The sequence below is a fragment of the Martes martes genome, assembly GCF_963455335.1.
Source record: "Martes martes genome assembly, chromosome: 8".
NCBI lineage: Eukaryota > Metazoa > Chordata > Mammalia > Carnivora > Mustelidae > Martes > Martes martes.
In genome coordinates this window covers 42,036,333-42,108,421 of record NC_137895.1, presented here as the reverse complement: position 1 = coordinate 42,108,421, position 72,089 = coordinate 42,036,333, and the positions used below count along the sequence as shown (strand labels likewise).

At 38.2% G+C, this 72,089-nt stretch overlaps 2 protein-coding genes across 5 annotated transcripts; both read right to left on the bottom strand.

Moving 5' to 3' along the window:
- Positions 1-12,330: 12,330 nt before the first annotated feature.
- PHLDA1 (pleckstrin homology like domain family A member 1) lies at positions 12,331-15,065 on the bottom strand (the record flags this gene model as incomplete). Its single annotated transcript, XM_080811184.1, has 2 exons — positions 12,331-13,373; positions 13,828-15,065. The coding sequence occupies one exon, from the start codon at positions 15,063-15,065 to the stop codon at positions 13,854-13,856; it is 1,212 nt and encodes a 403-aa protein (XP_080667310.1). The 3' UTR covers positions 12,331-13,373; positions 13,828-13,853.
- Positions 15,066-28,436: 13,371 nt separating this feature from the next.
- On the bottom strand, positions 28,437-62,484 carry NAP1L1 (nucleosome assembly protein 1 like 1). Of its 4 annotated transcripts, none has more exons than XM_080811185.1 (16): positions 62,315-62,481; positions 52,415-52,452; positions 47,840-47,925; positions 46,243-46,345; positions 40,065-40,206; positions 39,716-39,796; positions 38,858-38,986; positions 37,605-37,676; positions 36,644-36,783; positions 35,852-35,997; positions 35,737-35,756; positions 33,792-33,914; positions 33,035-33,064; positions 32,472-32,522; positions 30,742-30,813; positions 28,437-30,041 (listed from the first exon to the last, which is right to left on the bottom strand). In XM_080811185.1, exons 2-15 carry the CDS (start codon positions 52,429-52,431, stop codon positions 30,778-30,780), a joined length of 1,176 nt encoding a protein of 391 aa, XP_080667311.1. In that variant the 5' UTR covers positions 52,432-52,452; positions 62,315-62,481; the 3' UTR covers positions 28,437-30,041; positions 30,742-30,777. The 4 variants fall into 4 exon arrangements, with proteins under 4 accessions (XP_080667311.1, XP_080667312.1, XP_080667313.1 ...); XM_080811186.1 differs by having other exon boundaries at positions 30,770-30,813; XM_080811187.1 differs by lacking the exons at positions 46,243-46,345; positions 47,840-47,925 and having other exon boundaries at positions 62,315-62,484.
- Between the last annotated feature and the right edge of the window lie 9,605 nt (positions 62,485-72,089).

Sequence of the window (72,089 nt, the reverse complement as noted above, 5' to 3'; positions counted from 1 at the left end):
GAGTACCTTAGATCTTTCTTGTATCTCCCCCATGTCAGTATGACTCTGACACAAAGGCATGAAAATGGCCTCCTCTTTCTGTTTTAAAAATCTTTCTAGTTAAATTGTTTAAGTGTAAAAAAGAACAAATTTAGGGACACCAGGGTAGCTCAGTCGGTTGAGGGTCTGCCCTTGGCTCAGGTCATGATCCCAGGGTCCTGGAATCAAGCCCCTCATTGGACTACCTGCTCAGCGGGGAGCTTGTATCTTCTTCTGCCTGCTGCTCCCCCTGCTTGTGCTCTCTCTCTCTCTGACAGATAAATAAATTTAAAATCGTAAAAAAAAAAAAAAAAGGAACATTATTACAACTGTACCATATTTGAAAGGAACATGTAAGACCTTAAGAGGAATTCTGACAATATGTGAAAGACTGTACTTTGATGTTTCTAAGCATCCCCCCATGTCCCTAAGAGGTCTGCCTTGTATGTTCACCCCAATGCACGGGCATAGCTTGCAGTTAAACCCAAAAGCAATAGAGTTAGATGCTTAAATGACAATCCTGGTCCCACTATTTGCTGGCAAGTGTCTTCAACTCCCAATTTTCAATTTCTCAGCTGCAAACAAGAGGACGATTAAAAAAAAAAAAAAAAAAAGATGGCTTAGACTGTTAGTTTTCTTCCCCCAAATCATTCTTGCCCCTCTTTTTTGCTGACAGAACCCTGATTTTAGTGGGGGTGGCAACATGCCTTGCTGAATGGATACTTTTCCAGCCTTCCTTGCAACTTTGGATGGAAAATAAGACATAAGTGAAAGTCATCCTCAAGGAATTCCAAAATTTCTCTAAAAAAGAAATACTTAATGTGGAAAGCATTCCATTTGATCTGCTCCCATTTCCTCTTTCTTCCTATCTAAGACTCAGATAATGTGTCTGGAACTTCAGCAACCATCTTAGATCATGAGGATAGAAGCTGGTACCAACTGGGCAGTGGAAGAGAAAGAGAGAAGGAGCCTGTTTTTCTTTCTTTCTTTGTTTTGTTTTTTTTTTTTTTTAGAAGGAGCCTGTTTCCATGATGACCAAGAAGTCACTGTACCAGTCCTAAACCATCCACCTCCAGACTTCTTTTATATAAAGGACAAATATATCTTTATCTTAATATGCTTATTTGGAGCTGCTTGTCAAATGCCATCAAATCTAATGCTGATTGAAGTACCTACATCAAAGATCTCTATACTAAGCAAGTAAGATAATTCCTATAAAACGTGTAGTGTAGGGCCTGGCACTTAGTAACTACCCAATAAATGTTAGTTGCTGTTGCTGCTATTACTAATACTCCATTAACTGTGGTTAGTACTAGACCACTAATAGTATTATATCTTATCTTCCCGGGGCTTCAAATGCAAGTTTCTTGAGAGAAAACTTTATAGTTTATTTGTTTGTGTCCCCTGCTGGCCTGCCACTATGCCCTGCACATAAATTTTTCTTAAAGGCATCTTCTACTTACAGAAAAAATAAGTTTAAAATTTATTTCTTAGCTAAATTGGCTGAGTAGAATCAGGCTTATCAGTCATGGCTAACAACACCTGGAGAAACAGTTCCAATTTTTACATAGGTGTCCGTATTCCCTAATTCTGTGTTAAAGTAGGTGTCTTATTTACATGTGAATTAGCAACAGTTTTATAATGGTGTGCTGTTAACAAAACATTAGCCAAAAAAAGTGCAAAAAATCATGGCAAGTCTGCCCACCAGACCCCAGACAGATCTCCCCGGGACCAGCAGACTCACTGTTAACTATTGTAGCTATTCCCCTTATTGAGCTCTTACTAGGAACCTGGCACTGGGCGAAGCACTTTCTGTACCTTGTCTGAATCAATAGCTGATATCCGTCCTGTGGGAGAGGTAGGTTTGCTTTCATCCCTTCCTGTACTCTAGTCTAATGTCAGCTCTTCAAACTCAAGCCTAATTACAGAAACTGTTTCTTAAAAGATGAGCCTATAGAAAACTCACAGAAGTTCTCCCTTTATTTTTTATTTACTTCCCTTCTCTTCTCATTTAGAGGTGAAATAGTTTTCAAAAGAGAGAAAAAAAATCTTAATTCTTCATTTCCCTTTTTCTCCAAAATAATCACTATTTTTTTAAAAATGGCATTCAGGAAGCCTGGGTGGCTCAGTCGGTTAAGCATCTGCCTTCAACTCAGGTCATGATCCCAGGGTCCTGAAATCGAGTCCTGGATCTGGCTCCCTGCCTAGCAGGGAGTCTGCTGCTCCTTCTGTCCCTCCCCCTGCTGGTGCTCCCTCTCTCCCTCTCGCTGCTCCTTCTGTCCTTCCCCCTGCTGGTGCTCCCTCTCTCCCTCTCTCTCTCACAAAAATAAATAACTAAAAATTTTTGTAAAAGTTTAAAAAAATGATGTTCATAATCCCTTGTTAGAAACAAATCAGACTCTGAGAGGTTCATAGGAACTTTACCTCCTGAGAAAATGGGAAATGTTCATTGGTACTTGTGGAAAGGATGAATTGAGGATGTCTTTAGAAAAATACATTGCTTGGCCTTCCATTCTCTTGCAAGACCTCTTCACTCCCCAGGCCTGCCTGCATCCACCCTTACAACTCACACCTGATTCTTTCTATATTTCTAATTCATACATTCTTTGTCTCTTGTCCCTGCTCTGCATGTTAATCTCTTTGCAATAACTCTGAAGTAAGAATATTGACTTTCTATGTCCAGTTGCATGCATACAAATAAAAGGATCCCCTGATTATGACACCGACATCATCATGAATTTGTTTAGGGGTACCGTGGGCCAGCTAATCCTACAAAAACTGCTCTGTGGACCTGTGTTACACAGTCACTCAGTTCAACTGGATCTTGTTTTTTAGAGCCACATTGAAATCAAAGTGTTTTCCCAGGCTCTTGAAGTGCCCGGGTCAAGAATGCTGACAATCTGCTGTCAGAGAGAGGCTGTCAGCATCCTTCCTATCAAGCCCTTCCAGTCATCACTTGCAGAAAGACAAGCAGGCAGCCCGCTGCCTTGTGACAAGCGCTGTGACTCCAGGAGGGAGCCAAAGGCTATGAATGAAGCCCTGTAAAAGGTCACTTTATGTAAGAGGAAATAATGGCATCACCCAGGGCTCATACATAATTTTTGAATCAAAAACCTGTTTATTGGGACCCCTGGGTGGCTCAGTTGGTTAAGCAGCTGCCTTCGGCTCAGGTCATAATCCCAGCGTCCTGGGATCGAGTCCCACATCGGGCTCCTTGCTTGGCGGGGAGCCTGCTTCTCCCTCTGCCTCTGCCTGTGCTCTCTCTCTCTCTCTCCCTCTCTCTCTCTCTGACAAATAAATAAATAAAATCTTAAAAAAAAAAAAAAAACCTGTTTATTGGCTGCTGGAATACATGTGCTTGTTAAAGATTCTTCTTGTTCTTTCTCCCCTCTCCTCTCATTGCAAGGTAAGACTTCTGAAATCTTCGAGTCATTTAGTTTGGGCATTTAATGTCCTAGGTAGGTCAAGAACTGTTATTTATGTTTGAATTTGCAGCCATGTGGATTACACTTACCTAGTTCCCTAAAAGGGCAGCAACAAGTTTTCCCAGCCCCCTATTAGGACTTCATGGATGCCCATGGATCCATCACCTTCCACAAACTTTTTTCAGGGAATATTTCTCCTGACACCTACATATGCTAGAAAAGCCAGTCAGCGACCTCCTCAAGTAACTGTATGGACATTCAAATCACTTCAACTTTCTCAGCTTCGGAGGTGATTTCAAGACCTCAAGGGTGGCTAGTAACACTGGAAACATTCCCTGAATGGCTCAGAAGTCATATGATAAAACAAATTCCCATTAGCTTTCTAACCCAATTCCGAAATAAATGATTTTCAATAAATTAAAAAAATATATATATATATCCAGTCACTGTATTTTAAAATATGTCCTTTGCAAATTATGTATCTGCTTTCTTTGGTGAATTTTCCTCTTGCTTAAGGTTTCTGTTAACCCACACACATGGATTATATTTGAAAGGTCTAAGTCACAACTCACTTTTTAAACTTGTGGAATTGAATTAAAGTAAATGGTTTATTTTCAATGTCTATGAACTCCTTAAGAGGGTTTATGTAATTGAAATAAAAATGTACACTTCTAGGGGGGAAAGGTGCCATGGTTGAATTCCTCAAGGGATTATCCGCAAAAACAGCAATGCCTTGAATTTATGTAAATTATCTTCCATACCTCACGAAGTAGTGGTACGGTGGGAAAAAGCATTAATTAAGAATCAGGAAAGCTGGATTCAGGTCCTAATCTGGTCATCCACTTTAACTGGCTGTGTGACCGTGGGCAGGTCATTGCACCCTGCCTCCCTGACCCCCTTTAGGGTCAGGAAGTCTGAAGGGGACTTTGTCTGAACTCCTAAAATCCTGTTTTTAAGCTTTGGTCTCAAACTCACCACTTATGCAAGAAGAGAGGTGATACTGACTACCATTTTATAGAAGGCAAATACCAAGAAGGGTCCACTAGCTATTGAGAAAGTCATGCAGCTCAGATCTTCCAGTAGCTACCTGGCCCTTTTTATAGGCGTTGGGGATTTAATTAGGCATCGGAAATTTAATTAGAACTTCTGGCAATAACTGCAATTATTGAATAGGGTGCCTGTGCATTGTGGAAGGATCAGATTCACTCTCACACCTGCAAACACAACTCATAGACTCACATCTACCTTAAGAGTCTCCTTCATAGTCAGGGACTAAGGATAAAGTTACTGATTATTCTCCCTCCAAGACGCAGCCATTCCCTCCAGTGGTGGTGTTGAAACAAGACAACAGGAAATGGCAGAGGGCCTTGGCACCACCACAGACCAGGGCTTTGTCATAGGAGTTTAGGCAGGGTGGGGCTAACCCTCAAAGCAGGATGCTCAAGCCTGGGGGGAGGCAGCTCTGCCCAGCGCTGTTCCAAACCCTTCAGATGTCACGTTCTGCAACAAAAAACTGACCAACCCGCCGTCATTAGCAGGAAAAGTGAATGCACGCTCACACACACACACATACACACATTGGGATCATTAAAGTGTGTGTTCACAAACTGCAGCCAAGTTTTGTAGAAATGGGCATTTCGTCAACAGCGAAAAACCAGAAAGAGAATATGCCTAAAATTATTACAAGTTTGGCTTCTTTGACTGTGATTAGTCACAAAGCCGCTCTGCGCTTTCGAGGTGATGAGTCAGCCCTGACAGGGTTAGCTGCACTTCTTGGTAAATTTGCTCCAGCAGAGTTCAAAATCATTGCAAAATAACTGACCTGTATGAACTGTCAGTGTTGGGAGAGAGCCAGTGGAGGACAATGACATAATTAAAACGTTGAGACTCCTCAAGAGTCATTTCCTGTTTCTTTCTGTACAACGGTGGAATACTCGTTCATCGGGACAACTGGTCTCACAGGATGGCAGTACGTGTTTGCTCGCTCCATTATAAATGACTCTGGCAGGGTTTGAGAGTACGCAAGAAAACCACATGGACGATGTTTTCAAGGCTTCATTTCCGGAGTCTACCTAAACATCAAAAGCTTCAGGTGAATGCTTGGCTGGGAATAAGCCATGCCCACACCCAGCCTATCTCAGAGTGGTTAATGGTGATCTATCAGGTCACAAAAGTGGTCAGCTCTGTCCTCAGGTGCTAACAATCTCTTCAAATTAAAGTCAGATGCCAAACCACCCTCAGACCAAGGGTTACAAGGCCTACACCCACAATCTACCCACATCGTCCTCTAAATCTCCAAAGTCCTCTGGCCCCCCACCTGTGCCACCTTTGATAACCAGACTCACTTTGAAGGCAATCAAGGCTGGGGCTCTAGACACTCACACCATGATATTTACTTGCCTTTCTGTGTGGTGAGAGTTTCCAACAAGGTCTTTGAAAAAAAACAAATCAAGTGAGAACACCTTGTTCAATAGCTTCAAATGGCCAGTGAGTTCATTCTTCAGGTTTTCCTCTGTCAGTAATTCTGGACAGTTGTAATATTAGTTCATGATTCTTTCCAACTTTAATATAAATATAAATTTGGCTTAAATTCTATTAAAAAGAAAAACCACCAGAATGACTTGATGCTATTTTTTTAGTTGTGATAACCTAGTTCTTAAATCCAGATTATTAGGATTGAAATACACATATGTGTATTACATACACATATGATATCTATAGGTATAATAGATATATAGATATAATATCTAATCCTTCTTAAAATAGTCTCCGGATAGTAACAATGTTTTTGTTCCCATAGTGCTTTGCTATGAGTAAAGTAATTAAGTGGTAGTTCTGGGACTTGAACTCATGGAGATTTCACTGCCACTTCATAGTGTGTCCATAATATCTCCTCAAGAGCAGGACTACCCTTCCTACTTACAAATGAGGAGACTATGGCTCAGAGAAATTAAATGAGCTGCCTAATGTCACAAGACTAAGCAGAGTCAGAACTAGAATCCAAGTCCCCACTCTTTTCAATATGAGGAATACATGAAGATATTTATTGAAGCAGTATTGACAATAGCATAAAAACAGAAACTCATTGGATGACAATAGGAAAAGCAATGAAATATCAAAACAGTGGGATATGATGTTGCCATATGACTTTAAATAATAATAATTAGGATGATAGCTACCACATAGTGAATGGGTACTTTGTGACAGGAACAGCGACAGCCCTTTATGTTAACTACCTAGTTTGGGGTTCACAACTCCATGAGACATGGCACTGTCTGCATTTTACACGTGAAAACTGAAATTAAAATACAGCACTATCCAAGGGAACTCGGCTAACAAGAACAAGATTACCTTGCTCTAAAGCATGGTTTCTCAACTTTGGCGCCATTGACATTTTGGGCTACATAATAGTTTGTTGTGAAGGTCTGTCTGTCCTGAGCAATGTAGGATATCGATGCCTGACCTCCACCACCAGTTGTGAAAACCAAATTTGTCTCCAAACATTGCCAAATGTCTCCTGGGGAACAAAATTGCTCCAAGTTGAGCGCTTCTAGTCTAAAGCATAGACTTAACCATTATACCATATACTGTGTCCAATACTGGCAGTCTTCCTACAGAAACATGGTGGTAGAAATAAATATTTACAAATATTGTATGTGTGTACATACAGATATATAAATATGTATATTCATACATTCTCTCCACATAGGTGTTCACACACAGACATAGTCATAGAGAGGATTCCATGAGAAATATATTCTGAGACTCTCAGAATTTGACTGCAGGAGGTTTGGGTGGGAAGATGGGGGAGGATCAGGGTTCCTGGGAACCTTACCTGTGAGGGAACAAGGGAAACAAGATTGGTCAGAGGGGGAGCTGAACTGCAGTGCAAATTCACTTGAGACAGGATTCAACAATTCTGTAGGGAGCTCTGGGAGCTGGGATGCCCCTTACACGTGTCCTGATTGACACACAGGGCCTGGTCTTTATCCACTCTCCACAGATCAGCCACTGGACATGGGCTATCCCCAAGGAGGGGTGCATCCTCCAGCAAGGGGACTCTCCCTGAGACAAGGCTGAGGACAGTTCTGGGGAAAGGCTCACTGAAAGCACAACAGTCACCAACACTCCCACACCTGGGGACAAACGTCCTCTGCCCTCTTAGGTGGCCATCTGGGTGCTTGCCTCTGCAGATACATATAAGAGTATTTTTATTGTTTAATTGTAACTTGCTTAAAATGCATAAGAATGTGGACCAAGATTGGAAAGTAATGAGCAAATGAAAATAGGAGTACTATGAATAGTGATTGTTTTTCCTTTTCCAAGTTAAATACAGGGATGTTGCCATCATACTGGTCTTACCCTTTAAAGGAAGTGCTGAGATCTCAGAAAATACAATTCATAGCTTTAAAACGCCATATATCATATATTCGTATGGCTATAATGATTCCCAAACCAGTTTATCTGCTGTATGCAGGGAGCTTCTAAGCACTTTGATGTGCATTAACTTACAAAATCTTCTCAAGAACCCTGAGGTAGGAATTTTTATTAACCCTTTAACAGAGAAGGAAATTGAGTTTCCAAAATGTCATGACAGGCAAGATCTACATATCTGGTAGGTAATAGAACCTGGACTTGAAGCCACGTAGTAGGGCTCTGAAGTCCTTCCAAACCAGCTTTACCACCTTTTCACACGGTACCCCTGACATCCCCTTGTAATGGCAGTAATTTGTCTTCTCCTCTTTCATTTCTTCTTTTTTTTTTTTTTTTAAGATTTTATTTAATTTGACAGACAGAGATCACAGGCAGGCAGAGAGGCAGGCAGAGAGAGAGGAAGGGAAGCAGGCTCGCTGCTGAGCAGAGAGCCCGATGTGGGACTCGATCCCAGGACCCTGGGATCATGACCTGAGCTGAAGGCAGAGGCTTTAACCCACTGAGCCACCCAGGCGCCCCTCTTTCATTTCTTCTTTAAAAAACAAAGAAATGGCAGAGTAGTAAAGCTATCACTGTAAGACTGTGCTAAAGGATAAAAAAAATTGCCTTCAAATTCCCCATTTGAAAGTCTTTGAGATGTAATGTCTTTTAGATACCAGTGGAGATTTTAAGAGGAAAGTTATATTATTTTTCTTTAAAGAATCAAGTCACCTGCTCTCACCCCGAAAAAGGAAGCTTTATAGGTAAACTTTGAAAGATGATTCTCTCAGAGTCAAGGCTTTACATTCTCAAGAGACTGAGGACTCGAATCTGTCAGGAACTCTGAGGGAACTGCCTTCAAGGTCATCAAACTAGGGACCATTTCTCATCCTCTGGGGTGCTATGGAAAATTCAGCTTAAATTCATTAGCATTCTGAAAACTAATTATTTCATCAAAAGATCTTAGTGAATTTTTATATTCTTTATTAAAAATTCCCAGGTAGGGGCACCTGGGTGGCTAGGATTAAGTACCTGACTCTTGATTTCGGCTCAGGTTGTGATCTTAGGGTTGTGAGATCAAGCCCCACATAGGGTTCCATGCTCAGCTTGGTGTCTGCTTGAGATTCTCTCCCTCTGCCCCTTCCCTGCAAACACTCCCCCGCTAAAACAAATAAATAAGTCGTTAAAAAGTTCCCAACCTCAAAAATGGCCCTTTTCTTCCCAGAATGGCCATGGCCTTTGTAACAACCTAGCCCTTTAGAACCTTCCTGCCACTGGAACATATATTGTACATGCTATGTGAACAAGGCCTCCAAAAGGGCACAGGTTGATCATCACAATGGATACTTTATTTGAAATGGAATGCATTTTGAAAATATGAAAAATAAATCACATCTCTCCAAAATCATTTGAGACATATTTACACAAATTATGACCACACTACTAAGTTCACAAATATGACATTTTCTAAAGCATTTAGTACCTGGTGATGCTTGGTTTTCAGAATTCAACATCTGCATATTCTAAAACTAAGCAGAAGACTGATGGTAGAATGTAGCGGACAATAGTTTTATCTTTCTTCTCAAAATAAATACAGTGATCCAGAAGGACCACCTATTATTAAACCTTCCCCAAGGCCTAACTGATCACTGGCTTTTATGCTTTTATGCAGATGCTTCCAGAGTCCTTCTGCTGCCTTCACTGGACCATCGTGCCCTGCCAGGAAAACCCTGTTGGATTCTATCCTCCATTCAGTAAATGTCCTGCCAACAAAGTCACAGACCCCTCTGTCATCCAATCTTCTGTAAATCTAGATTAGCTGTTCAACACTGCAGATCAAAAAGTCACCCTCTGAATTATGTCAAGAATTTAGAAAACAGATGTTTAAAACCCATTCAACAGAATTCCACAATTAATACATCTTAGGTTGCTTTAAGTAAACATGTATTATTTCTCTTGAAAGAATTGCTGATATACTCCATATCAAGCTCTATTAATTTTAGGCAGCAGCTGAGGGCAGTTTATTGGTAAAGCAAAAGCAAATTAGCTTGACATTTACAAAAGAGAATGAGGAATGCTCCCAGGCCCCTTTTCTCCTACAAAGCCCTGAGCTCCATGGGATTGTTCTGGTCTCACTCAAGTCTCGGAGCCTCTTCTCAGCCTGCCACTGCCCAAGACACTGCAAACAACTGGAGCCCAACAAAAACCACATCACCTTCCCTAGGGACAGAAAACAAGCAATGTGCTTGAACTCACACACTGGCAGCAAACTCATGTAGTATCAGATTTTAAGTGAGGGGTCTTTAATAGAAACCAAGTATTGATGTATGAGAGCAGGAAAGAGTTAAAGGAGACTGCCAGACTTCCTCTCTGTAGGGAGCTCCTTTAAGCAATGATAGTTGCTTTTTGGTTTTTGTTTTTAACCTCCATCAGAAAAAACATGTGAAATGAAATTATAAAGTCAGGTTGATTTCTACATGAGAGAATCCCAGCTTCCTCTAAGACAGAAATGCTCACTTTGAAAGGGCCCTTTATACTCATTTACTCTCTGACCTCAGCCCTCCCTTAGGGCACAGGCAGATCTGTGTGCATTTCTGCTAAGTCTGTCTAAGGAGCTTCGTCGTGAGGCTTAGCTTGCCCCGTAGTACTTGTTCTTGGGAACGACATGAAAGCCAGTGAAGGAAGCACTGTGTGATGCAAGAGAAACCACCTCCTGGATACTGGAAGCTACATATTTTTTTCCTTCTTTCATTCATTTGTCTCAACAAATAGTGATTGAGCTCACTGTGTCCAGGCCTTGGTGTCAACACAAGTTCAAGAACAAAAGTTCAGTTTCCAGATGGGAACATTCCTTTTCATGTCCTTTTCCACCTCTTTGCATTGTGTTTATTTAAGGGGTACATTTTCTACTGGACCTGCCCTTTCCTTTTTCCTTTTCTTGGATTGAAAGAATTGTTTTTACCTTTGTCAATGAAAGTGATTTTTCAGGCCTCAAAATACCTTAGGTAGTTTGTATTGTTTTCTTACAGAAAATGGTAGAATTCAGCTACTGACACATTAAGTGATTTGCATTTATATTTTGTTTTGTTGAGTTTTGGTAAGCATGCTTTTTTGTTGTTGTTCTGAAAAAAAAAAAAAAAAGATTCAGCCATAATCATTTCAAAGTGTCAAACAACAAAAAACATCCTATTCCTCTCCTTTCTAATTTTCGAGGTTTCACAGATAAACGCTAAGAGGAGTTCAGACTAGAGAGTCACTAAGAGGGTCAAATCAATCAAAATCACAGCCGACCAAGGAATATGGGCTGTGGAAAGACAAGATAAGGAACCATGATTCTGGTGGCCCCACTAACTACCACAGTCATGGGGGGCAAGAGGGCACAGAAAAAAAATTCCAGCAGCCACGAGGGAGCCTGGGCGTATTTTTTTCAACAACACTACTTAGCCTATGTCAGCTAACAACATACAAATGCCTTTTAAAAGCCCACATGAATCTTAATTTTAAAAATATCTGGTATGGATTTTACTTTTTTTTTTAATAGCGCAAAAACATGAAAGAAAAAACTATGGTTTAATTGGGGGTTATATGATCTGCATATATTAAAACAACAGTACAATGAGACATTATCTAAGAAGCACAGCTGTGGGTCCAGAGAAGCCAAACCACACTTGACTTAAGAACTTTTCAGGTTTGCTGTCGGAACTGCCCGTCATATATATCCATATATATGTGTGTACATGTGTATATGTTTCTAACATTTGTAGCATATTTTCATAACTGTGGCTTAGCCACTGGAAATGGGAGTCTATTAAGTTTTGCTTGTCATTTGCCTCAGTTTTCTTTTTCCCCCACAACTTTTCAGACTAGAGTTGTGATCTCAAAATTTCATCATTTAAATATTGCACTAAAAAGTAATTTGATCTAAACTCTTTTAGGTGGAAGAATAAAGACATCTCTAGCATGAAAATCTATTTTTGTTTCTGTACTACCTAACTTAGCAATAGCCTAATACTGACCATTCCAATTTGGATGCTGGAAAAATACTGATCAAGACTTTGTTGAAAAGATAATGGAAAACAGAGATCGGCAGGAAAGCCATGCAGATAGGAAGTGATTTTCAGCTCCAAGAGGATTTGGTATCAACTATGGCTCTTTTTAAGCTTAAGTAGCATCTGCCCTTGTGAATTTTGACCATCCTTTTGATTTGACACAGAAGAGGGTTTGTTCCACCTTTAAAAGCACATCCTTCCCCTTCACCCCACCCCTCAGACTCCTGAACTGCTAAAACAAGACTGGGTTGTTTTCTCACTGAAAATCCAGTGTTTATCCAGCCCTTCCTTTTTCAATTTGAGTTTAGTTAACCTAACTACAAAACATAGAACCCTCAAATTTCTCAAAGAGCAATAAAAAGCAAAACAGTTGGTTTCTCTAATCAACAATATTTTCAGTATGAATACAAAAAAAAACTATGACTCCTAGTCCTTCGAAATATTTACAAACTATATATTAAAGTATGAGATTCTAGAGTATATTTCTAGAATACAGTAAAAGGGTCAGAAAATGTGGTTCAAGTAGACTGTGCAAAGCTCTTGGAGAAGGGTAATCTCTAGTGTGGATAAGAGCACAAATGTTCTCAAACAAGCTGAATGGTTCTCTTCTTCCCCCACTGTGTTTTTTGAAAAGCCTAATGCATTCATATTCAGAAATCACAGACATCTCCTTATTAGTCCCTTCAAACAGATGATATAAGCAAGGCTTTTCCCCCATTACACCAGCCCTACCATATATTCATGATATGCTCATCTTGCCATCAGTTGGGTTACGTATTAAATATTTGGGATTAGATGTCATTACTATGAACTTCCTTTTAGAAAAGCAATTAGATTTTCATAGTTATATAACTCTGAATATTTAGTTTTTTTAAACTTCTACTCTACAGAAAATATATGCCTAAGGAAAAAAAATCTCAAAAAAAAAAAAAAAGTAATATCACAGAATTTAATTTGAACCACCTGGCATAACAATGAAAGTGTCAGACCTTCTGAAAATGCCCTAGGAATAATGAATGAATTCTTAATGTTTTCCCCTCCACCACCCTTCTACATCTTTTTCTTTTCCAAGATTAGAATTTACTAGGGAATAAGTTTTTAAAAATAAACTTTCTTTTTTGGAAAATGGCCTACATTCAGAAATGTCTTAAAACAAGCATTTAAAAAAACTAATAAATAACCATAAATCAAAATACATTAAAATAAAATTACAGTACATCATTGCTCCTAGAAGGTCCACCATACTGGAAGATCCTTTCAAAGGTTCATAAATAAAGCCTTCTGGACTGAAGCCGTTTCCTGCATCGTGATGAAGAGTATGCAGAAAACTAAGAGGAGAGGAATCTCAAGTTATCAGCAGGGTGATGTCCAAACTACTTGATCTGGTGCGGGGCGGGGAGACTTTTGTTTTCGATTCAAGTGAAGACAATAGAAAGGTGCTCGTCCCACTTCCTCACGTCCTCAAAACCTGGAAAGAAATGACAGGCAATTAAGTCATTGGCTCAGAATCCTCCAAAACCCAGCTCTCTTCGGGCCAGTCCAGCGGACAAAGCGAGCTCAGAAAGACACCGGGGTCGCTCCCTCGTGTGTCCAGACACACTCGAGCGCCGCTGGTGACACTGACATCGAGCCAGTGGCGTCGCTGGGAAGTGCACAACCGGACCCGCGCGGGCCAGGGTGGGCGGGAGACGGTCCGAGAGGCCTCTCAGCCTAACCCGAGTTCCCCCATCCTCCCCTCTATGCCCGGCCTCTCCTAACTCCAGCTTGCTACCCTTCTTTCTACATCACCAGAAACTTGTAATAACTTCTCATTTCCAACCCCCAAGCACCACACCCGTGAATTAGGCTTCCTACTCCTCCTCCTTTCCGCGAGACCTACTCCTCGCAAAGGCCCTTAGTAGCTCGAGTTGCCGGGACCTTACCTTGTCTGGCCCGGGTGCTGCCCCCTTCAGGCAGAGTTGGAAGTGCTGCGAAGAAGCCGGTGGCCGTGCGGCTGCGAGAGCGGCTGTTGGTGCGAGTGCGGTAGTTGTTGTGGGTGCGGGTGCGCGTGTGGGTGCGGATGCGGATGCGGACACGGGTGGAGCTGCTGAGGCTGGGGCTGAGGCTGGGGCTGGGGCTGACGCGGGGGCTGAGGCTGAGGCTGGGGCTGAGGCTGAGGCTGGGGCTGGGGCTTGGGATGGGGCTGCGGCTGAGACTGTGACTGGGGCTGAGGCTGGGGTTGAGGCTGGGGTTGGGATTGAAGCTGCGGCTGCGGGGGCTGCTGCTGGACCAGGTGTTGCTGCTTCTGCCGCGTGGACTTGACCGCCAGGATAGCCTGACGGTTCTTGTACTGCACCATCTGCAGCGTGATCTCGGCGTTCCAGCCCTGGTCCTGCGGGCACCGAAAGTCGATCTCCTTGCCCTCGGCCATCACCACAGTGAAGTACATATACTTGCCCTTGCGCTCCACGCAGTCCACGGTCTTCATGTTGGAAAAGTGCAATTCCTTGAGCTTGACTGGCGGCTCGAAGCTGGCCACGGCCGGCCCTCCCGGTTGGGACGGTTCGGCCGGCCCCTGCCCGGGCTGTTGCTGCTGCTGCTGCTGGTGTTGCAGCTGCTTGGGTGGGATAAGCAGCAGCCCCTCCTCAGTGAGGATGCAGCACTTTTTCTTCCAGAGCTGCAGCAACCCGTCGCTGCGCTTCTCCAGCACACCCTCCTTCAGCGCTTTGCAGCCACTGCTCTCCAACATCCTCCCGGCATAGGGAGGAGCGCCGCTCGGCTCGGCCTCTCCACTTCCAGCCGCCCGAGCCGGGGGCAGCAGCAGCAGCCGCGCGCCGTCCTCGCCCCAGCGGCTCCCGCGGCCGCCCGCCCGGAGGGCGCAGAGGAGGCTAACACGCAGGAAGCAGAGCGGCGGTGGCGGAGGCGGCGGCTCAGGGTCCCGGCAAGCCGGCAGCCGCGTCCTGATGCGCCACAAGGTCCCGGAGCTGCGAACCTCCGGGCCTCTGCCGTTCTCTTGCGAGCGCTCACCGAAGGGCACTGGCCGGGCCGCCTCACGGCGCTTTTGAATGGGCCATCCCCCCCACCCCCGAGTGACACCCAGCGGAAAAGGCGGCTCTTGGCGCCCGCACCGCGGGGGAAAGCCCAGCTCGGAAAGGCGCTCTGCCGCCGGCGCACGCCTCATTAACTTGGGGCCTTTCCAAAGCCGGCCGCGTCCACGCCCCCCCGCATCCCTTGCTCCGCCTCTCGCCGCCCACTCGCTTCCGCGCTCCTTCCAGGCGCTGGCTGCAGGGATCCGAGCCCCGGAAACTCCTCTCCTCCCCCTGGGGCGACAGCCGAGGGCGCCCCAGCTGCCTGGCGACAAATGCCGACGTCCAGAGGGCGCCGAGAGGCCATCCTATCGTCCCGCCTATCCCTGGCCGGTGGGGCTAACAGCTTCAGAAGATGAGGACCGAGAGCGGCCAGGCAGTACCTGGAAAGTCAAGCTATCTCGCTACCCTCGGGAAGCAGCCCCGGGGATTCGCGATGAGCTCCGAGACCCTATGTAAACATCCCACGGCACAAAGGCCGAGAGGATACAGTGTCTTCACACTCATGTTTGCTTCCAGGCATTAGCTCTTCTTGGAGCGGAGGGCGACTGTTAAATCAGGGCAATAGCGCTACCGTCTGCCCCGTCTGGAAGGGCTAGTAGAGAAGGGTGACCCATCCGCACAGACTGCAACAGTAAATCAACCGCACTTACAGATCCCAGGAATGTCCAGTGAGACACCTCACACTTTAAGGAACAGCTTAGCTCTCCAAACAGCCGACTGTGCTCCGCGGGTCTCTCTTTGGAAGCGCCTAACGGGCCAGATCAGTTTTGTAATCTCTTGCATCTGTGACCTGGGGAAGGTAATGCTGTACTCGCCCCTAGCTCCCTCCTACTACTCTCGCACTTTAAAAATTTCTATATTCTAGCAAACAAGAGGGAATAAAGAGCACTAATCGAAACCAAACCTGTTGGTGGGGAAATTCATCCATTAAGTAAAGAGACCCCCGAGGGTGTACCGACCCTGAGGATATAAAGAAAGACACTAAGAAGAAATAAATCAGAGCTGGCCAAAGAAAAAAGACAGCTTCTTGTGCCCAAGAAAGGAGGGAGGACTTCCTATGGCTTAAAGAAAGAATTCAAGCGAAATGAGCGATGAGGTAGGGGAGCAAGAATCATATCCTGTGTGTCATGCTGAAAAATTCAAACTGAACGCCAAGGTAACTGAAAACACAGAACTTTTAAACACAGGAGGATCCTGAATGTCAGTATAAGAAACATCTTAGTAAATGATCCAATTCCAGCACAGTCCTGAGTCCACCTGAATTGCACTTGGCAGATTCTCAGAGCCTTCAATTCTTAATGGATTAGGAGTCTTTTATGGAGAAAGGCAACTATTAAAATCATATAAAAATTTCTAGTAAGATTAGATTTTTTTAAATGAACCATTCTGTATACCAGTAACAACACTGCACCTAACATCTCAGTTCTTTCCCTGCCTTCATGGGACAAGTGAGCATTCCAGAGAATTTCTACATGACCAGCTGTTCATCTTTTTAACAGAATGCCATTCTTCAGCTCATGTGGAAAGGAGTGTGCAACTCAGAATCTGAGGGCAGGTGTAGTTGATAAAGACATTCCATGTGGAAAAATGATACAATACAAACTTAACTGGGTAAAAAACTAAGATGTAATCTTGAAATGCAAACCATCTTCTTAAGAGAAAATGTTTGGTGTTATTTAACATTCTGCAGTTAATCAAGATGCAGCAGATTCATTCTAAATTACTTCAAAATGTCTGAAAACCAGCACGATTTTCAAAAGCACTTACTTTGTAACTAGATACTTTACCACTCCATTTCCAGCTGGATATTTCACTACGATTTAGTGACTTTGTGAGCAGCTCAGAAGTCAGTCTACAATGTGCCTTCCTTGACCACAGTGCATCGATTATTGATCTCAGGTGTGTAGGAACCTTGTAGTTGGAGCGACACCTTTGCTCTTACTTCAACTGACACATCCAATTCACAAAAATGGCCACATTTGCCATGTTTTAAAAAGACAAACTCACAAAAAAAAATTACAGGAAATAACTGTTCTGCCCAAAATATCACAACCCTACACAAGATCACTTACAAGTTACTAATGTTTCAAAGGCAAACTAATGAAATCACTGCTTTGGTAAACCAGTTTGAAAATGCAGATTCCAATGTCTATATTACATCTGTCTATATCATGTTGTGTATCAGCAGCATCTGACAGTTGATTAGCTTCCCCTCTTGGATATAGTTCTTCACTTGGCTTCAAGGACATAGCTCTTAAATTTTCCTTCTACCACCCCAGTCATGCTCAGTGTCCTCTGCAGGTTTCTCCTCTTCCCCTCTTTTAGTATCAGAATGCCCCAGAGCGCAGTCCTCGGTTCTCCTCTTTATCTATACTCATTTGTTGGTCTCATCCACTCTCGTTTTTAGGAATGGGCCAGAGAGTCCCCAATTTATATCCAACTGCTTGTTGACAAAGAATGAAACAAAGGCTGTATTAACATGCCAGGCAAGAGAACACATACTGGTGAAGACAGAGTAGTTCACTAGAGGGAACTCTAGTTTGTTTTCAGTATTTGTTTGTTTTAACAGCCTTCAGTTTTGTTATATTCAGGCCAAGTTTACTTTATGTTAAAAATTTTTTTAGTCTTCTCGGGACGCCTGGGTGGCTCAGTTGGTTGGGCCGCTGCCTTCGGCTCAGGTCATGATCCCAGGGTCCTGGGATCGGGTCCCGCATCGGGCTCCTTGCTCGGCGGGGGGCCTGCTTCTCTCGCTGCCTCTGCCTGCCTCTCTGCCTACTTGTGTGTACTCTCTCTGACAGATAAATAAATAAAATCTTTAAAAAAAAAAAAAAAAAAAAAAAAAAAAAAAAATTTTTTTAGTCTTCTCTACGGTACTATTTGGATATCTAATAAAGAACTTAAATAGTACATGCTCCCAAATATCTCTTCACCCTGATCTGCTCTACCTGCAGCCCCCTTTTCAGTTGATGGCAATTCCACCTGTACAGTTGCTCAGGCCAAAAACCTTGGAGCAGTATTGCCCTTAAAACAAGAGACCCTTATCGAGAGCCTTGAGCTTTTGAATAGTAAAATGACATGCCTATCTTGAGTTCATATTCATTCTAGACCAATTCCAGGTACTCAGGATTCCAAATACCCTGCCTAAATGGGCTCAACTGTTCTAAAAATGGGTTACATCATCAATGTGTGCACTAGTGTATAAAGGGGGTGGACAGATTTTGAACATGCAAGCTAGGATATCCATACAGATGGGGGGCAGGAGCCCCCCCCACACACACACACACACAATTCAGAGACAGGGATAGGAAGAGAAGGGCAGGCTGAGGATCAGCTCTCCTCATGAGTAATGTTCTGGTACTGGACTTTAAATTTGGTTTTTCAGGTGTATTTATCAAGACAGGTACACTGAACATATTTCTATTTAGCAAAGCTTTTGAATATTTAACATTTGTGTCTCCATTGCATTCTTGCCCCAGAACTGCAAATACTTAGACACATACCTGCCCTGTAGCATATCCTTTACTCCTTTCTCTTGATACTCAATCCACAAATTGAGGAAATTCCATCAGTTATGTCTTCAAACTACATATTCTATTTCTTTCCTATTCTTTCATTACACTGATCTAAATTACCATCTTCTCTCCCATGAATTATTGTAATGGACTCTTTCCTACCTTGCCCAATTCTACCCAAGTTTTGTAATCTATTTTCAATACAGCAGTCAGGATATTCCCCTTTCTCCAAGTCTGCTCAAATGTCATCTCAATGAGGCCTATCCAATCACTCTAAATTTGCAACCACCCCTTCCCTTTAACTTTGCCCATAGTATGTATTATCTCCTAGCATCTACTGAATAATTTATTATGCCTGTAATTTTAGTTCCTCTTCAAGAGGGAGTGCAAGGACCATTGTTTTTATGGGTCCTAATCACCTCGTATAATTCTTGGCACACAGTAGGAGCTAAATATATGTAGAGATTTAAAACTGAACCAGAAGCCCCTATCTGTCATAAAAACAAAATCAATGTGTTCAAAGTCTTCTGACAGATTTTTCATAATGCATGCTTTCAAAAACTTTCAAAATATGAGACTTTATAAAAACTCTCCAAACTTGTCATACCGATATATATTTGGTATAATCTTTTAAAATGAATACTACACATGCTAGACCTCTCTCTAGATCTTAAATGCTATATCCTATAAATGCTATGTAAATAAAAGCTATAAACTTTTCTGAGCAACATGCAATTTAATATTGAGAGGTATTTATACAAACTGTCATCCTATTGGTTTCTAGTTCAGAGTAATCAAAGGAATGGAGAAACAATGGAACAGAGCTGATAGCAGTTTCTCCTACTTGGCAAATATCCAAAGACTTGTTTAAAAAGTTCAATAATCAATACAGGCTTAAAGACATTTGTCTTAACAGAACTTGGTAACTGAACTGTTTAAATTACAATGTGACTACAAGCTTATACAATCTATGAACTTCTGAGTCCGCAATTCAAAGCAGATGCTCACAGCAATGTATTATTAAGGACTGGGATACAGCAAGGTTCAAATATATTTCAAAAAATAGCTAAAACCCCAGCGACCTATGAAATGTTTGGTCATTCTCACCAGCAGGAGAGTAGTCTGCAACCTAGACTTTTTAGCCAGTTCATTTTAAAATACTATTCCGCAGAAAAACCTTATGAAGATTCTAATCTCCAAAATGCCTAGCTGAAAAGCTTAAATACTAACTCAGTTAGATACAGAACTATCCAGACTTCTTAGGTTCATCTGCCTAACCGCCTTTTTCACCTCACTAGTTGATGAAGTGATGCCTCCTAGTGATCAACTTGTATAATACAGCTTAGAGCAAGTCAGAATAGTATATGGGCTGTTTGCTACTCTGTATACTCAATTCATGGGTTAAAACTATTATAACCCATTTGTGCTTCAAGCACTGCCAATCATCTATCTTTGTCCTTTCTGCCAATAGCCAAATTCAGGTGGTTGTTTTTTTTCCTCACCTACTCTTCTAATAGGCTAACCACTCGAATCTATACCATTCCATGTTACACTGCTGCCAACTCTATTTCTAGAACAATACAAAACTTTATTACCTCTCACTGTACAGAACATTCCAACTCCTTATCCTGGCATGCAAAGCCCTCCTCAGAATAAGTACCACTGGCCTTTACAATTTACTCTCCTTTCACTCAATCTTTCATTAGCTCCAGTCACCTATTGTGCACTTTACTTTTCTTTACAGAATCTTTTCCTACCTTATCAAAAGGTTTGTTCTCCAAAGTCCTATTCAAATACCACAGCTTAGCTTTCTTTTGGCTGAGTGGATTTCTTCCTGATCATATCCCACTACTAATGTGATCACTAGTTAACATCTTAGATGAATGTTTTTATCATACTTAGTAGCATAGTGGATCGTGCTAGAGGTTGGTGATGGTGCTGATAGCACTTAAGAAGTCTAAAATGTTCTGGTTGAAAATTTACAATTCAAAATAGAGAAGGCAGGTTGAAGACACTTTACTGAAGATGTCCAGCAAGTAACTGAATTCAGGAGCATTAAGGTAATACTAGCTATGAAGTGACAAATTAAAATATGAGTGGATGAAATGGAGCCCTGGGGTCTAGTTCTCTTCTTTTCATCCTAAATCCAGAATGTAAGAGATACATTTGAGCAGAAGAAAGTAGCCCAATGAAGGTAGTTTAAGAGGGTATGAGAAACTTGCTTGGGTGCTGTAAATAGTCTCACAAAACTGCTACTATTTCAAAGTATTGATACTCTAGAAGCCTTTAGGGTGGTAGTAGAGAAGCATCAGGTACTCCAGTGACTGACAGGGGGAGAACACCTGAAGCTATTTGAAATTTGAGTGTTGCCCTGGCTGAAGAGCATCCTCTGCCCCCCTTTAAGAGCCCACGAGCACTTAATATCCTTTCCTGAGTCCACTTCTCAAACTAGGTAAATGCTCCAGTTGTTCACAATTCAAATGTGACAGCCACTTACACAATCTCTTCATTTAAGGGACTAGATTGCAAAGAAGAGTCTCCCTTTCACAGTCTTCTATCACAACATAGCGCATAGTCTTGAGAGGATACAGACTTCAATTTGTTATTATTTGCTAAAAAAAAATTCAGCAAATGAGCAAAGGCCTTTGCTAGGCATTAGAGGAAAGCAGAAGCAGTATAGATAATGCTTTCCAAAAATACAAGGATGAAGGGAAAACAGATGGAATGATATAAACTTGCTTGAGTGCTGTAAATGGCAAGGTTACTTTATAAGAGGAATTCAGGCTGTAGGCCAACAACTGGAAGGCAGAGGTTGTATCACAGAAAACAGGACTGACAGCATAATGGATGCAAGACAGAAGAGTGAAACGGACAAAATGAAAGAACTCTATGGGGTAGCCAGGCCCAAAAAGGTGGAGAGATACTTTTACCAAAGATAGAACCCAGGAAATCTTTTTATGGCAAGCTTCAACACTGCCAGTAAACTTACTAGGAAAATCAAATCTCACATTAAAGGGAACAAATTTGCCACACAACTCCTAACTACAAACTACCTGATTCAAGTAAACCAACTGAGTAACAATGACTATCTCTGCACAGGTCAGAAACTAGGACATTCAGCAGTTGTTGCTTCTAATAAGATCCCATTTACACTTTCAGTCATTGTCTCAACCTCATCTTTGTACTCACAGTTTCCAAGGAAACCATCATGCACAATGAAGTGAAAAGCCTCAGATGAAGTAAAGGACTCTGGTCAGCATGCAATTCTTTGGGCTCCTAAATCTTACTGGGGCCTGTTTACCTATTTCTGAAATGTAGTTATTTGCCTCTTATGTTCGGGATATCCTTCATCAAACCATCTTTTTCTAAACCTGAAGATTCTCAGCATATGTGACCAATGTGACAGTCATCTTAACCTCCCTCCTCCCAAACTCAGCTTCAGCTCTACATGTCCAGGTCTACCCTATTCACCAGTCTCCCTTTGGTGTTGTTACCAGGAATCACAAGCTCTTCTTTCAACAGGACTGGATGCCAAGAGTCTTTTGCCTCCTTCAGTCCCACTGCTGCCTAAAACCTGGACATAATGCGTAAGAGCTGCAGCAGCCATTTCAGCCACTAAAGCAATTTAAAAAATAAAATAAAATAAGATAAAATAGGAAAAGGAAAGGGGGAGGGGAAAGGGAAGAGAGAGAGGAGAGGAGAGATGGAAGCCATCCATATGCCATGGACAGCAAAGCAAAAAGCCTTTGAGAACTATGAAGCTCCCAAACCAGCCCCAGAGTCTAACTTACACCTAGAAGAAAACGCCTTTCAATCCACATTACATTTGGTTTGTTTGGCCAATATGCGTATGCAAACCAGGCATGGCGGAGGGGACAGCATATGTTTAAAACTGATCCAGATAAACTCTTATGTACTCTAAAGTATTTGATATTCTGAAATCCCTAGCTTTATGAAAGTGCCTATTTAACCACTAGTGCACACAGGAATATCCCTAAGAAGCCAGTGAAGACTTCTCTTAGAGTGGGTAGGAGCACAGGCTAAGGCCAAACAAGTGGACATCACACCAGCTACAACACAGACCAATGGTGAGGACGTATTACTCAACTTCTATTTTACGTATATAGAGAGAGTAATTACCATCCTCAAGTATAAAGATTAAATAAAGCATTATTTCTATTATCTTAAATGATCCACACATTTGGATCTTTCAAAAATGATTAAGATCTATAATGCCATAAAAGCAAAATCCCACCTAGTTTAAAACAGAAACAGTATAGGAATATATTTCCCTGAACTCCTCAAAATATACCTAACTTTAAAAACCAAATCTAGGGGTGCCTGAGTGGCTCAGTGGGTTAAAGCCTCTGCCCTCGGCTCAGGTCATGATCTCAGGGTCCTGGGATCGAGCCACGCATCGGGCTCTCTGCTCAGCAGGGAGCCTGTTTCCCCCTCTCTCTCTCTGACTGCCTCTCTGCCCACTTGTGATCTCTCTCTGTCAAAATGAAGAAATAAAATATTTTTTAAAAGATTTTATTTATTTATTAGTCAGAGAGCGCGAGCACAGGCAGACAGAGTGGCAGGCAGAGGCAGAGGGCGAAGCAGGCTCCCTGTCGAGCAAGGAGCCCGATGTGGGACTCGATCCCAGGACGCTGGGATCATGACCTGAGCCAAAGGCAGCCGCTTAACCAACTGAGCTACCCAGGTGTCCCGAAGAAATAAAATCTTTAAAAAAAATTAAAAAATAAAAAATAAAACCAAATCTATACTTAATGGTCACCTTATACTTATCATTTAAGGTTCCTTTACTAATCAATCTTGACATTTTTATGATTAAAAGTGAGCTAATTATGTGTACATTTAGGAGTCTCAATTGTCCAGAAGACAAATGATAAAAGATTCTAATAGATAGAGTAAATCATTCTTTTCTTTCTCCATTAATAGGCATACAATACACAATTTAAAACTTTCTATTTTTCTGGTCATTCTGAAAAACTATTGTAGCCAACTATTTTCATAAAGAAAAGAAATTGTGGCCATTATAAGATTTCAGTTTCTCTCATTCAAAATCTTATTGTATACCTCTAGGAAGATGTAGTCCCCTTCTGTTTAAACCGGGTGGGCTTTTGACTGACTATAACCAATAAAGCGAGGACTTCCCAGATTACATCATAAAAGGGATACAACTTTTACCTCTTGGAACCCAGCAACGCTACTGTAAGGCAGTATCTAGGTAGAAATCTGGCTACATCCAACATCAACCACCTGTGCATGAAAAGCCTTCAGATAATTCCAGTCCCTGTCCTTGAAAAGCTACCCCTAACAATGCTCAGTACAGCAGAAATGAACCAAGCAGAGTCAACAATATAAATCCTGTCTGTGTTTTTTGAGTGGTTGTTATCCAGTACTAGGTAACTGCAACTGTTGATACTTTCCATCTCACAGAACCACTGAATTTACAGAATATACACAAACCTAGCATTGTTTTACCATTTTTCTCAATATAAGCCAAGCAGTATGTAGTATTTGACAACTACGAAGGACCTTAGGCTATCCTGGTTGACTGAGATTGAACTAATGAGAATCCATCATTTACCTTGCTACAAGACTGTAAGAATGGTTTGGTACAATGCAGAGAGTCCAGATAAATCCTGATTGATCTACACATACGAAAGTTTGCTGTACAACTACCATCTTCCAGGCCCAGCGTAAGATAGGAAATCCAACAGTGAGCATGCATCCCTAAACTACCTCTTAAACTGGGAGAACCAGTTCAGAACTGAAGGTAGAGGTATTAAATAAAATTGAAGGGTAGGTATTAAATCAAAGAAAAAGAGACTCTATGTTGAGTAAGACATGCACAGAAGGCTAGTGGGAAGAAAAAGGTGAAAGAAAAAGCAGCCAAGCAGAGCTGAAACTGCAAGTGCAGGTTAAACAGGCTGCGTTGTTGACATGGGTTGCTCTAAAGGTTGTAGGCCCACTCATCAAGCCAACTGAACAGAGATCAGATCCAGTTTCTAGTTTTGAAACTCACATCAACTTGCCTAATCCAAGTCTAAAACAGCATCTTAGGGGTGCCTGGGTGGCTCAGTAGGTTGAGCCTCTGCCTTCAGCTCAGGTCATGGTCTCAGGGTCTTGCGATGGAACCCCGCAGATTGGGCTCTCTGCTCGCAGGGAGCCTGCTCCCCCGCCCCCTGCCTGCCTCGCTGCTTGTGATATCTGTCAAATAGATAAAATCTTTAAAAATAAAATAAAATAGGGGCACCTGGGTGGCTCAGTGGTTTAAGCCTCTGCCTTCGGCTCAGGTCATGATCTCAGGGTCCTCGGATCGAGCCCCGCATCGGGCTCTCTGCTCGGCAGGAGCCTGCTTCCCCCTCTCTCTGTCTGCCTCTCTGCCCAGCTCTGATTTCTCTCTGTCAAATAAATAAAATCTTTAAAAAATAAATAAATAAATAAATAAAATAAAATAAAATAAAATAGCATCTTATTTCAGACATGTATCTCATTGTCCACCTCTAGACTACCTGTCACAATGTCCAGAGCTCCAGGTAGATGTTAGGGATGGAGAAGATGGGCTGATAACTTGGGTGTTCTGGAGCTTTAATATCCAAACACTATCAGACTTAGTTTTACTCAGATTATTTCTGGATGTGAGCCAAGGCCAAAAAATTAGCATATGAAAACGTGTATGAAAATAGGTGAGATTTTTTTTGAAACTAGCTGACTTCAGAGAAATAAGTATTTTCTAATTTTACACAAAAAATTTTACATAAAAAACTTTCAAGTTTTTTAAGGAACAGGTTTGTATTTCTCATCCAGTTTTCGTCTGTTCTTTTGTACGCCAAGTAGAGCACCTCTTAGCCAAGAGGCATTTTGCCTTTAGAAAAACAACAAAACCCCAACTAGTTCTAAAATTAACTGCCAAAATCAATTTAAAATGTGATTCCAACTACAAGTTCTAGATTTTCTTATGTTTGGGAAGCACATTTACTAAATGCTCATATGGTTCTAAGTCCTAGATGCATTAATGTATTCTCATTAATGTTCACCAGTCTTCACAAAACTATGAGGCTGAATGAACAGTGACAGATGAACCCCAAAGCCTGTATTTAACCATTCTACCTCCACCACCCAATATATTAACTATTTTATACCCACATTAATTTAAAAAATGATAGTTCATCCCTTGTTTAGGGGATGGAGATATATATATATGTATATATGCATATAAAATTAGATCTTTTCCATTTTTATTCATGTTTTTTATTCCTATACAGCAACCTCACCCACAATTCTCATTCCTGAGTCCACCTATTTGATGAAAGTAGTCACAAATACAGACTGGAGAATGGCTAGGAAAAAAATCCTGTGTTGGATTAACTTTGAAGCATTTCAGCGTGTACTCAGTTTTTAATCCATTTTCACTGGTCAAAACAAATCTGCTTGCACATTTAACATTACTTGTACTGTGATTCTGTAAGAATGTCTTCATAATTAGAGGAAAAACAGCATTTAGAGGGTAAAAGGGTATGATGCCTGCAACTGTCATTTAGAAAAAATGCGTGTATGCTTAAGAATATAGGGCTATGTAGCAAAATCAATAAATGGTGACAGAAGAATACACAAGAATTCTTTCAACTATATTTTCAGAATTAGAATTATACTATCTTTCATGTCCTAGTTTTAAAACTGCCTTCATGGAAGGGTCACCCTCACTTGAAATAATCTCAATAGGTCGTTTTTAGTGTTTTAAACCCTTTAAAAGGACTTCTATGACTTAGTCTTCCATGGCTTGGCCCTTTCTATCTCCAGTCTTTCAACACCTTGAATGTACCCCAGACTGTCCTATTTCAGGACTTTCAGTGTGTTTCCTCTACTACCTTCACCTGAACTGCTTGCTCTCTGCTCAAAGGATCCATCTTTCACTACACAAATTCCTACTCTTCCTTGAAATTCCAGCTAAAAGCAGTCATGTAAGTTTTGAGTCTTCTGGTAGAAACTACTTTACCACTCCACGAAAAATTTATCAGAGCCACAACAGCCTAACTTCATTAGAAATATCAAAATTATGACTATGAATAGCATTAACTCTTGATATGAGGTCTGTCAACTTCTGGCACTTTTCATCACTAATCCCGAAATTCCCTCTTGGTTTTTAAGTTTAAATCACACAAGGAACTAAAAACTATTTTTATCTTAAGCAACATTTTCTCCAGAGTTTCAAAATAACAGAACTCAAAACAAGTAATTAAGAGATCTACAAAAGCTACAAACTCTTAATTTCCAATATGAAAATTAAGCAACTGGATTAATGACTTATTTCTTGCTGGCAGTTTATTATTTCTAAATTGTTATGCTCCATTTCTCATCTATTTTACACTTAAGAAAATTAGTCAATGCCTTAATTTTTTTAACTGAAAAACCTAAAAGTACATGTCAAATGGAAGAAACACAAGATACAATGTATACTGTATTTTTTGAAAATATAATTAATACATCAATTAAAAATTACTCATGGATAAACGCTCATCCTTTAAGTAATTTCACACCCCAACAAAGATGTCTCCATTTCTCAGAAGTCACATAAGTGATCCCTAATTATTCTAAGAACTTGGTTTTTTAATCCAAGTTATATTCTGATACCTAGATTTTTAAACCAGTATACAAAGTCACCACTATGAGTTAGTTAATCTCACCATTATCATTTACATTTACTTTTCAGCTATTAGACTTAGTCCTTTAAGTCACAAATTACCTAAATTATGAATACACATTTTCAAAACAAAGTCCAGTTCACAATTACCAATTGTATATATAAAGTGCAGAAGATGAAAAAAAAAAAAACAAAAAAAAACCTGAAGTAGCATAGGACTTCTCTTTCCTAGGGTTCCTATTAAGAACATATACTTCTTCTAAACTACCCATTTATTCTGTACATTTGAAATAACATTTGGCTTGACTTAGTCAAAAAATATAAAGGCTAAAGTTTTTTTAAGACTAACCCACAAAAATGGACTCAAATTCTAAACCAAGCCCTGAAACCAAGCATTCAAAAAATATCTGAATATTAGTTTAGTATTTCTGTATTGTATAAGGTTTTCACAAACAATAATTTAAAGTTTTATTTTTATTTTTAATAATGGTAATGGCCTACAACTCAGAAAAACCCACAAACTCATACTGTCTTACAAACAGCAGTAATATGAACAGTTAATTCAGTTATCTTAGGGGCCTTATTATACACCAATCAGTATCATTAACCTATTCACATTATAATGAAAACATTTCTATCAAAGCTAATCCTTTTCAGGTTTGTTTTTATTACATGAGCTAAAAAGGAAACAGAGGTAGAATCCCATTTTTCTAAGTATTATTCTGTAAGACAGTTCCACACAATTAAGATATTTTTATGTCATAGAAATACTAATACTGCTTCAGTGAACTAGATAGAAATTCTGAAAATTTTCATAAACTTTCAGATATCTGTGAATCTTTAATCACTAAAGTACTAAGTGATTTATGAAACTATTGTTGTTTACTTACCATATTTGACCACAAAATGACAGAAAAAAATTTTCAAAGTATTAGCTTACAAAGGTGATTATATGAGATTCTGCCATTTCTAGAGAGAAAAAATAGAACTTCTTGGTAATCTGGTGCCTGAGTTAGGGGAAACTATAAACTGAAAATGTAAAGACAAAATTTAAAGTGTCTCAAAAATGTCTATATTTAACTCAGAGTAAAAACCTTTCTAGTCTTCCAATAACAAAGTCCATTTAGCAGGCTTGGGAGGTTGCTTTTAAAACTATACAAATTGACAGGCCATCCTAGCCTAATCATAGAATAGCCTACTCTAAATAATCTCTACTCTCTGCTCTTCAAAAAAAATAGAGAAATATATCCACATTTAAAAAAAAAAAAAACCACCCAAAATATCACCAGTACATTTTATAAAATTAAATGCAAATTTTATTAAGGATTTCAAATTACATATTTCAGATTTCTAAAATGGAATAGAACCATTTTGGAACTGGAGAGATGGCATAGATGAACACTGCAATGCCAAATTTATTAAGAAAACAATTCCTCTGCAAACCACATCCCCTTTATGTAACAAGATGAAATAGTATCTGTCCCTTCACTTTGGCAATAGCTATTACCTAAAGGAATGGAAAAAAAAAAAAAAAATAGTGGTTCTGCTGCTTAAGTTCATTAAAAAATGGGATTCTATCTTTAAAATTTTTTGAGTTGAGAAAAGGCTGTGATCAAATGAGCTACGGGTACAAAAACAAGAATCAGCAAAGAATATCTAATCAAAGCAAACAAAAGCAGTTTGAAAATAAAGAGGAAAAACATAAGGTGTTTTCATGGCATTTTTTTCCTACACACTACTGTAACTGGTTAAGGATTTCCAGTAGTTTATTAAAATCACAGGAGAGGAATGAATAGTACTATACAAATAATAAGATGTGTTCACATTCCAAGATCTTAATACTAAATTTTCAAAAAGGAAGCTCTATCACTTCTAAGAACAAACTTAATGTAATTTTATTAAGAGCAGGAACTCTAGGCCGTCTTCTAATTATAATCCATTTAGTCTACCCTCACCGAGTCAAAGCTTTTAAGCTCATCACAAAAAATTAACAGTAATTAGCCTGAGGTATTTTAAATGTGGCTCTACAGTCTCAAATTTAATGGCATTTCCCCCCACTAAAAATGGTCTTCTTCCTATGTTAGTCCCATGATCTCTGTAGTTTATACTACAATATGGTCATAACTAAAACACCTAAAAACAATCCTTGGACCTTTACAAAGAGTTGCTCATCTATCAGCTTCTATTAAGATAGGAGCCACACAAAGATCTGCAAGAGTGTTGTCTGACCAGATCCAGAATAGAGGTACTTAAACCTTTGTTTTCCAGTTGAACTATCTAGCCCTGGTATGAATAAAATGCTGGCTATCATACTTGTGGTACAAATAGGTCCAAATTTTTGAGCTTTTAATGAGATCAAGAAACATTTCATAAAATTTAACGTAATATGCCTTAACATATCTGTGAGGTAGTTAGGTAAACAGTACTACCCATTTTAATACATAGTAAACAGAAGCATGGGTAAATGACATACTCATACTTGAAAAGCAGTAAGAATTAGAATTAACTATATAGAGGCTTGGGGCCTTCTCTCTAGCTCTAATCAAAGGAAATAAAAGATTAACCTTTTAATCTTTCTCTTTAAAAAACATTACATCACTTAAGATTTTGCCTTTCTTTTTTATACTTTCTTAATTAGCCGATGTAGTACCTCTCCCAAAGTTGACACACTTCTCTTCCATAATATGATAAACTGGGTACAATGCTTAATTCAAGCTAGGCCTCAGCTTCTACCTGAATTAGTACAAAATTAAGACATTATCTTGTGAGAACTAAAATTATATTTGACATTTTTATTTTAGGCTGCAAAAACAAAAACAAGCAAACAAACAATAACAAAAAACTTGAAATAGGCTTGTCAAATGATGTAAATTCATCCTTTCCAGGGAAGCAGAAGGTAGACCCTACCATAAAGAAAAGACGCTTAGTTAATGGAAGTTAAATTTAAAAGCACAATTAAAATAATGAGGCTTAACTTCTGAAAATAGGTTTTATTCACCTGCCTACAGTAACCAATAACCACACTATGAGTTAGGTTTCTTTACTACGGTTTTCTTAGTAGGTTTCTAACTATCTCACCAAAAATAAAAAACCATTAATAATCCAAGTTATCAGTTGTGGTCTTACTGGAAATTCTTAACCATATTATTTGTCTCAAAAAGTTTTGTTTTTTAAATGAGGAATTGTCTAAGTCACTGTATTTCTATAACAAAGTAATGAAAAGCACAGCTAGTGCAAGCAAATGTAAACCCAATTCAACTACCAGCTGAAAAAAAATACTTTGGTTCTTCAGGAAAAAAATTAGCAAAGCAAAAAAAAAAGTTTCTTTTAACAGTTCTGTTCACTTTCATAGCTGTAATCTAAAATCTTTGTTACATGATAAAAATTACTCCAGAAGAACCAAACCATGTAGTAATGAATGAACATGCATGAAAGAATTTGTGAAATCAACAGATCTGGCAGAAAAACTAGTTAAAATGCGAAGTAGAACAAATTGGTCTTTAAAATTATCAGTTCCTTTCCTTTAAAAAAAATTACTGATCTACCAAGAAAATACAAAAACATAAGGCTGTAAGTAAATAATAGTTGTGTTTAGGCTATTACAGTGCAGGTTATCCTCAAGGCCACATACATCCTGCTTCACTGCTGCTTGCACTCTGCTGGGTTTTGATCCTTCTGTTAAAGGAAAACAACAAGTCAATCTATCTTTTTCTACCTGCTTCGGTTAATTTTCAACACTAGTTATTGTAATTATATCATCTCATTGTTGTACCAAAATTTTTGCCAAATTAAACAAAAAGGTATGCAAGGATGGCAAATTATTTATTCAAATATTAGCAAGTCACAAAAATGCTTAAAATAAAGCCCATATTTTACTCTGGAATGAACGCCATAAAGTAACAAACTAAACCATAATCCTCAAAAACAACCAAGCAATTTATGTTAGTCATATTACCAATTATTTTTGCCTTTTTATAGATCAATTATCCAAACATACTAACACTCATACCCTTTAGAGTATTTGATTTGATTATTAACTACCCCCTCTCTTACCTGCTTACTACATTAAAGTATCTTCTGGATCTTTTATAGTATTTAGCAAATGAATGAATGCACTTATCAGAAACCAAAGTTTCAAATGAATCCTGATAATGTACTATGTATTTTGGGGGAGATAAAGGGCTTTACTAACCCTGATATGACAAATACTCAAGAACAACCAATTGGGGGGCGCCTGGGTGGCTCAGTGGGTTAAGCCTCTGCCTTCGGCTCAGGTCATGATCTCAGGGTCCTGGGATCAAGCCCTGCATCGGGCTCTCTGCTCTGCGGGGAGCCTGCTTCCTCCTCTCTCTCTGCCTGCCTCTCTGCCTACTTGTGATCTCTGTCTGTCAAATAAATAAATAAACTCTTAAAAAAAAAAAAAAAAACCCACCAACTGGTTGGGAGTCTCAAAGATAAAGAGAACAGAAGTGGCGCAGAAAACCTAACAAAGAGTACTGCTTCCCTATTCCCAAGCACCCAGATTATTTAAAAAGCTTTGTTTATAAAGTTATCCTTTGGAGGGAAAACCTAACAACACATGCAGTAAGTAATTTCAAATTCTTCGTGTGACTCAGTCAGTTGAATGCTGACTTCTCAGGGTCCTGGGATCAAGACCTGTATCCCTGCACCCCGGGTCTAGCTCTGTGCTCTCAGGCAGGGAATCTGCTTGAGGATTCTTGCTGGCTTTTCTCTCTCTGTCCCTCTTCCTCTGCCCCTCCCAAACCCCACTTGCCCTCTCTCTAAAATAACTAAATAAATCTTTAAAAAATAAAATGCTTCTTAAAAAAACTGTTTAAAAAAAAAAAAAAAAGCCCAGGGTGCCTGGATGGCTCAGTCTGTTAAGTATCTGCTTTTGGCTCAGGTCATGATCCCGGGGCCCATAGTTAGAGGCAGGCATCAACTCCTTGCTCAGTGGGGACTGCTTCTCCCTCTAGCTCTGCCCCACCCCCATCTCATGCATGCTTTCTCTCTCTCAAATACAATCTAAAAAAAAAAAAACAAAACCCCAAGATAATGTATATTAAAAAAAGAATTTTAGGGTTTATTTAGCCTAAGACTAAGAAAAATACAAAGTCAGAACCAAAAATAAAATTTCTTAGGAAATGTGCATTCAAATTTCACGTATTGTTGAAATGCCATTGGGGATTAAAGTGGACTATACTATATTATCTCCAGTCAACAGGATTTATTAAAGAGTTCAATGGACCAAAATTAAGAGATATCTATTAAGAGATATCAACTCTTATTTAACCTGCTTGAATTAAATAGAAAGCAGCACTAATTTTGCTCACCTTTGAGTCATAGTCTGGATCATTTTCCTCATCTCCTTCTTCTTCCCCTTCCTATATTAAAGTTCAAAATGCATCCATGAAGTAGGTACACAGTAGGAAGAAATGGCTCATAATGTACGGAGAAATTTTAATACAAGTTACTCTATAGGTCAAAAGATTTTCATGATTACAGAGTATGGTGACAATGCAATTTAATTGAAAGCTTCTAATATGAAAAATTTCCCAACACAACTTGAGACATCCAGAGAGCTTTTATTGAAAAGATTTACTGCAGCCAACGTTGAAAAAGTTTACTGCAGCTTTTGACTTCTTCAAAGAGCTGATAACCCTGCAGTAGAACAGAATTATTTGAAATAAAAAAAATGTTCTGAGTTTTGCAATTTATTTATTGAAACCTCATACATACATTGTTTGGCTGTAGAATTCTAAAACCATATTTTTTTTCCAAAAGGTTTATATCCCATATCACAGAATAATGATTATAGCAAAGGAATACATAAGTAACTCAATTTGCTTCTCAATGTGTTAAACAGAGAATTATTTGCTCATTTGGTAAACATTACCTCATCTGCTTCTTCACCTTCTTCATCATACTAAAAAGGGAAAAAAGGATGAAGTTTGAATGAAGCTAACAAACATTTGAGAATAGCATTAGTTATAGCCATCTTATATCCACTAATATCTATAAAGAGGAAAATACTTAACCCAAGGCAATTAATTATAAATTAAATGGCTGCAGGAATCATTCAATTCAGTCCCATTATCTAAATCTGACAATTTAGAAAGTTAAAATAAAGAACACAGTACGACTGTGCGTTAAGTGTGATCAGGGAACTATTACTATGAATATTAGTTGCCTATATTTATGTGAACACACAGCACAAAAAAGGCCCTAAATCTATTGGAATGACTGACACTTAGCAATAAAGATAGCCAAAATATTTGAGGGCAGCCTAATTTTACCTTAATCATTGCTTAATACTCCTTTGGATAAAAATTCTATGCTTCTAGTATTTTTAAGTAATAAAAAGCATCTTAGGTATGTTTTGGTCAAAGAGCATAATATATCTACAACAGTGACCAAACACTAGTAAAGTTGCACTAAGTCAAAGCAGTCTTCCTGTTAGCAGGAAAATAAAAGCTACCAAGACCCTAAGAGGACATATTTAAAACAAGTCAAGAAAGTTATCTATAAGATATCAGTAATTAGCCTTTGAATTATTATTTTTTTTTAAATTACATCTATTCATTTAACTGCTCACCAATGTGACCATCATACCCTCACCAAATGATTTCAGTGCAGGATTCAGATTCACTCACATCATCATCATCATCTTCAATAGCTTCTCCAGTAAAGTATAACACTGATCTTGGGATTATACGCTCACGTAAAAAGTGACCAATTTCAAAGTCTGCAGCAAGGATAGCTTCGGCATCATCATCCTGTTGTTTTGTTTTGTATTTTTTTAAGGGAAAAAAGGCACAAAATTTAATAACTGTTATTTAATTAGGCACATGCAAAACTCTTGGGTTTAAACTCTATGAAACAATATTGAACTTTTAATAACTTTCTGTCATTTTAAAATTAGCTTATGTGTATGATTAAACAATCATCTATATATACCTTGGGTTCATAGGGTTTTAATAAAACAAAGTTACCATGTAAGTGTACATACTCAGAGAAATTTGAGAAAATAAAAATTAGAACCGGTTATTGCTTATTTTTTTACTTGAAATGTTAAATAAAAGCAACTTTGTTACATGACTAATTTTCCTTATAAATATTCACTATTAAAAACACCAAATGGAATAAATACTAAGAAAGAATCTCGGGATTTAAATAACATTAGGTATATGGCACATAATGAAAGAACATGGAGGATCACTCACACTTCCTTAAAGAGAGTACACAAGCAGTTGTATGTATAATGCCAAATGAGGAGATAGAATCCTACTTAATAAATACTAAGTCAATCTAGGATTTCTATTTAATGACAAAGCACAACACAGAAATGGTGCAGACATTACTCAAAATTCAAATAATGTCATTTAAGTTCCATGATACTGAACAATGAGTAAACATTCCATGGATGTTTATTTTGACTCATCAACATAATCCACTATAATAAACAGTGAAAAAAAACACGGGAGCAGTGCACTTTGACAGAAAGACTTCTAATCACAGGTGAAGGTGTTCTAGTTGTAACTACCTCAAGACTGTTCTATTACCATAAATATTTGACAACAGAATTAAAAAAAAAAACAGGGGCGCCTGGGTAGCTCAGTGGGTTAAAGCTTCTGCCTTCGGCTCAGGTCATGATCTCAGGGTCCTGGGATCCAGCCCTGCATCGGGCTCTCTGCTCAGCGGGGAGCCTGCTTCCCTTCCTCTCTCTCTCTGCCTGCCTCTGCCTACTTGTGATCTCTTGTCAAATAAATAAAATCTTTAAAAAAAAAAAAAAAAGACAACTTCAACACAAACTCCCAACCCACTCACTGACATGAAAATAGCACAAAACTCTATCTCTGTGTTCATTAAGTAGCTCTACCTAAAATTCGGGTGCTGCTTTATAGTCCCCTTTTTTGTCCCACCTAAGACAGACATTTTTAACAAAGCCACTCATCACTCTTTACAAGCAGAAATACTTGCCTTTTATAGATCTGTTCTTAGCCTTAGCCAACACTATTCCAACTCAAAAGTATCTAAAATACACATACTTTATAATTCCATATGTATAAAACTACTAAACTATCTGAGTAAGAGCAGATTCAAAACGTACGTAGCTTACACCCTGCCTGCACAGACCTCTCTGAGGTTGTTCCTCCTTCCAGGCTGTACACAGGCACTACGGCAGCTCTCGGCTATATGCTCATAATACATGGCCACAATATAAAATCATGTTTCCACTGAAGTAACAAATACAGAAAGAGTTCTAACCAGAATGTGATTAGGAGTTTTAATAAATAAATAGTACAAATGATTTAATCTAATACATCCTAGTTTCAATAAGAAAAATATCATCTTAAGAACTTGAATCCCAATACTTCCAAGCCTCAAAAGAAAAGTCTTTAGCCTTTCAGCATTTCTCAATGGAAATACTACAGGCATTCTGAATAAAATAATTTCAGATGCATAAAGGTCTTCTCCATGCATTGCAGGCCTCAGAATGTAAAATCAGAGTAGCAACTATCCAACTTCTCACTTTTGAGAACCAGTTCTTTAATTTCATAGTGAATAATTCAACAAATAAATAATAATTTAACTTACCAGATCTCCGCTCTCAGGAACTGCAAAATTGAGAAAAGAAATTCAAATGAGTACGAAACTAAAGAAAGCTTATAACAGAACAACCATCAATACCCAAACTAAAACCACTATTTACCTTCAGGAGGGGCAAAAAAATTAAAGAAAGAGTCATTGGAAACTGTTTTGGTCACAGTACGAACTGTCCCACGTCCCTTGTGTTTCTGCTTCTTCTTAATGGTCTTCAAAGTGACATTCTTTCCTTTTTTCCAATCTATCTGGCACCTTGCAAAACAAAGGGAAGAATCTATCAGAATTACCATATTATACTTCACTGCTGGAAGAGCCAAGATTTACCTAATTAAATATTTTTTTTAAAGATTGTATTATTCTATAGAAAGAAGCAAGAGAGAGTAGAGTGAGAGGACATGCACATGAGTAGGGGGGAGGTGCAGAAGGGGGAAAAAAAAAAATCACAAGCAGACTCTGGGCTGAGACACAGGGCTCGATCTCACAACCCTGGGATCATGACCTGAGCTGAAACCAAGAGTGGAAGCTTAACTGACTGAGCCACCCAAGTACCCCAAATGTTATTTTTTTAATTACAGATTTTAGAGGGAAAAATTGGCTCAAATGTTTTCAATAGTAATATAAATTTTTATTTCTAAACACATTTTTGCAATAAATAGACAATTAGCACAAATTCATAATATAATAAATTTAAGTGTGTTCTCCTTTGAAGAAATGTCTCTAACACTATAAGCCAAGGAGAATTCTAGGAAAATAAGTGTGTTCATCTAAGAAAACACTTTTCTGAAATGTTTAGAGATAAACTATGCATCAAGGACACGCAAGGATTTACCAAATAATACAAATCACAAATAAAACAAAAAGACAGAATATTCTGTGGAAGTAGTAAAATTAAACTCACCCTGTACAACCCATAATTTCTGGTCCATCAAAAGAAAAGGGATCAGAATCATCTGGTTCTGACCTCATCCTATATGTCTTTGTCAACACTTCATTTGTGAAATATTCATTGGGTTCAAAGTGAAATTCTAAGACGAAACTCTTAAAAAAAAAAAAAAACTAATGAAATTCCTACATCACAAATGTTAATCCATTAGTAAGTAAAATTCAATCTGTTTATTTTTATAAACACATAAACGCTTAGGTGATAATGCCTTTCCTATTCTGGGAAAGGGTCAGATAAACCCCAAATTATGTTAAAAAAAACAAGACAAGACACAAAATAAAACTGAATAAAACTTAACTTAGCTTACAATTTCTATTTATTAACATGTTTATAAAATAGTTTTATTCACTAATAAACTGACCAAGTACTCCTTCCTCCTTCCATACCCACAAAGAGGACTTTTAATCATCTTCTTATCCAAATCTGACAGAACAGCCCAACTGTACAACACACGATAGAACAAACTATAGCCTGTAGTAGTTTTCCCCATTCCTCACATAATACTGATGGTTTTTGGGAGAAGCTAGTAGCTGATCTGTCATCATGAAAAGTGGAAAAGTGGAAGCCCTCTAACATATTCTGTTTTATGTATTTCCCAGACACATGCCTTTTGAGACAGTTAAGTATTTAGGGTGCTACTATTTTTTATCTATTTTTAATCTAGGATCAAGGAGTTCCTATATTTCAAAAACAGTTTTATGTTCAGAGGGAGGAAAAGAAATAAATTCTGCATCACAATTACCAACCTTTAAACCACAATTATTAACATCCTACCAACAATAATACCAAGTATGAGTTTTAACTTCTTTCTGACCCATCTCTAGGCTTAGAATATCACCTCTTTTTAGAAAGTTCTGTATGTCTACCTAAAAATGTCGAATGTTAAAAAACTGAAAATACTTTAAAGTTCTTTTACCATGGGCTGGCCAGCATCTGAGAACTTCACTTTAATATCTTTCAAGTGCTTCAAAATAGGTTCATCATGTTCCTGCAAATTAAGAAAATATGGAAATGCGTATCTAACACGGCATTTTAGGATTAGTGTGCTATTACTGGACAATAAACCTTTAGCTGACTGAATACATTTTTAGTGAGGCTTTATGTAACAACTATGAACCATAAGACCTATTCTCCAGATTATGGCTTGTACTAAAGCTAGTTTACTTAAAAGCTCTACTTACTTCTACTGGCAATAGTAGGAAAAAAGTGACTTAACAGAGAATTACATCATCATCAGACTGAATGGGCTGAAGACTAAAAAAAATCAAGTCTAACTCAGGCATGTTGGCTTTAAAAACATTTCCTTTTCCAACTGCTTCTTGTTCCTTTCACTCTGCTAGGTCCTTTTCTACTTTTCCAAAGGAGAAATGCAATAAGCAGTCATTGTTATGAGATTTCTTTTTCTTGACTTTAACTTTCAACAATTACATTATAAGGCAACAAGTACTATAATGCACAGAGTAGTGGCTCAAGAAATGCTTCTTCTTCTTCTTTTTTTTTTTTAGATTGTATTTATTTATTTGACAGAGAGAATTCAAGCAGGCAGAGCAGCAGGCAGAGGGAGAGGGAGAAGCAGGTTCCCCACGAAGCAGGGAGCCCAATGTGAGACTCCATCCCAGGACCCTGGGATCATGACCTGAGCCAAAGGCAGATGCTTAACCCCCAGGCACCCCTCAAGAAATGCTTCTAATTAGGACAGGAAAAGTTTCCCAGAGAAGGTGACATCTGTGTTGTACTCCCAGAAAAAGTGAGAATTGTAAAAGAGCTAAATATCGTTATGTTATTCTTTTAAAATGTAAATGTTCCTTGGAATATTTGTTTCAGACTGAGAAAGTCTTTTTGGGTCAGATAAAAGAAATCTTAAGTTTCCTCCCTCCAATCTCTAATACTAAGCACCTAAACAAAGACGACAAAGACTATGACAAAACATAGCTCAATGAAAAACAGCTGTCAAAGGGACCACTTCATTATCTAATTTCTGAAAATGAATTATAATTTATTTATTACATTAATCTAAAATGTCATTTTCCTTCTACAGGTAAGAGAGGTTTCAAAAGACAGCAATCATTCTATAGAGGTCAACAATGGAGAGACTAGTCATCACAGTCACTTAAATTTCAAAGGTTTTTATCCTTTGAGGTAGTTGGATGTTTTTATGAATAAAATTACCTGAACCATATCACTGAGCAAGTCAACGTTCTTAAAAACAGTTAACCAGAATTCAGGAATTCCCTTGGGGTCTTCTTTTTCTTCATCCTTTTTCTCATCTTCAATCTTGGCTTTTTCTTTCAGCTCCTCCTTGATAAATGACAGCATTAAGTTACTAGTTACTAAATTCCTAAATCAGACTACTTGATAAAATCTTACCCATCCCCTTAACTTACATCCAGCAGTGAAGTACAGAAACCAACAAATCCTCAATCACCAACTGCAATTTTCAATCAGTTAAGTTCTAGTCTAATTGTGTAAACACTGCTATTACCCATACCAAACTTTACTTCTATAAATATTACTACTACCAGACCCCTCCAAGAGAGAACCATTAAGAGAGAACCTATGAACTATATGGAAACAATTTGAGAGAAAAATTATAAAGCTTCAGGAAAAAAAAATAATAAATAAATCTTGACCAATTCCTCAACCCTTGTTCTTATCAAAACATTATGTTCTCCTTATCAACCAACATTAAAATAGCAATGCTGGGGAAACAGAGTCATGTAACAGAAAACTGTATTTATGTCACAACCCTGTCACTTATTAATTGTAGGCAAGTCAATAGAAGCCTCCATTTCATCACATGAAAAACAGTAACAATCTTTTGTATGTCATGATGAGGTTCAAAGGGAAAGTTTATATAATCTATTAAAATTTAAATACTAAAAAATGCAAGGGAGCAATGTATTTGGGTACAGACAGCACCAGGGCTAAGAGTGGCTCATCTGTTCTGATTATCATTAACTCACCATCAATCTTACAATAAAATATTTCCAAGGTATAAAAAAACACTATATTACAGTTGGTACCAACCGAAATTTCATCCTCCTCATCTGGTTTCCATTCACATTCTTCTTCCGTAGGTTCATAAATTGCATTAATGATCTCAAATCGCTAAAATGATTTAAAAAAACAAAAAAGAAAAGCTTGCATAAAAACACTGACATCCAGCTAGTAGCTGTTTCTCATTAAAGATGTGTATAGATTTAATGAATGCATACCACAACTTGAATTGCTATTATCGATAGTTTTCCTAAATACCTCTAATAACCATTTTGGTGAAAGGTCTAAAGACTAACCACCCGCAAGTTTGTTCGTATTTCCAGAGCTTTATTGTAATCTCAAATTTTAGATCAAGAAAATAAAGTAGTAGAAATATTACCTTATCAAACAGAGGCTGATAGAGAACAGCATACTTTCTTTCAAGATCATGAACTTCCTCATAGAATTTGGCTTCTATCTGTGCACATTTAACTTGAAGATTTTTGAGAGCATTCACTCGTCTTTTAACTACCCTAGGCAAACTGAAAGGTTGGTACACACCAGTTATACAGCATCACAGTAAAACACAAGTCACACTTATATCATATTGAAAAGTAAAGCATAGAAGTTAGTGAATGGTAGGTGTCCTATTTGAAGCAAAAGCAATACTCATTCAAAGTAATTAAAATTCCAGAAACATAAATACATGAACTTGACTATAAAATATTTCAAGAGTGAACATTTAAGCAGATACAGTAAGTTGTGATAAAAAAAAATGTAAATCATATCAAACCTAAATCTTTCATTATAATCAAGTTCAGGATTAGACTTGTCTGTGCTGGCATTTAAGCTGTAAAATAGTCTATCTCTTAGGAAGTTAGAAAGTCATGAACTAACCATCCTGAGAATAAGGACAATACCTTGCTTTAAAAAAAGCATGCATATCTCACCCATACCAGCTATTTTTAGGGAAAAGGATATTAGAAAAAAGGAAGGTATCCTACACCATTATTTCCTATTTTAGTCTCTATTTAGAATTTAAACTTACACTAAAAAAAGAATGTATATTTCATTGAGACTTTTACTAACAGGTTTGAGATATAATTCATAAATCATATAATTTACTATGGGGTATAAGCCCCCTGAAGTTATGATTAAACTTATGAATCTCCCTACCACTCAAAAAATGTTTGCTCAAAATTTACTGAAATTCAGGGACTCTATACAACAGATAGAATCCAGGTTAGAATTTACTGCCTTAGGCAGATTGCTGTAAATCAAGTAATTCTCTTACTTAACCACTACTTTAGTTAAGATAATGAGAAATAAAATATTTTCTACATATACCAATTTTTTATTTCTCACAATGAAAGTAGAAAGTTTGATGTTTTGTCAAGGTGGTGAAATAGCAAGGGGTGCTGCCCACCCCCACACTGTGTCTCAGAAAAACAAAAAGAATTCAACCCTAGAAATTTCAGAACCAAGAAGAAAACAACTATTTCAGGGACTCACACACGCAGCCACACACATACTACAAGCAACTTCAGGGTAAGATTAACAACTGTACAGAGTGAACTGCAACCTGGAAAAGGGAGGGAATGGGCGGAATGGGCAGCAGTGAGGAGAGGCTCAAAGAAAGCTTTTGAAATTCTGCACTTGCCCTACAACAGTCTCTATAACTCCTTCACCCTTTGCAGAGCCTAGTGCCAGCATTTTTAGTAGCTGATGAAAGCTGAACTGGCTGAGAGCCTACAAGCATTCTTCTTCCACCCCTCCAATCCAGGTAAAATGGATTACAACCAGAGGAGAATGCCTCTTCCCCAAGCAGCCAAAAACAATCACCTGGAACTGACAGCAAACTTTGAGTCCGAAGTAATCGGAACTCTACTTAGGTTTATTCCAATCCCTTTTCTTAAATTCCATGGGACTGTCACAAACCAGAGCCTGATCTTTATTCCTCCCCTCAATAATCATTACTGGGGAGCAACTTATCAACCAGTGAGCCTGAGCTCTACAGCCAAAGTAACTAAACCCTTAAGAAGTGTAATTTTTAATAAAAGAATGAAGTATTTATTATCTGAAGCCATATTATTAGACAAAACAATGTAAATATATTTAAAGAGATAGGGAAGAAACGAGACCAAGAAATCTGAAACAAAATAGAAATATTAAATATGAAAAATACAGTGGCTAAAATAAATAACCAATAAGTAGGATAAACAGAATAGGTTCAACTTAAGGAAGTCCATTAAAGTTGAAAAGCTCTCTAGAAAGGCAGCAGGAAAGACAGAAAAATTATGACTTGAACGACAAAATTAGCAACAGTTGAAAGACAGGAGGGAGGTGGGTATCTGAATAAATGAAAAATAAATTTCTCAGAGTTACAGTAATATGGATATCCTTACTCTAAACCCCTAGACAGTTAATGAGATTCATGAATATCAAAGACCAAAGAAAATTCTAAATGTGTTCAACGAAAGGCAAATAACCTACACAGGAGAAGGAATCTGACATCAGCTTCAAAAGGAAATAGTATATACAAGAAGAAATGAACTTTTATTTAAGAAATCTGAACTTATAATTTCATAAGCCAAACTATTACTCAAATATGAAGACAAAATAAAAATTTAACGAGGCAAAGGTAGGAAATGTGCCAGATATACTCATTACATTCATTAAAAATAATTTCTGAGAAAGTTAAAAAAAATTAAGAAATTACTATATCTATGTAAGTATGGGTGGCCAAATATCTTGGTAAATCTTACTGTTGCCTTGATGGAAAAAAGAAGAAGACTAGAGAATGTATATTTATAAATAATACAGACATTAGTAAATTTATGAAATCAGTAGGGGTAAATAAACTTAACAAGTTACGAGCCCCTTGGGGTTCCTGGGTGGCTCAGTGGATTAAGCCTCTGCCTTCGGCTCAGGTCATGCTCTCAGAGGTCATGATCTCAGGGTCCTGGGATTGAGCCCCCGCACCTGGCTTTCTGCTCAGCAGGGAGCCTGCTTCCCCCCTGCCCCCTCTGCCCGCCTCTCTGCCTACTTGATCTCTGTCAAATAAATAAATAAAATCTTTACAAAAAAAAAGAAAAAGTTATGAGCCCCTTTACCATAATAACAAACAACAGAATGCAGTAACTTTAGCAGAAGACAACCTGATTTAATGGAAAGCAAAAAAAGAGAAAAGAAACAAAGCACAATAAATTATAAAATAATAGCAATTAAGTCCAAAAACAATACCGCTTTCAAGAAATGCAGTTTAAAATTACTAATAAAGGGAGCTCCTGAGTGGCTTAGTGGGTTAAAGCCTCCGCCTTCGGCTCAGGTCATGATCCCAGGATCCAGCCCCGCATCAGGCTCTCTGCTGAGCGGGGAGCCTGCTTCCTCCTCTCTCTCTCTCTGCCTGCCTCTCTGCCTACTTGTGATCTCTCTGTCAAATAAATAAATAAATAAAATCTTTAAAATAAATAAATAAGTAAATAAATAAAATTACTAATAAAGAAGCAAACTTCCATACTAGAGATAAGATATAAGGATGGAAAAATCCATGCAAGGTAAATAAAAACCAAAAGAAAGTTAGAATAGCTACCTTAATATCAGACAAAACGATTTATACCACCACCACCACCACAAAATACGACAGAGGACATTTTATACTGGTAAACTGGAACAAAAGGACAAGATATACACATCACAAACATATAGCTAATAATACAGCTTCAAAATATATTAATCTATAACTAATAGAATTACAGGGAGAAACAGATTAAGCAGAAATTTTTAACACATTCTTCCCAGAAACTGTTAGATCAAGCTATCAATCAGTAAGCAGAAATAAGAGAACCTGAACAACACAATTAATGTCTAGGCTACTAATTTCAGCATATAGTTTCACACCTAACTTTCACAGAACGTTTAGAAAAACAAATATTAAGGCCACCAAAGATAATTTTTTAATAAAAATCAAATGAACAAAGCCTTCAATTCAAGAAACTGGAAAGGGGAATGGAGCAAATCCAAGTAAGGGTTCTCAAACCAAAGGCCAAAGTCCATTTTTAGAAGCATTCTACCCACTATTAGGGAACAGTTAATTCCTATCTTATACAAACTGCTTTTAACAGCAACCCTGTTTATTTCATTAAGCAGCTGAAATCTTGACTCTAATACCAGGGCATGGAATTACCATCCCGTGAAAGTTTCTGTATTGTAAATGTATATATACGTATATCACACATGCATATCCAAGCGCACACACATATTCAAGGACATTTCACTAACGAGTAAGGACCTTGAATAAAATATTGACTACTTGACTCAACAGTATAATATTAATACATGATTAAATTTATTCCAGGAATGCAAGGCTAGTTTAGTATTGGAAATACATGTTTCCAAAAATATATTCAATGTGTACTTAACAGATTCAAAGAAAAAGTCAAAAGACCATCTGAATACATACAGAAAAAAGGTCATAAAAAAATCCAAGTGGACACCAAGTTTAATGGAGAGATTTTATATCCATTCCTGGTTAAGACTAGAAATAAGATAAAGATGCTCACATTTAATGCTAACACAGTACTGAAAAGTCCTGGCCAATGTTATAATGAGATAAAAATAAACCTGGTGTGCTGTAATGTGAAAGATTAGAGCTAAAACTGCCATTATTTGCAGACAAGATCTTTTGCCTATGGGAGAAAAGAAAAGAACAAATTACTATAATAAGTGTAGCAAGATTTCTGGATGCGAGATCAACAGCAAAAGAAATAAAAAATAAAAATAAATCAACAGCACTCTTCTCTACATCAACAACATTCAACCCGGAAATACAATACAAAGTAAGATGTTATCCACAATACCAACACAACTAAAGTATACAGGAATTAACCAAGAATAGACAATGAGAAATACTCTGTAATAAAAGAGGGTATGATTTCAATAAATACAAGGATATGGATGAGACAATTTTACATTAGAAGAAAAATTCCCTACCCATGTTAATCTATAGATTCAATGCAACTCCTATCAAAATTTTAGTTGGGGGGAGGCTGTTTTGTTTTGTGAAAACCCCTATAAACTTACTATCAACCATATGTTGGATAAAGGTCTACATATGATTAGGCCAATCTTAAGAGTGTATTCCACAGGGGATGAGGAAGGGAGGGAGGGTAAAGAAAGCAAGATATTATAGGGAGAAACAAATTAATAGAATGATTAAATTATCACCCTGCCAGATACCATTTACATACTAAAAAGCCAAATTAAAAAAGTGCTGCTCAAAGACAAACACAGGTGTTTATAAGAAACTGATATGCAATAAAGGTCGTATCACAAATAAATGAGGGAATAATGAACTGTTTAGTGAAGTGTTATAGACAGAAACAAGCTCAGTAAAAAAGGCAAAAACAAAAAACAAAAAACCCCGATGCACAGCTAAATACAAAGAGGGTTTATTAAAGACCTAAAGACGAAAGGTAAAACTAGTCAACAGGAAATGCAGAAGGAACTAGAAAGTAATTCTTAACTTGAACAAGCCACAGGTCAAAAAACCTAGAACATAAAAATTAAGGACTTCTGTTCTATGGAGAATGCTATGGATAAAGTTAATAAAACTGACAATAGATTATTTACAAAGTCTAAAACTGGTAAGAGATTAACACCTTGAATATACAAAAAAACTCCTGCAAAACAAGATAGTAAACCCCAATAGGAAAATGGACAATGAGAACAACCTAAAAGGTTCACACTCATGAATAAAAGCTCATTAGACAACAAAAAGTACAAATAAAACAAAATAAACCTGGACCTCTTAGACCGGTAAAAGCAAAAAACCCATAAAGCTGAATGATGCCACAACTGCTGGCAGAGACAAGGATGAAGGTTGCCTTCATGCACTGGATACAGTCATTCTAGAAAGCAAGCTGGGAAGTACTTAAAAGCTTGCATACCCTGTAACTAACAATCCCACTGTAAGTATGTATCCCCCCCAAAATTCTTACACAGTTCTTTGAGAAGGCATGCAAAAAGAGGACCATTACAATGGAATTTGTGCTGATGAAGCTTAGAGGCAATCAAGATATCCATCAAAGAAAAAGCATGTAATAAAACATGGTGAACACAAATCACCATAAATGATAACATTCAGAGGCCAGAAACTACTGACCAGAGATTACACACAGATAGCAACATGGATGGAGCTTAAACTCATAAAGCCAAGTAAAAAAAGGAATTATAAGCAGAATAAGATATACAGGCTACTACTAATGATTTATAGGACCAGTGAAATAAATAAGAAATTCGTATTTCTAATTCTGTGTATTTCTAGTAAACCTCTGAACAAATCTCAGAAATGGTTAAGATCAGTGTACTTCCTATGGAGAGGAGTCAAACTTTAAAAGACCAAGTCTAAATTGGTGGTGCTCAGCGAAATTTTAAACTCCCCAAAATCCTATGCTAGATACTAACAGACATTAGCTTTCCACTATTAAGTATGAGTCCTAGATGGTCTTAAAAAGATACACCTGCAATGCTGATTATAGAAGGATAAATTAAGGACTACAGAAAAGAAGAACTTGTACCTTTCAATGTATCCTGTTGGTGTTTCTACCAGACCATCAAGTCTTTCTTGAAGGGCTGCAAGAATCTGAGGATTTTGCATCATCTGAACAGTCAGCTGACGCGCTTTAAAAAAAAAAAAAAAAAAAAAGGGCATCGAAAGAAGGATTTTATGAAAATGTATTATGCTACTTTCATAGGACAATCCAATAATGAAGTTTTCCTGACTAGCCCGTAATTCATTGGTCTGAGTAGAGATGGGGAGCAAGCTGAGGAAAATCAACTCTGGAAAAACCTGAAGTTCAGATTCCTAATGATCTAATAACACACACCATTTCTCATGGCCATTGCCACAACTACTATTAACTATAAATATCCCTTCTCTTCCTACTACCTTGTGTTTCATCTACCGTACATTTTTAAGAAGGTCAAAGCTTCATCCAGATGCCCACCTATGACTCCATATAACGCTTTGACAGTAGACAACACATTATCAGAAAACTTCAAGTGTACTGACACTTTCGACCCTGGGAGAAAGACTGTGAAGTAACCTAACTGCTTGTTTGATGCGTATAGTATAGTGTGCTTCTGTGTATCAGAATAGAGAAAGTTAAGAGCTGAGACAACCAAGGTTGTAACTAAAGCCAAACAAAATGTGGTTGTTAATGTGTCTAAAAATTATACTCAATCCAAAAATAAACTAGATTTAGGCAAAACAAATTATTTTGCTATTATTATCTCTTCGTCAATAGACATTACACAAAATTGACATGAATTTTCCCAGTTATGTTTCTGTCAATTAATTCCTGGTATTAAATTTGATTACTGGATGGTGTACAGTTATGATAACCAACGTGACTTTAGAAATGTCAATGTTGGCCACTAAGGATACTGACCTATGTATCTTTTAAGACAATGATACAAGATGAAATATCAAGCTAAAGTTCAGCTATCTTTTCACAATTAACCTCCATCTGGCTTAACAATGAAAAGTTGAATCATCTAGTACTTTATTAATTCTTAGCCCATACCTACAAGGCATAACCTAAAGCAGCACAATTCCCCACTACCATCGCTACTTCTCCCTTTGTAATTGTTTGCTGAAGAAAACTGTAAGATTTTTTTTACATTTAATAAAATGTCTTTTTTGTCATTTGGTTGGAAAGAATTTTAAAAAAGCTTGAAATTTACAACTATAAGTTTTCTATATATGAAATACTGAACATTTCCAGTAACTCTGAGCTAGTGTTGTCTGTTTACAACTACCACCAGAAACAACTCCCACCAAGACCTATAACATTTCTAAATTCAGACAAAACTCATGGGCAGCTGTTTGACCCAGCTATGCCATGTCACTCCAGCAGTAGAGGGTACACCAAGTAACTTCTGATGGGTCACTAACTATATTCATACCTTCCTCCCTTATTACTACTCTATATCCATCTCCCTCTTCCCCTTTCTTCCCCCCACCCCAAACATACACACAAACTGTTCCTGAACTAGACGTATGGGCCACATGGGTAAAGCAGACAAGGATCCAAAAGGGAACAATATTTGTTACTACCCTCTAGAAGACATGTGCCAGCAATCACTGGCTCCTGAAGTAATTTAAAATAATACCTTTGATTTTTGTTTCTTCACCAGTTTCTTCTTCTTCTACTTCTTCAACATCATCCAAATCTTGATCAAGTTCAGACTGTTCTTTGCTACAATATCATAGTATCACACCAAGGTTCAAATGTACCAATTACCAAAAAATAAATAAAAAATTATAAAAAACTTCAACTCATTTTCTAGGTTAATATGCCTCTTTCAAAAATATGAAATAGGAAATTCAAAAGGTAATTCAGTTTTCTTTCTAACTTCATAAATAAACAGCATAAACTGGAAGTACATAAAATTTCATTTAAAAGCACATGGTCAAACATAAAATTTATATTTTAAGGTTTTTTCCCCAAGATTTTATTTTTTAAGCAATCTCTGCACCCACTGTGGTGCTCAAACTAACAACCTGGAGATCAAGAGTTGCATGCTCCACCGACTGAGCCAGCAGAGGCCCCTCTACTCTTAGCTTTAAAAATGTGGTTTGATAGGGTTGGTTCCAGGAACGTGAGGTCAAGAAGTATATGTTCTCTACCCAGTATCCACTGACTTCACTCTTCTTAGTAACAGCACCCTGATTTTACATGAGATGGCAATACACCAAGCTTTTAAAAATCTGTATTTCCCAGCCTATCTTTTAGCTAATTGTGGTTATGTAATTCTGGGCAGTGAGTTAAAAAAGCAAAATGTACAGAATTTTGAGTATGCCTCCTTAAAAGGATAATAGACAGCTGGGAGGCCTTTTTGATCTTACTCCCTTCGTAGAATAGGGATATTAATTACTAGAGTTCTAATAACCATGCTGGGACCATGAGGCATCTTAGAGAATGAAAGCCAACAGAATGGAGGAGTTTGGAAAAACAAGGATCCTGGATCCCTGATGGCTACAGGGCAATCACATCAGCCTGTACTCACTGTCTTAGGACTTTCCTTTTTCTTTACTTCATAGTGGAGATGGGCAAAAAGTTAAGAAAACCTGAGTCTACCTTCGTACTTAAAGCCAAGAGGATGGCACCATTGAAAGAAAAGGAAAAAAGTAGTAAGATAACATTCACCCCCTTTCACCTTAAAAATCTAGCTTTTGAATATGAAATTACAATGAGAATTAAAAAGGGAAATAAGGTTATCTAAGTCAACATATAGGTCTTCATATAATTCCTTGCGTGATTTTACATTTTAGTATTTGGTTCACAGATTTAGTCACGTTCACATTTAGGAACAGCACTTCAAGTATTAACTTTCATACACAGACAAATACCACCTAATTTTCATATAAGAACAAATACAGAAAAAAGTCAACTGTATTCTGCCAGAAAAATTTATGTCCCTGCAAACTAAGGAGAAAAAATTCAGCCTTCCCATCAGAAACAATAGATTATTTCTGAAACTGTCTTTGATTTAGTATAAACCTAAACATACATAGATTTAAGGGCCATTAAATAAAGATCACATAGCTCAGCTACTCCTCCAGTGTGATTTTAGTCATTTACTGAACACCTACATTTTAAGGCCTTAAAACAGGGGTCCACAGACTATGTTACATGGTCAAATACAGCCCACTATTTTTGCAAATAAAACTTTATTGGAATACGGCCATGTAAGTTTGTTTACGTACAGTCTATGGCTGCTTTTACACTACAACAGCAAAGCTGAGTAACTGCAACAGAGAGCATACGGCCCAAAATGCCTAAAATATTTATAATGAGGTCATTTAAGTTTGCTAACTCTTGCTTTAAAAAACAAGAATCCTTCCTTCCTTCCACCCTCCTAGGGCTCACAGCCATCTAAAATTAAATAAGGTGATGGTGGGGAATTGAGATGTCAAAACCAATTTATTCTTTTTTTTTTCTTAAGTTCAAAACAAAATGAGGTTGCGAGGTTAAGAAGCAGATTGCACATACTCCTCTGGTCTTAATCCTTCCAAAATCTCTACTAAAATTAGGATAAAAGGGTTTTTTAAACAGACGAACACTGAAGGACAGGAAGAGAAGAGCGAGCAGCAGCAGCAGCAAGTTCACAGAGAACTGAAATCTGACTTAACAGTGGGAAAATCTGAAAACTAGACCTAACACAAAATCAAAAAGGACACTTTTGGAACTAGGGCTGGAGGGATGAAATTGGAGAAAATAAGGAGGACTAAACAAAAACTGATAAAGCAGTTTAATCTCCAGATTCTCTCCCTCAATCTAGCAGAAGCACAGGAGTTTCTTCTTTGGAAAGGGTTAAACTAAGAGCTCAGACTATAAGACCACAGATATAGCTAAGAGTCTCTCAGATATAGGACTGTATCCCGCTAGAATGTTGAATGTCGAGACCCTACCCTAGCCACCTTTTCCCAATTTGGACTCTGTAACTGAAAGCCAGATCCTCACCCAGATACTCTTCCTTAAGGTATCTGACATAGAGCCCACAAAACAAACAAACAAAACAAAACAAAAAAAACATCATTCTGACAATGGGGATTCTCACAATAAACAACCACCCTGATGACCTTATATTATAATCTAAATTAAAAGCCTCCCTCCACCCCACAACAAATTTTCTAATCAACATTTTTTTAAACATCTCTCAACTGCATATTCTCCCCCACCCAGATCTTAGAGAGCAGACAACCAAGTATTACCTATTTGAGAAAATGCTTTTATATGGAGACAAAAACAAATACAGGAAAAAAAATTTAAGAGCAAACAAACTACACAGGGAAAAAACATCCACAGAAAAGATACCACAATCCAGTAAAAAGATATTACAGTCAATGAAGTAGGAACAAGATGCTATAATAAACAGGAACAGAGAATAAAGACACTCCTGAAAACTACACAACAGAAATTTAGACACTGTCCATGCTGAAAAGTAAAATTTCTTCAGCTTTGCCTAGAAAGAAGAGCAGAGATAAAGATGGAAAACAAGACAAAAGATAATTAGAACAAGTTCAACATATAACATAATAGGAGGTCCAGAAAGAGAAAACGGAAATAAGACAATCAACAAAGTCAGTCAAGAATATTCCCCAGAACTGAAAGCCATCAGGTTGCCAGACTGAAAGGGCCCACCACTGAATGCCTACTACAACAAATTTTTAAAAATACATATAACAATGTGAAAATTTCAGAACTCTGAAGCCAGAGTGCTTCCAGAAATATGTATGTTTAAAACAAAAAGTGTCACATACAATGATCAAGAATTATAATGACTCTGAACTTCAACACAGCAATATTGGAAGCCAACTGATAATGGAGCAATGCCTCCAAAATTCTGAAGAAAGAAGACTCCCAAATGAGAATTCTACACTCAAACTATCCAACATAAGGATAGAACTGTCCTTTTCATTTATCTCAAAATAATTTATTTCCCTCGTACTCTTCCAAGAAAGTATTAAAGAACCAAAAAAGAAGATAACATGGGATATAAATTTGCAAATAGCAAACCCAAGAGAAAAAACAAAATGAAACCCCAGGAAGATAATAAAATAGATCCACAATGATGGCTATATAACCAAGGTTAAGCAATCCAGATTGGAGCAGTATAATACAGAAGGCAATCACTTTGAAAGCCATTATCACTAAAATACCTGCTGCCACTCTTTTTTTAAACATGGAAGGATTGGCCAGATTCTTACATGTACTTGAATGTGATGCCCTTGTGCTAAATTTTCCTGCCTTCCCACCTCCATGCTCTGCTGCCTACAACTTGTGTGTATCATACCCCCATCCAAGTCCAAGCATTGTTTAACCTCCTCCCAAGCTATGTGAAATCATAAGCAGCAAATAATGCAGCTCACTTATTCTCCCTTACCGTATTTCTGCAAGACATCCATCCACACTAGAAGCCTGCCAGAAGCCAACTTCATAAAACTGATGTTTCTAGAGTACATGACCTTGCCCAATAAATTCTTCAGGAAAGCTGATGCTAGACTATGACCCAGATAATCTTTTTGTTTTTTATTTTCCTACCTTGGAGACTTCAACTGATAGTGGTAATATTGCTTTTCTTTTTAAACACAGATAAGTTTGTGACTGCTATTCAGATTTTCAAAATTAAACATTGATTAACAATGTATAGGTGTTAAAATTCTAAAAAACAAAACAAAACAAAACAAACAAATGATTTAGACAAATGCCACGACAGTGCTTACACGTCTGGAGAAGGTGGAGGATGCAACTAAGAGGGCTTCTAATACTAATGTTTTACTTTTAAAAACTCAAATATAAGTACCCTAAACTCTACATATACATTTCATACACTCTTTATCTTGTTTGTATGATACACTAATATGGAAGTAGTAAAGTCTTTGGGAAATACACATATGGTAAAAATGGATTTTGCAAGTATTTCTTACTCATTTCTGTGCTCAGCACATTCCTAAGAATAACCACTGGCAAATGGTTTATTTAAGACAATGATTATATACACTACATTTTGTTTTGGATACACTGTACCCATCTATTATATAGGCAGGTATTAAGCATCAGTCTTCACCATACATTTTTATAATGTTATTATTACTGCTATTAATTACATCACAGTACAAAGTAAAGCCCAATCTCTGGGAAAAGTAAAAAACAAACAAAAAACCAACTATCTGGCACTTACTTGTCAATGTCTGCCATGTTGTTAAGAACTCCAAATATCTATGGAGAGAAATGCCAATGTTAAGAAAATATACATATATATATATAATGTATTTAAAACCATTAAAAACATTTGATGCCCAAACCCTTTAAATCAGTACCACACTGCGAACTAACCCAAGAAGGAACGTATACTCCCATTAAAAACACATCACTGTTGGGTGCCTGGGTGGCTCAGTTGGTTGAGCAACTGCCTTTGGCTCAGGTCATGATCCTGGAGTCCTGTAGGATGATCCCGCACGGCATGGGGCTCCCTGCTCAGCGGGGAGTCCGCTTCTCCCTCTGCCCCTCCCCCCTCTCATGCTCTAACACTTGTTCTCTTTCTCTCTCATTCTCTCTTTCAAATAAATAAAATCTTAAAAAAAAAAAAATCAGTGTTAAGAAGAAAAATCATGGCACATATACATGGACTTTCATACTATCCCCCAAAGTAATTTTTCGGAGGATACTGCTAAAAATAATGATGTTATTACTAGGCTTTTAGACTCTACCAGGTAAGGACATTTTCATAATAGCACTGCTGGTAAAGAATCTGATGTATGCTAGTATCACAGAAAAGAACAATGCAAGAGGTCTTTCTTTATTCAAACTCCTTTAACATACAAATGGTCAATTTTTGCTTAGACTTAGTACCTCACAGAACCCATTTTATTTTTAACAGTATTAATTCTTATCAAATTCATGTTAAAAAGCCAAAATCTGCCACCATTATGCCCCCCAGAGATCTTCCTAAAAAGTTTAATAATCTTTGCATCAAAAGTCAGTCCTGGGGCACCTGGGTGGCTTAGTCATTAAGCAGCTGCCTTCCGCTCAGGTCATGATCCCTGGGTCCTAGGATGGAGTCCCTGCATGGGGCTCCCTGCTCAGCAGGAAGCCTGCTTATCCCTCTCCCACTCCCCTGCCTGCGTTCCCTCTCTCGCTGTGTCTCTGTTGAATAAATTAAATCTTAAAAAAAAAAAAAAAAAAAAAAGTCAGTCCTTTAAACAACTCAATGACAGTTTAAAGCTCTGGGTCCCAATCTTTTTCAAGTAAACCTTCCCCATCTCTTCAGTACCTCCTGTCTTATCACTGATAAGGACCACACCCCCCACCCTGCTACCCTGGATATGCTGGCATATTGTCAACAAATTCTTGGTTACTTTACATCAATACTGTTAGAACCCATCCAGCGAATATCCTAAATTCTTTCCCCACTATAGATTAGTATTAACTTAGAGAATACTACTTTTAGAAGAAGAAAACTGAAGATAAAACGTGTTATATTCAAGCAGGAAAATGGCTAATGCCACACATAATGAATGCACAGACTACCAAAAAAAATTATCTAAATCAAGCTTAGGATCCCATATTAAAATCAAGATTTTATCTTTTAGTAATTTAAAACCACAGACTTTTAACTCTCAGAAAGCTACAAGGTGTGATTCCTCATATCAACATGTTTTCTATGAGTTAAGAAGAGTTACTGATTTCAGCAGTCAAGAGCTAATATGTGGAGTATTATTAGTAAGCCAACATCCATCCTTTGAACAAACTGAAGAAAATATTTCTTCCTAATAATATATCCTATTCTACTTTAAATATTTTTTGCTTTAAATAATTTCTAATAGCACTGATAAATTTCTCTAGTGATGCTGGGTAATTAGCCAACATTAACAAAATATTTAGCAAACAATTATGAAGAAATATTAATTCAAAAATAAGAAAAATATTGAATCTTAATCATCAAAGAAATACAAGTAGGATTCCAGTTTGTCTATCAAATCAGAAAGACTCCTCTTTTAATGCAGGGAAAATGGTGGTGAACATGCAGTCTTAAATATGGCTTATGGTCTTTCTGGAGAGTAATTCTGGAATAGTAATATAAGAAACCTTAAATATGTCTGTCTCCAGCTTTAGTTATTCATTAGTGAGACTCTAATATAAAAAAAATATATTATGAATCTTGGGGCACCTGGGTGGCTCAGCAGGTTAAAGCCTCTGCCTTCAGCTCAGGTCATGGTCCCAGAGTTCTGGGATCGAGCCCCGCATCGGGCTCTCTGCTCAGCAGGGAGCCTGCTTTCCCCTCTCTCTCTGCCTGCCTTTCTGCCTACTTGTGGTCTCTGTCTGTCAAATAAATAAATAAAATCTTTAAAAAAAAATTATGAATCTCAAGGTCTGTGCTTTATCATGTTTGCCTAGAAGGTTCTTCCAAAATTCAGTTAACATAATCTTTGACTCTTAGCTCAAAGTTTTACTTTTTCAGAGAGGCTTCTCCAACCTGTATATTCTGGCTAAATAAGACTTCTTGGTTGTACACACTCCTAGAAAGCCCTACTTCTTTCCATCATAAGATGTCTCAAGTTTGTAATTACAAATTAGTGTGATTATTTGACTAAGATCTATCTTTCCCAACTAACCAGAGCACAAGACTCATATTACAGGGATTATATGTGCTTTTGCCGGTCGCTGCACTGCATCCTTCAGAGTAATATATAAAGCTTATGTACAGAGCAGGTACAATTACTTTGCTCATCAAAAATAAACTTAGTATTAGCATGGAATGTGCATACAATGAAATGCTTTGCAGTCAATGAAGCAGATACAGAAAGAGCACAGGGCTTATGGCAAAATTCAATCTGGACAGGAATATATGTGTGTGTGTATGTGTGTACATGTATGTGTGTGTGTGTATATACATATGTGTGCATATACACACACGAACACTGGATATTCATGCACATACTTTATGAATAAAACATTTCTGAACAGATATACCAGAAACCTATTAATAGTCACCTTTAAGAAAAGGCTGGGAGAAAATAAGAACATATATTTGGTTTCCCATATTCAAATACATTTTGCTAACATTTTGGAACTTGCTGGGTTGAAGTCTAGTTAAGTCCAGCAATTATCCAAAATATAAAACAACCCCCCCAAACTTCTAAATGCAGATTTTTAAAACATTTTAAAATGTACTCAGAAGAATGGCTACACTGCTACCTTCCCTGGGGGTCACATTTAGAATTCAAACTCTTTAAATGAAATTCTTTGATTCTTTATTAAAGATGATTCAAGACAGAACAGAATGGCATTTACTTCTTCAGAGATACTTTCTCTTTCTCCACTGTGCCCTGCCCACTCTAGCTGAGTTAGATTTCTTGGTTATAGACACTTCTGTTTTTTAAAGCAGGCCTAATTTTGTAGTCAAATCATTTGGGTTGACACCAGCTTTGTAAAGATCTAGCTCAGGCAAATGACTTATAGTCTTATTCACCACCTACAAAAATACGAAAAAATCTATTCCTTTATTGGACTACTCTTATTAAGACGCAGATTTATAAAAGACTTAACCTGTGTTTGAGAACTACTGAACATTCAATAAATATAAGCTTTTCAGTTCTGTCCATTTTTAATTATCTCAGCACAGGGTCAATATTTCTGCAAAATAATTAGCTGAGATGATCGTTAAAATGTACAAACTAACCAATAAATGTGCCACGGTAACGTTAAGATGTTAACATTAAGGAAAACTGGGTAAGGGGCATGTGGGAACTCTCTAGAGAGTAGCTCTACAACTTTTCTGTAAATCTAAAACTACAACTAAGTTCTTTAAAAGAGAAAGAGATTAATCCCCATGCCCAGATTCTGAACGAAGAGGTCTGAGAGAGTGGACCCAAAAATATCCATTCTAAACAAGAAACCCCAGCCCCTGACGTAGGTGATTCTCAGACAATCAGATCACATTGAAAAAACACAAGTTTCTGTTAACACCTCCATTAGTTTTGTTGGGTTTTGTGGGTTGTTGTTGTTTTGTTTTGTTTTGTTTTTTTTACTGCACTCAACATTAAATTAAATCAATGAAAATTTTATTTATCAGACATGAAATTACTTTCTAAGAGTTCAGAAGAATTTCCATTTCTGGTAGTGACAAGCTAAATTATGCAGACCAACTCTGTATAAAATAATTCCAAGTCCAGAATAAACATTTGCTGAAATCTTAAAAGCAACGTTTTAACTACTGAGAAGTAAAATCAAAAGCCCCAGACCTATCCAAGGTGAGAAATCTTTATAGCAACCCTCCACATTAAGCAAAGTGCTATATTATCAGGGATGATAAACCAGTTCTCTTGGACAAATAAACTAGAATCACTTATCAGTTTGTCCCAAAACCTTAAGCCATGAGCTTTAAATGGTTTGCCTGACCATGTTCCTAAGCATCTATACAACCAAATGAGAAAGGCACCTTCATTCTAGAACTCAAATAATTTATACAAGTAGTTTTCAAGAGCAATAAGGGCAACAGAAAGAATACAATAGAAACCTGCCCCAAAGACTTCAATATTGTCAAAAGGACTATAAATAAACTTATAAACATAGACAAATGACAACCATGCTTACTGAGTTTAAAAATGCAGTGTCTGCAAAGAACAGCCATCTATTAAAGGTGATAAAGCAAATCCGGCAAAGAATGAGAGAACTTTGAGAAATAAAACAATGGAAATCAAGCCAAATGGACAAGTTTATCAGTAGACTAAACACAGATGGAAAGATAATTGAGGGATGCAAGCTTAGAAGAAATCTTCCAAAATATGGCAGAGACTAAAGGCTAGAAAATGGGATGTTTTAACGGTGTTAACTGATGTTAAAAGATATTTCAGGATACAATAGAGCCTAATGAAGATTTAATACAAGTTCTAGGAGTTAAGGAGAGAATGCACAAAATACTTGAAAAAAATGAAAAGCTAAGAGGGCGCCTGGGTGGCTCAGTCAGTTCAGCAGCTGCCTCTGGCTCGGGTCATGATCCCAGGGTCCTAGGATCGAGTTCGGCATCGGGCTCCCTGCTTGGTGGGGAGTCTGCTTCCCGGCCCCCACCCCCCGCCTGCCTCTACCTACTTGTGATCTCTGTCTGTCAAATAAATAAATAAAATCTTAAAAAAAAAAAAAATGAAAACCCAAGAATTTTCCAGAACTGATGGAAAACAGCCCTACAAATTCCACCAGAACTGATGGGGTTAGCCCTACAAATTCCAATCAGGATAAATAAAAAAAGAAACCTACACTTAGAAGTATCAGTGAAAAGGCAAGACATTAAAGACAAGTCACCTCAAAAACACAGAGAAAAGACTCAGCTTAAAGCCATAAAACACACAGCTACCTTCTCTTCAACAGACGTAAAAGACAACAGAGTCCTCAATGTGCTAAAAATAGCCAAAGATCTTAGAATATTGTAACTAAAACACCTTCTAAGAATGAATGTGAAACAGGTATTTTCTGGAAAATATGCCTCCAGCTCTCTCATATATTCTATTAAGTATATTCTTCAGGCAGAAGGCAAGTGATCCCAAATGGAAGAACTAATTTCCAAGAAGAAATGAGGGGCAAAAAGGATAACTTCATATATCTAAATAAACATTTTTAAGTATCACCACTGTGTAGTGTGTTAAAAAATTAAAACTACCGCAACATTAAGTCAGTGGTGAAGATAAATCAACTAAAGGTTCCCATCAAAAAGCGTCAGGCAGGATTTAAGAAAATCCAACTACATTCCATTTATAAGAAACCTATCTATAAGGATATAGTTTTCAAGTAAAATATAATCCTAACCGAAAGAAAGCAGACATAACTCTTATTAACATCTAAAATTAAAGTTTAAGGAAAAGCAATACTAGAAATAAAAAGGTCACTCTATAATAAAATAGTGTATTCACTACCCAGTATATGTAATGTGCAGAAGATCTCAATTCAAAGATACTGTTTATAACAATTTGACTGAAGGCAAATCTTAACCTGAGAACTTGAACACACAAAAAATCTTCCACTGAAGAGGGGAAACAAGTCACTGAATTAAACCATAAACTGGTTATATTTTGTGCTCTTGTAGTAGTTGGATGTCCAGACATGTGTTACCAAATAACTTCTCACCATTCCAGAAAACCTGACTCTGAATAAGTTCTCCTAACTTTCAATGAGAAGTAAAGAAAGCGAACATTCATGAAGCCTACTCAGTAAGGGACTATTATAGGCTTTCCTCCTATCTACAGATAAAATACTAAGCAACTTGCTCAGCAACATACAAAAGGTAAGAACCTAGTAATTAAAAATCTGACTTTCAAAACCCATGTGGAATCCAGTATCATCCAAAAAACCAAAGTACCTGCTCTATCAGCCTACTGTTACGTAGATTATACAGTAATAAAATAGCTGATGTTCCTTTACATAAAATGACATACTTCATAGGGAAACAACCAATCATGAAAAATTACAAATGTTTTAAAGCAAGAGTTCAAGGGAACCAATAATAAGATTCCCCTTACCTGAGACCTCACATCTCCCTCCAAATGCACTTTTAAGCAAATCTATATTTAAGACACTGTTGTTCTATAAATAACGTTTTCAGTGGTCCAAGGGCTCAATACTTGATTTGGCTCCAGCACAACCTCATAGTTAGAATATCCTATTCTTTAGGCTCACCAAATGCACTCCTATTTGAGAACACTACATAACTTCTAGTCCAAGGGAGCTCAATTTTCTAGATCATCTGATCCCACAGCACAGAAACATACCTGGGTTGTACTGAAAATCTGGTGAATATTCACCAAGCAATAACAAACAAAACCAATTTATACGCATGAGGGGAGAACTACACACACACACACACACACACACACACACACACACACAAAACAGACAAAAAGCTTAGGAGCCATCACTCAACTACCATATGTAAACAAATTCCATGTTGGAAGACCCCCTGATGATAAATAAATACTGTTGCCTTTCCTTAGAGCACAGTGGAATCTAAACAAGTGTGCTTATGAATTCTATAGTGTAACAGTTTAAATCAAGGGAACTCTCTTTAAAAACCAATACAAAAGCCTCATCATAAGTCATCATTGCTCAGTTATGTAACCTTGAAGAAGTCCTTTAACTGCTCTGTACCTCGGCTTCACATTAAAATGCTGACACTACCTACTTCTAGGAGCATTAAATTAGCTAATAATACGAAGTAATTTGTGCTCTTACATTATTTTCCCCTGTTGTGTTCTTCTGTACCCTCTTTACCTTAGAAAATAATTAAGTATAATTAATTAAATATAACAGGTAATTAAATGTAATAGGTTCTTCAAAATTACAACCCCTTTCCCAATAAAAATTAAAAGGTACAAAATTTCTGAACAAATAAAAATATATCAAATCATGCAGTATAAAAGGCAGAGTTAGTAACCAAAAGTACAGAGGCCACTTTGGATGGCAAGTGCAGTAATGTGATCTAGTGGTCTGATATCAATGTACAAAACAACTTACAAGGATGGGTGAAACATGCTCACCTTCTAAAACCTACTCTGACCAAAAAGGGGAGCTTCTTATTCAGATGAAATTAGTATGAAATGGCAGACTGATCATCAGATTTCAAAACTGATCAGGACTCATCCTCTCTCATCTTATTTTCATTAACAATTCAAATTTACAACCAATCAAAAAATGAGCAAAGATGTAGCACTTGATTTTAATATCTTCTTCATTCTTTAAGTCCAATAGATTTTGCCTCTTTTAGCCCCTTTTTAAAATATAATTTGGGGGGTTAGAATTCAGTCACCTGGAGACAATACAGACAAGTTGGGTAAGTAATAAAATGAGCAACAGCATTTTGGACTAAATTAATTCTGGTACAAGTGCTGGGTTTTGGTGGTTGTTTAAAATCTCCAACGAACAAGAACAGTCATGTGCCACATTTAGCATTGGCTTAGTATTTTGTCAACAGGCCCAGTATCAAAAATACGTACTTTGCAAGAGATAAAATTTACAGGTTTTTCAAACTGGTATGATGAATTTTTTTGAAGCTGTATTTATCAAATTAACGTAACGTTGACCTGATAATCTATGAAGTCAAGGTTTCCTAACCAATGTTTGATTCCATCTATCCTCTAAAGGACCAGTCTTCTTTTTTTCTTTTTAAAGATTTTATTTATTTATTTGACAGACAGAGATGACAAGTAGGCAGAGAGGCAGGCAGAGAGAGAGTGGGGAAGCAGGCTCCCCGCTGAGTAGAGAGACCAGAATCCTGGGATCATGAGTGGAAGGCAGAGGCTTTAACCCACTAAGCCACCCAGGCGCCCCAGGACCAGTCTTCTTAGAAGTGAAATGCACATTTTAGATTTGGACCATTAACTTGAACTTAATTTTTTAAAATTTTTATTTAATTTGAACAAGTTCCAACAAGCACGAGACTTAGGCCCAAAAGATCACTGTAAACCATTATTTACCTCAACAATTTAAACAAGTTATTCTATATGTAAGATTTTCCCCTATCCAAAGGTAATGTGTATTTTAAGTACAGAAGTGTTAACGTAGGTTGACAAGAAAATAGGGCTTAATTAAATATTAATTTTAAAAGATACGTTGATGCTACCTATCTTCAAAAACAGCAAATTCCGTTTTACAGCTCTTCTGAAACCAGGCAATGTTCAGAGACTTTAAAGTGCAGTCCTTACAGAAGTAGTTACTAATCACTTATCAGTGATGATCTAAAATAGGGGCTCCTTGAGGACCTTACATGCCGGATTCGGTCTTTGTGTACTCTGAAAGCCTAGCCCTCCCAAATAGGACCGCATTCCCGTCTCCCTTCACTGCCTCCTTTTATGAGTAAGAGGAGCACTGACAGGACAGCAGGCTACAAACCTGGCCCATTAAGTTTACATTAACGCCTATTTCCACCCATACTTCCTACACCCAGCGCCCCCATTCATCTTAAAAACAAAACAACTCGCTAAGTAACCTCTTCTGGGAACTTCAATAAAGGAACTAATTTGTAAGAATGTGAAAGAAGTCCTAATAAAATTAAAGACATTAAAAACAAAAAATCGTTTATTTTCTTCTTAGAACCGTTTACAGGATTAGATTAATTAGGATCACTTCTCCCCAGGTTATTGTAATCCCGGTCAAGACACCCATCTAAATTCTAACTGCACTGGAGGTACACACAAAAAAATCCCGCGTTAACAACAGCTAACACGACCCCTTCACAAGCGTTAATTCTTTAAAATCCTAACAGTAGAGGCCATGCTTCATCACCCATCTAACACTCATACTTTCCTCTGTCACCAATAAAAAGATTAAGACCAAAGAGAAGCAAGTAGGAGTTTGAAAGCCAAAAGCTAGACTTGTTTACTCTTTTCACATCCCACCACCCCTACAACTCTCAGTGAAGTGAGGACAACCCAGACCCCGTCTCCAATCAAGCCCAGGCGACGGCCACGTGTCTAGGGAAGCCTCCGGGGTTTCCCCTCCCAGCACCGTCGCCGCCTCCAGTGGGCGGAGAACCCAGGAGCCTCGAAGCCTCCCCGCCCCCTCCGGGCCGCGTCCCTTCACATCCCCTCCCTCCCATCGGAATTCGCAGCCTCCGCCGTTCTCTCCATCCCCCAGCGGCCTCCCTCCGGGGATTATTTTTGTGGAAGCGGGGGCGTCGAGGAAGCGGTGGGCTACGCACTCGAACCCGGCCCGCACCCCGGCAGCCTTGAAGAGACAGCGGCCGTACCGCTGGGGACCGGGAGGCGAATCCGCGGCCTCGCTCCCGTCCGCGCGGAGAAGCCGGTGGGGCTCAAGGAACCTCGGCGCACACCAGCACGGGCCCCGGGCCTCGCAGGCCGCGCGACCCGCCGCGTCTCCTCAGCCGTTCCCGAGTAAAGCGCCAGCCAATCCCCGAGGCCCTCTCAGGCTACGGGGACGAAACTCAGCGGACGGCTCAGGCTCCGGCCTCACTGGACGACCCGGGAGGCCCCGGAGGCCAGAGGCCCTCACTCTCTTTCCCCTGTCCCTTCCCTCCGCGCAGGCCGCCTGACCGATCCTACGTTCCCCTTTCCCTTTCAGACCCCCCATCCGTTACCGGTGGTTAGCACGGGGAGCCAGGCGGTCGGAGCTGCGCAGGCAGTGACTCAGGGCGGCGGCAGGAGGAGCAGGAGGCGGCGCCGCGAGCAGATGGCGCTAAAAAAGACCCGAGAGCCCGCCGCTCGCGCTCATATACAATTAGCGTCAGCACGTAGGGCCCGCTCCGCTGCCCCCCCAGGCCTCGCCGTCTCCTAGCAACGCGAGCGGGAGGCGGGCCCAGGACGGGTTGCCTAGCAACAGAACTGTCCTTCTTCCTGGACGACCTCCACACCCTCTGCGAGGTGCTTGGGGGTCCTCGGGTTCCCGCCTCGGCCCCCTGCTACGCGCCGCGCCATCTCTTTTCTCCCTGCTGCACAAGAAAAGAAATCACAACCCCTTAGGTACCCGGGAAGGCCCCTAACTCGCTCGCCTTGCCCCTGGCCCACCCCGTTCTCCTCGGCCTGGTGCATGGAGGCGTGAAGGCGGGGTGGGGCAGCTGCCGCCCGTTCCTGTCCCGGCCTAATTCCTTCAACTCCGCGGTGCCCGGTAACCATTTTCCCTCCTCGCCCATATTTCCCTCTAAGAACAACAGTTCTTTCCTCCTGACCACCTTGGCGGCGTCTTCTGCCGGTTTTGCGTTTCCTAACTCGGTGGGTCTCAGTGGCTTCCGGGGCTGCTTCCTCATCCTAACCTTCCATCCTTTTACCTAACGTGCAATCCCTCATTTCTACTTCAGTTTTTTTTGATGGATGAAAATGGCAATGTTTGTTTATTCTCTGGATGCTTTATAATGAGGACACTGTTTCATCTTGCTGAAAAAATAAATTTTATGTAAATCCTCAGGCCTGTGAAACATGGCTATTTTTCAACTGATGATGGATTGACTAATGTTAACTCTTAAAACAGTGGTCCACAAAGTGGCCCCCAGACGCGTTAAAAGAAGTCGGAGAAGTCGAAAGTATTTCCATAATAATGGAAACATTATCTGCCTTTTGCATTCTCATTAAAACATTATCTGCCTTTTGCATTCTCATTCTCTCACAAGTGTACAGTGGAGTTTTCCGGAGACTACATAACATGTGATATGGAAACATTGAAAAAGGAAGCAGATAATAAAATCCAGTCATCTGCAGTTAAACCAGACATTAAGGAGATTTGCAAAAACGTAAGACAGTGCCACTTAATTTTTTTTGTTTTGGAGAATAGTTACTTTTCTTATATAAGATTCTTTTATGTTAATATTGATTTATTGTTTTTAGGTGAAATAATGAATACTTTTAAATTAAATTTCTTAATTTCTGATATGATACATATCAGTATCTAGAATGCACCGGATAGTTTTCTGGCGTCCCCAAGTTTTAGAGTGTAAAGGGGTCTTGAAACCAAAAAGTTCGAGAATTTCTTTACATGCTCATTCCTTTACATTTCAAACTGCCTGAAGTCATCTATTGTAATGCTCATGTTTAACAACTAGATTCCATTTTAAAGCATATAGATTTTCTTTTGGCATCTCCAATCTCATTAAAATTAGTTGCCTTGGGTGCCTGGGTGACTTAGTCCTTAAAGATCTGCCTTTGGCTCAGGTCATGATCCCAGGGTCCTCTGATCGAGCCCCACATCCGGCTCCCTGCTGATGGGAAGCCTGCTTTTCCCTCTCCCTCTGCCTGCTGCTCCTCCCCTTCTTCCAGTGTATCTTAGCCAATCTAAGAAATGAAACCCTAGTAAATTGCTTATAATGCATGTCTTTTAATATAATCGTTTAAACCATAGTTTGTAAATCTAAAATTCTACCATTTAAGTCAAGGGAAGGTCAATCATTTATACATTCCTTTGGGATAGTCCCAAATGTATGTTGAGAACAAGGTAAGACATTGGCAATATAACATTGATTAAGAAAGACAAGTTTCTTGGTATTACTGAACTTATGATTTAGTGAGGTAAGGCATGTGACAGACAGTAATGAAATAATTTTATTTTTTAAGATTTTATTTATTTATTTTTGAGAGAGAACCGGAGGTGGGGGGCGGGTGGCACAGAAGAGGAAGAGAATCTCAAGCAGATTCTGTACTGAGCCCAGACCCTGTGTAGGGCTGGATCTCATAACCCTGAGATCATGACCTGAGCTGAAACCAGGAGTCAGACACCTGATTGAGCCACCCAGGTGCCCCTGAAATAATATTAGATATAAATAAGTAAAGGCTATGAAGAAAAGAAAATGAGACATAGGGGTAGAAAGTAACTGACCTGAAGATACCATTGAGTTTTTCACATTGACTCCTCTTAGACCCTCTAAACGCATAATGCAGTTAACTCATCTAACTTAATTACAGTAAATGGTAGCCCTGGTCACTGATCATGAACCATGCTGAACTTTGAGTTAAACTTCCTTTTTTTCTTCATCCCCCATTATTTTCATTTGGTTGATTTTTAAGGCATTGTAGCCTAGTGGTTAAGAAGTGCAGCTTTGGAGTCAAACATCCCAGTTTTCATCCCAATTTTGTTATGAAAGCTTAAACAACATGTAAGTTGCTTAACATGATACCTGATGGAGAATTAACACCAAATAAAAGTTAAACATTATAAACTTCTTACCGAGGTTTTGTTTTGTTTTTGTTTTATTTAAAGGTTAAGGGAATTCCCCTGAAGTCTTCTATTAGCATCTGACACTATTTTTGTGAAATATTTTATCAAAAGCTATCTGTCACAAATTTTAAATCATTTTTCCTGAGCTGAAATAATCCACAACAATTACCACAAAAGTATATCCCACATTTCTAAATATTGGATACAGACACTATAGAAATCAACCAGACAAATCGATGACAGAGATGATTTCTTAAATATGCTTATGTCTGTATTTCAACCCTTAAGCAGTGGAAAAGCACATAGGCTTGAAAGTCAGAGAAGCATAGGTTCATCCTAACATTCTGTGACCTTGCAAAAGTACTTACACACTCTGACCCTTATGATTCTCCATCTGTAAAATGCATTAATAATTCTAATAAAATCAGCCTCTTCATTAGCATGGAATAGAGAAATATATGTCAGTCCAGTCCCCAGAGCAATGATTTACACTTTACGTACTCAATAAATATTTATTTTCACCCATCTCAATTAATCATCATGTAAAAAAGTCTAATGGTACCAATAATAATTATCACATAAAAACTGCACAAGATACATTTAAGTAACTGTTATCTTAGTTTTGATTCTAAATAGTTTTATTTTTTTCCTTTTTCCCCAAAATTATATAAATGCAACATAAAATCAAAATTCCAGTGGGAAATTCTGGACAGGTTGCCTTAAATTTCTCTCTCTACAACCAAAAACAGATTAATAGATTTTCATTTGAAAATACCTTTAATCTGCTATCATTTTTAATTGAAATTTATATTAAAATGATCATAGAGTCAGTCATACAGTTATACAAAATAACACAGAAAGATCTGTGTAAATTTTACCCAGTTTACCACAATAGTAACAACAATTCACAATCTTAATTCAAATTCCCCCAGTTTCACTTGGACCCACTAGTGTGTGTTTGTGTTTAATTCTATACAATGTTACCATATGTGCTCGTGTATCTGTCACCACAGGCAAAATACACAGGCGCCCCTTTTATGTTGTCCTTTGATGATAGTATTTATTTTCTAATTTGCATGACAAATATGAGTCTTCCTTCCCAGATTTTACATTTTTTTTTCCTGCTTCACAAATACTTAGGCAGAAAATGGGCCATACCTTTGTGTGGGTCTTCAATAGTTCTTACCTTAACTATTTGCAATAATAGCTTTGCTCTTATAGCTCTCATTTCTCTCTGATCTGTATTGCCAAAGTTATGGTTCTAAATACAAGTCCAGGGATGCCTGGGTGGCTCAGTTGGTTAAGTGTCTGCCTTCGGCTCAAGCCATGATCCTAGGGTCCTGGGATTGAGTCCCACATCAGGCTCCTTGCTAAGCAAGGAGCCTGCTTCTCCCTCTGCCTGCCTCTGCCCCTGTTTACGCTCTCTCTCTCTCTCTGACAAATAGATAAATAAAATATTTTATAAATAAATAAATAAATAACAATCAAATCTGCTTTGTCATAAAACCTGCAATGGCTCTTTAATGTCACATGACAAAACAATGCCTACAAAGTCCATCTTAATCTGAATCCATCCTATTTTTCTAGCCATACCTCCCACTATCCACTGTCATGAACCCCATACATTATGACTTTGAACTACTCACCAGACCCTCAACACACCAAGTATTCTTATATCTTCTGTTACCCCCCTTCAACTTCTCTTTAAAAATCAAGCCCAAGTTTTTATCTTTCCTGGGGAATCTTCCCTAACTCACCAAGGCAGATCTGGTTGCATACTCTTGTCTGTTTTCCAACAACTTTTTATGTATACATGTATGTTCCCATGTTTCCTTCTCCCCGAACACACACTACATTAGATTATTAGTTACTACAGGGCAGTGTCCTTGTTTTTGTATACTCCTGTCTTGGATAATGACTAGCAGGGCAAAGGCATTCAATAAATATGTGTTTGACAGAATGAAGTGAAAGTAAAGAAGCAAAGAAGAAAGCTAGTGAAGGAAGGAGAAAGGAAAGAAAAAAGTCATTGAAAACAAACTAGAAGTCATAATACTTTATTAAGTGATCCTTTTTTTGAAGACAATTGCATCAATTCTATATTTGTCTGTGAGAAAATTTGACAATCTACTATGCAAGATTTTTGGATATAGTTTAAATATTGTTTGGATATTTGTTTAGATATTATTTTTCCTCATCTATGAAGCAACTTGTCAGTAAAAATAAATATTGAAATCTGAGATCATAAGAAATAAAGAATATAAATTATATGGTATTATTTGGAGACAACTGAAGTGTCCACTGTTGGGAGAATAGTGAAATGTGGTGGATGCATATCATGGAATATTATGCAGCAGCATGTCTAATGTAATATGGCAACAGGGATAGATCTGTAAAATGCAGTGCTTGCAAAATAAAACCACAACTAGATATGATTACACACCTATTAGAATTGCTCAAATTAAAACAAACAAAACACCTGGCTGATGGCATGAAGTACTAGTAAAGATGTAGAACAGCAAGAATTCTCATTTATTGTTAGTATGAATACAAAATGGTACAGTCATTTTGAAAGAGAGTTTGTCAATTCCTTATAAAGTTAAATATACACTTACCATATGACCCAGCAGTCTCACTCCTGGCTATTTACCCAGGTGAACTGGAAACTTATGTTCACACACACACACACACACACACACACATCTAGAGGTGACCATTTATGACAAGTTATTCCTAATTGCCAAAAAATGGAAGCAATGAAGATACTGTCCACAGGTGAATAGATAAATAATATGTACAATGGAATACTACTCAGAAATAAGAAGGAACAAGCTATCAATATACTCAACAACATGGATGAATCTCAAATACATTTTGCCAAGTGAAAGAGGCCATAATGAAAAGGCTGTATATTATATAATTTCATTTATATGACATATGAGGAGAGGCAACATTTAAGGGATAGAAGACATGACAGTGCTTTCCAGGGGTTCAACAGGGTGAAGAGTTGACCCCAAAGGTGCTGCAGAGGAAGAGATTTTTTAGGGTAATAGAACTGTTCAATACTCTATCAGTAGTGAAAGCGTACAGACTTTATGCATTTCTCAAAATCATTTATTGTATTCACATTTTAAAAAGTCAGCCAGGATGCTAAGGGATCCTCCGATGGAATTCAGTCTGACAAATTAATCTAACTGTATTATAAATATAAAATACGACCCCATTAGAGGTATAGGTAAAAAAGGAACTTACTTTAGAAAACAGTATTTTGACTAAATACTGTAAGGCTAAAGGCAAAAACAGCCATACATAAACCTTGTATTCTATTTGGTAAATTTATTTCTCAAAGAGGTAAATATTAGAACTTCTAAAACTAATCTAACTGTATACTAGGTATTTATATTCACTTGCCAGGGCTGCCATAACAAAGAACCATGCTGGGTGGCTTAAGCAACAGAAATTTTACTGTCTTGGGCGCCTGGGTGGCTCAGTGGGTTAAGCCTCTGCCTTTGGCTCAGCTCATGGTTTCAGGGTCCTGGGATTCAGCCCCGCATCAGGCTCTCTGCTTGGCAGGGAGTCTGCTTCCCCCTCTCTCTCTGCCTGCCTCTCTGCCTATTTGTGATCTCTCTCCCTCTGTCAAATAAATAAATAAAATGTTAAAAAAAAAAAAAAAGAAGAAGAAATTTACTGTCTCAAAGTTTGAGAGAATAGAAGTCTGTAATCAAGGTTTTGGTATAGTTGGTCCCTTCTGAGTGCTATGAAGAACGGATCTGTTCCAGGCCTTTCTCTTTGGCTTATAGATGGCCTTCTTCTACCAGGATCTTCATATTGTCTTCCTTCTATGCATGTGTTCGTGTCCAGGTTCCCCTTTTTTATAAGGACACCAGTCGCATTGGATGAGGGCGTATTCTAATGACCTCATTTTACCTTGTTTTCCTCTTATCTCTGTAAAGACTATCTCCAAGTAAAGACTATCTCACATTAGGAAGTGCTAGGGGCCAGGAATTCAACCTACGAACTTTGGGAGGACACAATTCAATCTGCAGTACCAGGGTCAAACAAATAAGTAAATAATTGTAGATAATGGGAGCCAGGTCCCTCAATATCAGAGAAAAAAATCACAAATAAGCAAGGAGAGAAGGCTATAATGAGCCCTGTGGTACTGGATTGGGGCTAGAAACATCAGTATGAATTCATGTTTATAGATAGATATGTACATACATAGGTTTAGTATATATACATTTATTTCCTAGCTCTGTCCATTGAGAGGGCCTAGAAGTAGTGACATTCTAGTAGCAATAAGCATGCCCACCACCCAGATTTTGATTTCTAATTACCATTTTTCCAAGAGAAGGAGATACAGCTGATTCTAGGACTAGGGGAGGGAAAATACAAGATAAGTCCGGAATATCTTTATGTTACTGTAAGTTTGAATAAACATAAAATAAAAGTGATGGGGACATATCACAAAGACACAGAAGTCAATCTGAAAGAGCTCCTAATGGCCCCCAATGGCCAAAGCTCGAAAAATTCAGTAACAAAACAATGATAATATTGGATTATAACCCAAAGAATAAAATAAATATCCATGAGTCCATAATGACATAAAAACTACTGGGTGGCTTTAACTAAACTGGGTCACTTTAACTAAAATGATCGAGGTTAATATCATCAGTTATAAGTCATGTTAATATCAAGTACTCCCTGATAGGCTGAAGCAGGAATTAGTATTAAACAGATATATATTAAACACATTGTAATGGGGCGGTGGGTTGGGGGGGGTAGAAGGGAATAAAATGAAGTATAAAAGTAAAAGGAAATCAATTTATTGACCTAGAAAGGTCTTATCTGAGAGTTAGGAGGAGTTACAAGATAAGTTTTAAAAAGAAAATAAAGGGGCGCCTGGGTGGCTCAGTTGGCTAAAGCCTCTGCCTTCGGCTCAGGTCATGATCTCAGGGTCCTGGGATCAAGTCCCGCATCGGGCTCTTTGCTTGGCAGGAAACCTGCTTCCTCCTCTCTCTCTCTCTCTGCCTGCCTCTCTGCCTACTTGTCGTCTCTGTCTGTCAAATAAATACATAAATAAAATCTTAAAAAAAAAAAGAAAAAGAAAAAGGGAAAAAAGGACAAAAAAAATAAGAAGTAGATTGTGGCTATGTATCTTTTGCCAATACTAGACATTCAATCTCTCTCATTTCTCAATATTCTCTCTGAAGAATCAAATTGTGATTCATATTTTGAAAAGTTAGTTCTTGAAGCTGGAAGAAGCAGAGAGCAGGAAAATTAGACTCATCATCAGTTGTAGCAGAGTAAATTTGAACAATTGCAGGACACTAGAGATAAAATACAGAAATAAATTAAGGAAAAATTAAGTCAACAGTAACAATAACTAACAACTAAATGTCTTCAATGTGCCAGACACTGTCCTATAAAGTTTTACAATTATTAGCTCCTTTAATCCGCACAACAACCCTATGAGATACTCTTATGTTTATCCTTACGTTCCAGATGAGGAACTTCAGGTCCAGAGACATCCAGGATCTGTCCCTAGGCCACACAGCCCATAAGTGGCAGGGCCTTGATTTACATCTGCAGAGCCTGGCACCATAGCCCAAGCCTGTAATTATCTCTTTTCTGGTTAAATACATAAGATGTCCTAGAATTCAAGGAATTCACTCTGAAAGAAACAAACATGTAACCAGGCAGCTATAATTCAACTGTAAGTGCTAGTAACAGAGAAGCGAGTATCAGAAAAGATGTCACAGAAATGACCTCTGAAACCAACCTTGAAGGGGAGGTAAGAATTTGCTGTGTGATAAGATCAGGACAGTATCTCTGGCAAGAGAATGGCCATATCGAAGAAGTTTTAGTCTAGTTGTTCAAGGTCATGTGAGAAATACAATATGGAATACAAAAGCACTCAAACAATGACTTCCACCTTTGAGCATGGATTTCATAAACAGAAAAAGTCTAGCCAAGTCATGTAATGGGTTGGTACCAAGTATTTGTCAATTCAATTTGGGCCTATCACTCTCACATGCTTCAGGTGTCAAACTGAACCTCTATTTAACTCCAGAAACAAGACTTCGTAGTAATGAAGAAGGAGCCTTTACATAGTTTCACACCATCAAGTTTGTATTCCTTACAGGTCATGAACCTGTAAGGAATACAGAAATAGATTAAATATTAAACATTTTGGAAAATAGATTAAATCTATTTTCCAAAATCTTATAAAACAATCTCTTTTAAAAAGCACTTTTGTAAAACAGGTCACAAAAATCCAAGAGACAGTAACAAATAATCGGGACTGGGGCAGCAAACAGTATGGCTTTGTATGTGTTGGGCATTGTTCTCAGTTGCCTTCACGTTTTAGCTCATTTACCTCCCACAACAGCCCTGTGAGGTAGCTACTTATTATCACTCTTCTGTAGATGAGGTCACTGAGGTACAGAGAGATTAAGTAATTTAACACAAAGTTGCAATCAGTCTGGTAACCAGTGGAGCCAGGATTCAACAGTCAGGTAATTCCAGCCTGCATAAAAAGAGCGAAGCTATTTGGTTCTTGAATTCATTTCTTAACTCAACAAATAGTCTAGTCTGACCAAACCTGAACATCCGTTCTTGCCAGGCCAGGGATGGATGGTGTGAAGTCAGCCAGGTGTAGGACAGCAAGGACTGCAACAAGAGCCCAGAGGCCTCAGCAAAGCAGGCAGCCACTCCTGAGCTCCGGCCGGTTGCTGCCACATGGCTTTGGTCTTATCAGATTTTCCAGTGTGTCCAGAGAAACTGACTTTCAGGTGAAATCTGCCAATTTGGGAGGAGCGCATAAACTGAGTTTAGTTCTGGGCATGCTGTGTTGGAGATAGCTCTGACGGCTCCAGCAGTTAGAAATGCGAATGGGCCGTTCAAGAGAATCATGAGGGAGGCAAATATGGATTTAGAAATCAACACAAGGAGTACAGATGAGGATGGCCGTGGAAAAGGTAAGAAGAAAATAAAGGACCAGGAACTCCAGCATTTAAAAAGTTGGCAGAAGATAAAGAGTCAGCAAGAAAGACCTGTAATAGAAGGAAAGGCAGAGGAGACTAGTATCTGAGATGCCAAAGGAGGAAGGAATCAGTCTAATCCCGTGCAGAGTCAGTGTACTGGTTTCCTTGGGTAGAAGGTGTCTCACACTTCAGTAAGAAGAGCTATTATTACTACGCTTAAAGAATAAT

Coding starts and splice junctions, on each gene's coding strand:
- NAP1L1 (XM_080811185.1), bottom strand. Junction 46,346..47,839: donor TGAAGAAACAAAAATCAAAG/GTATTATTTTAA, acceptor TTTTTTTTAAAG/CGCGTCAGCTGACTGTTCAG. Junction 38,987..39,715: donor ATGAGGAGGATGAAATTTCG/GTTGGTACCAAC, acceptor TCATTTATCAAG/GAGGAGCTGAAAGAAAAAGC.